Below are 59,360 nucleotides of genomic sequence, written 5' to 3'. Positions count from 1 at the left end.
ACACTGGACGTTATTCACAATGACTTTGCCTGTACCACTCACAGGTTGTATAACTACACACGTACTAATTATGTAATATCGGCGTCTGAACCTGTTCATAGGGTCATGCGAAGCGCGAAATAATGTACTCTCTCTGAAACATAGGTGTGACACTTGAAGTAAAAGAAAGCTAATATATGAAGCAAGATTCATCATACAGACAATTGAAAACTGTGTAAAAATACTTTCATTTATGTTTTTCAGATTTTTTAAGAATGTTGAAAGGCATTTAAATTTTTGAATACTATGGTGGGCTTTATGGGCCATATTGACGGTATCTAGGAACTCTGACGTCACATCACCATTTCTTTCCTGATGTTCACCAGAAAGAAGGAATGTTTGAGAACATTGTTTCAGTCATCTTTTACTCATGGGTGAAAAGATTCATTCCAACATTCAGTGTTGTGATGAGGGTTGGAAAACTTCCTGTGACGTCAGAGTTCCTAAACTGTAATCCCACCTTAAAATTCAAATCTTTTCACACAAATCTGAAAAAATAAATGAAAGAATATATATTCATAGTTTCACGTGTACTGTTTAGGAACGCCTACTTCGATTTTTAGAGGTCTTTTCCTTTAAGTATGTTATTCAACTGGTGCCAGGAGGGTAAAATAGATACACAAACATGTTTCCTTCGTACTTTGTTAACTACCAAAAAATCTAAAAAATACAGTTCAAAGGTAAAAAATATTGTGTTATAATAACAGAACACGTTCTAGCATCACTCAGACAACAGACTTTCTGCTAAAATTAACAGATTAATGTTTAGAATGTATCGATGAGAGCCTTGAGGAAAACTCTCAAAGTATAAAAGGTATGAGTGCTTTTCTAGATGGTGGGTACATTTCCTTGCCGTTGTCTCCATTAAACTCATCTGTATAGGCTTTATGTTTGTCCTTTGATAATGAAATCAGAGTTATAACGGAGGCCAGAAGGAACAAAGCCACTGCTAATGTAAACGTCATCATGAGGAATCCAAACCAGGTAACAATCTCACAGAAGTAGTGGGGACACGAGACCAGTTCAAACAGAAATCCACGAGGAATAACGTGGCTGGAGGTTGGCAAAGATGGCGTCTCATCGGCTGAATCTGGTGGTTTCCTTAAGTTTTTAAGCATCACGTGACAAACACAGTTACCTACTTCGCCAGCGATGAACAAAGCTAATCCGGCACAGTAAAATCCCAAATGAGGGCTGTGGTAAGAGAGCTTGTAGTTAACGGACCAGCCAATAAAAAAGCCGAATAGCCAGTAATATAGCGGTGCGCCAAAACTCTCCACCCATGTCATTTTGCGTTTGTAGTTATGCACAAACAACACCTCTGCAAAGCGACGTACGTAATGTTCTCCCCAAGCTGCCATGGTGATAAAGGTGGGGATGTGACTGGCACTGGAGAGAGTCTCTGGTAACCAAGCTCCAGGGCCCGGCTGTTTGAACTCTGGTAACCCACGCAGATTGCTACCCAGTAAAAAGACGACGATTGCTCCTAGATATGTGACAGAAGTGATAGGTACCGGGTTCAAACCTCTGGTACTGTCTGAGCGTAAAGATACCATGGCCGCAGTATTTCTGTAATTCTATGAACAACTTCACTTACGCCACATTTTCAACGTCAGTTCATTCCTAATTAAAGGTCTCTTTTAAATTATGGCTCTCGAACTTCTGTTCATTTATGTGGGAGCAGATAAGATGTCTCTTGTTAAGATTAAGAACATTGCGCTTCTCAACTATGTGACTATGTCTCTGAACTCAACCCACCTAATCGGTCGCAATCCTAAAGGTCCGTATCCCATGCACTAATAGTACATTTCAGTTGTACTTGTTAACACCACATGAACAGTTGAACACCACATGGAGAAGATCCACTCCTGAGGTCAGAAGAAATGTATCGCATTTAGGACATGGACGTAACAGCTGTGCATTGATGCCCCTCTAGTGTTCCATTGTGTACCTCAGGCTGTGTGGATGACCCTCAGGTGTTCCCTCAAAGTGTCTTCAGACACCTACATGTAACTGACACGGTGGTACCCTACTGCACAACCTCAGAATGTCATCATCTAACCTCTAAAAGATTATCTTGAACGCATTCACAACGTTTTAAGGTTATCGTTGACGGCGGCTTATACATGTAGGTTAAAACATTTTGCCATATAGTAGACTGACTGAGATGTATTTGTGTTTGTGATAAAGACTCACGTGGCTGTATAAAGTACGCAGTGGTCCTCCATACGTGTCAGTCTTAACAATCGGGGCCTTCTACCACTCTAGTTCTACCACGACCAGATTTCTATAACTGGCTGTGTTGTTGGATTTGTTTAGTTGCGATAAGCATACAGCTCTCTAATTCGCTCAATTTGCCGACACCTGAGTTTTTAGCGTGAGCCATTCTCTTAACGATGAACCTGTGTTCAAGACGACATAAAAAAGTAGGCGGTAGATATCTTGCGCTTGTGGGCCATCGGCCTTTACTGTCTGCACGAAGGCTATGACCATAGTTTTAAAGAAAAGGGACATCTTGATGATTTCGTTAGTAAACTTTGCAATACCAGTTTCCGATACTGTAGTACATGAACTGGGCTATAGACACATTTTTCATTGCAGCAATTATGTTTTACCAAATACATTTATAGTTGTTGCTATGTGTTAGAAGAACTGGGGATAAAATTACAATTCAGATAAAAAAAAAATCTCTGATATGTGAAATGTGACATGTGTTGTCGAGTGATGTGCTGGTAATAGGGAATCTTTCCGGCCTAAATAACGCGTATCTCAGCCCTGAAGTCCATTGTTCACTCCTATCTTTGTGATCACGATTGCTGAGCACAATGGGAACGTAAACGTAGTACTCAAATGTCACAAGAGAACAATGGTCCGTCCAGCTTGGACCTGGGTCGCCATTGCACGGGAAAAGGCACTTCATTTGAAAAGCCATTTATTGTACAAATACCCGATCCATTCATCTGTTGACCAAATATAATCTAATGAGCCAAACCAACATAGATGAACTTAGTGTATTAATTAATTAATTAATTAATTTATTTATTTATTAACAGTAAAATAGATGAAACGCCAACTATTTCAATTGAATTACGCTCATTTCGTAAAAACAGTTAATAAAAGAAAGACAAACCGAATTCTCGAATACTGCTGGTGATAGCAAAGGAAACATGTAAACCACAAGCCTGTTTTTATAATAAACAGGCACCGTCCCTGAAGTACACATATGGTGCAAAGACAACTAGCCTCCTTTCTTGCTCTCAAATACACATCAAAACACAATACCTTGTTTTATGTGGATGGATTATGGTTTAATCGTTAACCAAACACCAAACAATAGTGTCAAATTTTACACCTCATTTCCAAGAAAGCAGATATGACGCTTCATTCCCCAAGAGATTTGATTTGACACCTGATTCCCAAGATAGTAGAAATTAACCTCTTATTCTCAAAAGAGCAGGTTTGACCCATCATTCGCAAGAGAGCTGATTTGGCTTTCATTGACAAGAGTGCTAATTTAACACCTCATTTCCAAGACAGCTGACGCTGACTGAAACTCTATTCTCAAGCAATCAGATTTGACACCTTAGTCCAAGACAGCAAATTTGAGACCCGATTTACAAGAATGCAAATTAGACACTTCCTTCTCAAGAAACAATTTTGACACCTCATTCTCAACATAGATCATTTAACCCCTCAGTCCAAGAGAGCTGAATCGACACCTCATTTTCAGGAGCACTGATAAGAAATCTGATTCTCAATAAAAGCACATTTCACACCTCAGTCCAAGAGACCTGATTTGACACTTGAGTTGAAGAGAGCAGATTTGACAATTTATCCCAAAGAGAGAAGATTTGACATCTCATTCCCAAGAAAGCCAACTTGACATTTCATTCCCGAGAGAGCAGATTTGATACCTCATTTGGAAATACAGAGATTTGACATGTCACTCCCGAGAGAGCAAATTTAACACCTCATTCCCAAGAGCTCAGATTTAACAGCTCGTTTCGAAATAAAGAGATTTGACACCTCATTGCCGAGAGGGCAGATTTGACACCCTATCCCAAAGACAGCAGATGTGGCACCTCATTCCTAGGAAAGGAGACATGACACCTCATTATCAAGAGATCTGATTTGAAAGCCCATTCCCATGAAAGAAGATTTGACACCTCATTTCCAAGAGAGTAGATTCAACAACTTATTCCCAAGAAAGCAGATTTGACGTCTGTCAACAATATACTGTGACGTGTTCGATAAACTACGTACCTGCTTTTTTTGCAGACATTTTTGCTTGTCAGCCTCTCTTAAACAAGGCGATCTGAACGGTAAAAATATTTTGTCCTCGGCATTACATCACTTTATGTATAGTTGTGAAAGATGTAGTCCAAAAGCACTGCTGCGGAGAATAGTGTATTTTTACTTAGCTTGGAAACCGCCTCATTTAGGCACCGGGGGAAGAAGCGGGGGGTGGGGGGGGGGGGGGTGTTCTGTTGGCATTCAAACCGTGTGCTGCAATAATCTTACGCAATTTAGTCATGTGCTCGTCTGTGGCCCTAAGTTAGGGTCTTTGTGACGTCAGGATCGGTGCCGCTTTTCCAACCGTTCCACTCAATTCTATATTCAGACTAAGTTTACCGTGATAACATAAATAAGAGACATATTCTTCAGCACGACTCAGTTGCTGACTCAGTCCTCGAAAAGGTCGATATCACCCTTAACCACTATATATACCCGTTATATATGCCACCGAGATTAAACAACTAACACAACAAACGCTGCCAGATTTCCCCGACGTAGCTCCAAATGCAACCTTTATTGTGACAACCAGTCATGCACGCCAAGGCCAGTACACATTTATTTTGAATAGAAGTTCATTATATTCACCAATAAAAAACAAACAAACATTGTTTACCAGAAATTGAGACGCAGACATCACGCACAGCATAAAATGAATGGCGGATCAAAACAAACAACATCTACCAATAATGAAATGTCTTTTGTGGAAACTGAACCTGGTAGTATGCAAACATTTGCGTAAGAAGTTATCTTTAACCACTGCATTCCAGTTCTGGAATTTTTTCGACATCTCACTCAATGAAATGAATGCAATTGTACCTCTACATTCCTCCACTGATTGATGAAACCTTATTCATTTATGCGGAATGGTGTTTTCCGTTTTCTCAGAGAACATAAGTTATATCCAAATTAATTGTTTTTTAGTTGTGCATTTCTAAGGGAGTTTTCATTTCCTTTTCATGCAAGGAAAGGTTACAAGACAAACTACTGAATATTGTTGATTTGGCTGCTTACTGTACCTAAAATAGACCTAGATGCAGATTATCACATATGCTCAATGCAATTCTAGATTTCTTTTAACATCACACATGTTCTCGCTTTGAAAGAGATACCAGCGTTACTAACATAACAGCTTTTTGGAAACATCAACTCTGTTATTTCAACAAAATTCCACTTTTTCAAAACATTAATTTTGACAAAACTAAAAGCTGAATTCCGATTTATCAACCATAGTGTTTTTTTGTCTTCATATCGACAAAAGGTAGTCCATTTTTTTTATTTTTTCGGCAATATGTACACAAGACAAATATGTGCAGAATTAACAATGCGTTATCTTTAAAGCACATGCGGCTTAAATTACAACACCTAGCTCTTACTTAGTTTACAACACAATCTCTCCTGAAGTTAGTTCGTAAGGTATGTTCTATTACACATTTGAGTTAACAAGTCTTTGTTTGGGTATTGTCTATGTAGAAAGAGGGCAGAGCACAGTTGCCATTACCAATTTAGGCAATTCATTTAACCCCATGACTCTTATCCAAAGCGACAGTTCCAGGTCCACTTGCCTTTATTAAATTTCTAACAGGTCAGAATTTTTTCTTTTGTTCTGGCATAATATTTGAGTGCCTTTTTGACATTTACCATTTGCATGCAAGCAACGCAAGCTGCCGCCGGTTCGTACTCAAGAGAGATTTATGCCAGTATCGCATTAGGGTCGGTAGGCAAGGAATGTATATGAAGTCTTAAGTAGCAAATTCCTTATGGGAACTAAACTGGTCCCAATACAAGTAATTTTTGGAAAGAGAGGTGGGATCAGAAAGTACGTCAACGCGGCTTCCTGCCTTATGATCTCTGTGTCCGGAAACATCAACATTTGACGCTACGAAAGGGAGCCATTGACAATGCCAGTCTGATCAGTCTCTGCGGAACATCCCTGTGGAGCTGTCACTCACATGGGGCTTCAACAGCCTGCACCTTTGTGGAGGCAAAGTGTGTACATGCCTACATTCAGCCCACCCGTTCCTGGGGAAACACAATAGCTATCTGTATGGTCACTTACTCTGATTTCCGCTACAATATTACACTCAGTGAGGCACCCTTTATGTTACAGAGCAAACCTGATTTTTGAAATTGCCATAGCATTAAGAGCGCTTTGAGATGGATTCACTGTCCTACTCACCTACACGACAACGGGTTTGTCAGAAAACAGGTCAAAGCGAAAACCTAACCTCGGCTTATCCGGATTGTTATTGAAAGTGTCACTTTTCGGACATGCAACGGTAGGCTACTGACTATCATGGACACTTGTCAGTGAATGGGAATTATCGATTTGAAGAAGACGAAGAAGATTAATAGAATCTTTAAACAGAATGCTCAGGAGTTTCACAGGTAAATTTAAGAAAGCCTTGAACAAAGGGCGAGAAAGTTCTTCCAGGGGTTTAAGTTTAAGGTTTCCCAAATAATATAGAATCTTTTGAAAATCCATCCACTGTAGTTTTTTAAGCATAAGTGCACGTCCATAAAATTGTTTTCATCTATCGCCCAGTTATTTGAATCGTCAAGGAAAATATGGAAATCTTGAACTGTTTTGTCATTGCTCTTCTCGGAGGGTTAAAGCTGATCACCCTGTGTGTCGAGTCATCACAATGGGACTGACATCATTCTGTCCCTGTAAGCTTTCACCTGGAACAAAGAGTTAAGATATTGTAAAAGCTGTGAGCACCCTGTGTGTCGAGCCATCACAACGTAACTGACATCATTCTGTCCCTAGAAGCTTTCAAATGGAACAGAGAGTTAAGATATTGTAAAAGCTACACGTTTTACATTGTGAGAGTGACATATTTAACGACAGGGTGAACAGTATTGCCGCTGTTGCCATTAAAATAAACTATTAAGAGTATGTTGTTTGCCAACGGTATAGTCTAATATGTGGGACATTTCCCGTCTATAAACGGTTTACTTTTCTGTACTTCTGATAATGTATAGTTGTACGCACACAATAACACAAATGTAGCGACTATTAATTGGATGTGCTGAAAATTGTATCTTTTCTTTGAATGCTAAATTCATTTTCGTGAGACGAAAAACAATCAAAAAGTCTGGTTTCAATTGTTCCTGAACAGACTCCATCTTTTGTGTAAATGTCTACCTTTTTCAACCGGCCGAGTATTTGCAGCAACTGGTACATGACATCTGGTTTGGGTGATTGGTTTAAGTAATCTTCATCCAGCTGGCTGGTGGACCAGGATTCCCTTGGGATATCTTCTGCTTCGTCTTGCCGATAGCCTTGAGGCGGGTTCTCGGGTAAGAGGAGGCGTTTTAAGAACTCTGAGTTGCCGGCAATGTCATCTTTGGAAAATCCGTCCACACCGGACCGTTTGCCATTTCCTGTAAGCAAATAACGACATTCTAGTGGGTCAAGTACTCGTTCTTGTGGGCACAATAGCTTCAGCACAATGCGGAAACCATTCAACGAAAGACTTTACTCGGAGAGTGTGTCAAGATGAAAAGTGGAGAAATCTAAAGAACCTTTCCAGACAGCTGCTTCACGTGCACTTTCTATGGCCATTGAAAAGCCAATTCTTTCGTGTAGTTTCTTACGCACAACGCTTACCAGAGAACCTCGCTTGGTCGAAGAACTACTAATCGAAGGCTTTACAATTTTCTGTTGTCCATTGTATATGAACAATAACGTGTTATCCAGTGGTCACAGATTATTTCGAAGGTCCTGGTTGCAATGAGGCCTGTTTCGTCAGATTTCTGAACAACAGATCCTATGCATATATTTAATCTAATCCAAATGTACCACGCCATTTTCGCACAGCTTACCTCCCAAGCAAGCTTGCAGTGACCACTCGCCCGAACATTTGCCTGCAAGGAAACAAAAAAAAATAAGCCATTCAACGGGTTTAAGCATAGTATCTCACTTAAAGGAGAAAAAAATTTAAATATCAATCAACTACCATTGAAAAGATTATGCATTTGCTCTCAGGTGTATGCCTTTAAAAATTCTAATATGTACCTCAAGTTGATAAATTATAAATAAAGCCAGCGCCAAAATCCGCTGTGGGCGACTCCTTTTGGACTGCCCAAAAGGAGGAGAATTGCCGTCGGAAACCGCTGGAGTGCTGTTTGTACATCTCCGGTAGAACTCTTCTTCCCAGAAGGTCGCGAACAGTACAGTTGACGATCGGGAAACCGGAATGTTGGACGTCGGTTTCGAGTTTACACGAACAAGCCGGCAGTTTTAACGACTCTCACTGACTGAGATGCAACACACCACCAGCATAAAATAACGGATGTATATGGAGGACGCGATGGACTCAGCGATTTATGCCATCTTTTCCGTTTACAGGCTTTACGTGTATGGCGAGGAAAAATCGCAAAATGCTGCAGCAGGCACCGCCAGATAGAAAAAAATGTGCTCTTTTCAGCATAGTTTCATGTTTTTAAGTTCTTTCTCCTTTAATCATCCAACACCGATCCGCAAGAAAAGACATTATGATCCTGGTGTTGCCGTGATACGGTCACCATTTAACATGGGAACTCATAGTACAGCCATCGGTCTGACGCTTGGAGAAAATTTGTGTCAGTTTTGCTTTATGTTGTCATCTGTATTGAAATTATGCTAATGTTGACAATGATGTAGACCGTTCACCAACAACCATCCTTTGTACAAAGTCCTAGAGTCAACGTCCTCTCATAGATATAACCGTGTTGCTATGGTTTTATTCAAAGAAATGCGAATATTTACAGAAAAACGGAATAAATAGTGCTAGATTACTGTATTGAAATGAAAGTCGATAGGACTTTGAAATTTCCTCTGATGACTTTGAGGTTAGGGCCAAATTGGTTGCATCGACAATTCAACGTTCAAAATATCTCATTAATGCAAATGTTCAGGAACAAATTGGATAATTGTTTACCACTCGATGATGTCAAGGGGGTTTACATAGCAGCTGTCTTTTCGCACAAACATTTCCTCTGGTAGCGTCTTGTGATTAGAACCGGTTAGTCTAAAAGCGTGATCGGAATAAGTAACGAGGAACACAATAATCCCTATGGCACTTGCTCCAAACTGTACCAATAGCTGATTAAAGTAAAGCCAACAAATTAAACCAAAAAAAAAAAGCCAGAAGAGCTTTGGTAAAAACAATTAAAAGGAAAAACCAAAATTTCCCCACTAATGAAGATTACGCCATGCAGCTATATTTAGTAGTCCATTTTCTAAATTTCTATAAGAAGACTTTTTGTTTTATAATGAGACACAAGGAGCTGAAGAAATCATTTTAAAACTTTCACAATATCCCAGCAATTTCTCACTTATGGATATTTGTTACGAACTTAATCATGACATACTGGCGGAAACAGTTTTCAATGAAAGGGTAAGCTCGCCCGAGAACGTTTTTTGGCGCCTGAACAAAAATGCACAAAAAAGCTAGGGAATTCTGAAACTGTGCAGGCAATGTCAGAATTTAACCCGAAATATTTATTAGTTTTGACCTCAAAAATGTAACTAGTAAAACTTTGTTACCTGTCAGTAAATTAATTTCTTTACTAATAGGACTTTTATATGAATGCAGTCTGTGCGAAAGTAAAATTTCCAGCAAAATTGGAAGAATGAACAAAAAAATATAGATAATAATTCTTACGAAAATCTACCAATGTCATTGAAATATGTATTCCCGAAAAGTTAAGGGAAACAGGAGAATCTGAACAAGACTTAACTGGAAAAATGTTGCAACCTGTATTTAAAATATTTTCTACTGGCTATTTAGACATATCTCCATTCTGTCTGCCGCTCCATGCCCAGTACAAACTTGGTTTCTGCAGAAGAAATGCCACCTTCAGTCAACAGCGGCACTACTTTGTCGTTATGATAGGAGAAAACCGCCTATCAGTGTCAACCTCGAAACGGTTTAACCTCATGCAAAATCCGAAAAGCTACTACTGAAGTTGACTTTAAGAACAAAATGATGCCTGTCGCGGAGACCTGCTTGAAGCTTTGACTGGCGGCCTCGTTATTGTGGAGATATTCGTTTTTTCACGATATGCCTACTTTAGAATGCCATCTGGGAACTAAGTAGTGATTGCCTCTGTAACGCTCTGAATTAACGCTCACTAAACAAGGAGTTTAGGAACAAACTGATTTGAGCCTCTCAATCCAGCGAAGGAAACAACCTCGAGTATGTGTCTAGGCGACCCTGTGAGGCTGCTTTCAACAAATATATTGAAATTAAGTAGCCAACCTTTATTTGATATTTTGCTGACTTTTACAAGATTATCAAAGGTGTATTGGTCTACTTTATTTCCTCCTCTAAAGGTGGTGTTTTTATGTCTGTCTTCTGTCAGCAACTATACGGAAAAAGTTATGCAGGGATTTGGATGAAATTTTGTACACAGGTTGTCTTTGGACTGAGGACGTATCCATTAAAATTTGGCGTTGATCCAGATCGAGATTTTGGATATCTGATGGATTATTATCAGTCTTTGGTCACCATTTCACCAATACGTGGCTGTGCGTGGGCCAGAAAAGAGGGCAATAACGTTTGTACAACAATCTTGTGCCACTGATGGCAGTGGTAAGTGTGAACATACAGCATACAGTAGCAGTAGTCCTCACCATGAGGCCGGTCTTCTGAAAGCCCACTACGTCCAGGGATCACACGAATGTCATCAGAGATCAATTTGTCGACATTGGTGTTGCACCCCCTTGACTTATTATTGGACGGAAGAGAGGAAATAACTATTTCAATTATCTGGAATTGAGTTTTCTCCCCTGACGGTACTCTTCAGTCCAAACCTCCCGTGTTACCCGATTGGTGACCCGCTGTGGTCCATAAAATGGCCGTAAAACATTACCATTATACTGCAAAGTGATATTACACCCACCCGAGATGACTCCCTGCTGATTCCCTGAATACAGCTGTTGATATTTAAAAACTTGTATGACTCTATTACAGAGCAAAAAATTGGAAATTCCTGCCCATGTCAGTTTTATACAAGGGAAATTAATCATGTTCATGTCAAACAATGTTAATGTTCACCCGTTTGCCCATTCATTAATTCATCTTTGCTATTACACTGAGCTGTGACTGGCCGAACCATCTTGGGGCCAGCTCTTGTCCAAGATCGCGAGTTCAAATCTCACTTCACCTCGGGATTTTATCCCCTCATAAACCAGTAAATCGCCCGTCGAATAAGAGAATAATATAAATGATAAATGCGTGAACTCATCCATTCAATCATCCATTCTTTCATCTGCATATCCATCTATTCATTAAATTAATATATTCATCTGTATATACGGATCAGTCATTTATCTATTCGTTTCTCCATCTAATCATTCATTTCTTGCACTGTTTTCAAAAAAACTTTATGCAATGTTTGACGTAGAGATGGTATATATTCAAATTTATAACAAGTTATCATACTTAACACTGTCAATTTAAAACTACGGATGTTCGATGCTTTTGCTATTACTCACACTTGTGCTTTTGCTACTTTGCATTAAACGAAATTTCAGACATTGCCTCATATAGTTCACAGTTATATTTTAGGTGCATGATCATTTAGATTTTGAGCAGTTTTGCTTGTAACGGCTGTTCATCACATGTCGCGTTAATAATTGGCATTAGTGGATGTATAGACGATTGGAAATACTGGAATCGCAGGCTGGCTTTGTCAGACGCATCCTACTGCACAACAACAGGTCGTATATTCCTTAAGTGTTGTGTCCACAAAAGAAGTCCACTTCAAGTCATCTAAGAGGCAAAAGACGATGAACGAAACCAATTCCAACTGTGGCTGCGTTGAGGGATGAGTAAGAGAGTTGCGAGTGCCTTGCTCTGATTGAAGGCGAAGTGAGATGGACGCTCAAGGCGTCAGCGCTCTCTGAAACCTCCAGCTTTAAACAGGGCCTTTTCGGGGTAATTGACGATTAGCCGCCGTGTGTTTGATACCGTTAGAAGCGCTTTAACGACAAAAATGGCGCGATGCCCTCAGCCGGGAGACAAAAAAGGTCGTGTTAATGGAAACTGACGCCCTCGAAAGAAGTGGACAGTTGATGTTTTAATTCCCGAGCTGATAACCTGACAAGTTGAAGGTTATTTCCAAGGGTTCGTCAGAGATTTCTGATCCCTTCACTCCCAAAGAGGTAACCCGGCTTACTTCAGCTTGTGAGTAAAAGGGTCAATATGACGATCTCAGCAGACCATTCTTAACCTCAATCGCAGGATATCTGGGAACACTGGGCCGTAAGGCGACCAACTGTCTCAACAAACCGTTAAGATCAACACACGTGCGGTGTTAGCTTATAGGCTGAGGCGACATGAGATTTACAAGCATTCGAATTTCCACCCAAAGCATCAAGGATGTTCCTACAAAGCGCTATGCCCGAATGCTTAGACTGATTCCGTGGCTTCAGAGGTTGCCTTTAAGATCGGACTCTCTATAGCGCGCCTCGGTAGCTACTGCTCGGAGATCAAGACAAATCAATAAATCGATACATTTCCATGTGCCTTATACGACCATTGAGAGTCTTTTAAAACAACTTCCAGCGTGAATGAGTCTACAGGTCGCAAAGTCCCTTGCCTTTAACGTCAACCACACTTCCAATTGATGAAAAATATACTGTTATTTATGCCTCGCGTACTTTAGCAAGGCAATGCTAAAAAGCAAATTTATGGGATTTAACAGGCGTTGCTGAGCTTTTTCTATGAGCGGAACTGCGCACAATAAAATGCTGTTCACGCAAGATGTGCTATAAACTTACAGTCAGTTAAAATACGATAAAACTAAAAACGAACATGGATGGGGCGATCGAAACTCACAGCAAGGCCAATTGTTCTGATGACTGGCCTGGGGTACTCCGTTCTCTTACTTGTTATTGCACTATCGGAAATATTCACTCTTACTGACGACTTATGTTATGTTAATTACGCCAAAACTTTGGATGTAAATAAGTAACATGACACTGCATACCTGTATTTGCTTATTTATTCTGGTGCCGTACCAAAGATTTTTTTGAGATTTAACATCAAGAACAGGGGGCGACCTAAGCAATCTAGTTAGGTACGTAAGATCATTTGTCCCTCAATCCAAATAGTTATGATTAGGATGATCCCTTACATTGTTTTAGTGTGGTTGTATATTAAATGTGGTGACATCATAGCATTTTGTGTAATTCTAGTGCAGTGACGTCTAAAACTTTGCCAACCATCATCACCGCATTACCTAATTTTGATAGACCCATGTATGTTTGATAGTGTATGTGAACTGTTGCTTATTTGTAAGTATATACTCGAACAACCAGAATACAACCCCGACTGAGGTAAGCTGACAAGAGATGGGGTTTTACTTGCAATACGTGGGACATTTGCCAACTATCACACTATCGTCACTGCTCATTTACTCTCTATCCTGTAGTCCTTTTATGTTAAGCCTATTTCTACTGTTATTTACATCAATCAAACCGTTGTCACCAAATCAGAAACGAAACGCACTCTAATGTAATCAAAGAGAGAGCCTGAAACTATCCGAGTGTAATTTGGCTGTATCCTTTATTGTATCGAGCTTTTCGGTCCGAACTATTTTATTTACTTACACAATTACTTTTTCACACAATTACTTTACTGTTAAAAGGGGTGAAAACTTTGAATAATTTTTAAAGGAGGTTCTTTATACGTTTTGGAGTTCAAAATATTGCAAACATTTACAATATGATTGAAAACAGTGTCTGAAGATAAGAAGTGCCACAAGTATATCTTATATGTGTTATGCATTTTATCTTCTTATGTCACATCTTCAGTATTAGGCTGAAACTAAGATATTAAAACGATGTAATAATAAATCGATGAAAACATATTTGAAAGCACTGCTTCATTGTATGGACAGTAAGATCTGACACGTCACATCTCCTCCACGGTTATCAGAATGAAGCTAACGACGGTAGATTACTCCCTGAGAGACAAGGAGCTTCGGACAAGCCATTAGTTGGGGGGAAACCCTTTGAGAGATTCGATTAAATCAGAAGGAAAAACAAGTCGATCAAAGGTGTATAGATTTGCAAGAGATGTGTGCCGTGGATCATGAAGTACTGCTGAGAAATCAAAGCGGGCAATTTGGCATAAAACTGGAAAAAGTAACAACAGAAAAATCAGCCAGGAATAAGCGAGGACATCTCGCACGTTTTCTTTTTTCGATCTTCGTTGAGAAATATCGGTCTCTTTTTGTGTCCGTATAATTCCTAGCCTCGTGGAGACATTATATTCGGGATTAAATATCTAAAGTGGGATCTCGACAGATGACTTATTTCATTTCCTCCGCTGTTCTGCCTTTCAAGCTAGGGGTTTTTCATGACTTGTGTCCCAGCATGCCGTGCTCACTAATCCGTGCACGTGCACCTGTAACACATTTGATGTCACGCACTACCCTGCTGCCTCGCTTTGAATTCCAGTATTCCTTTTGAGATTCTTACAAAATGTCCTATATTTCTTAACAACATTCAAGTCTATTTCCTGTGCTGATGGATCGAAAAAGGACCCATTTCCAAAAACCAATCTCTTAGTTAAATGTGTATGAAGTAATGGGCAGTTGACTCGTAATATAAATCACACGATCGTTTTGGCCTTGAACCTGATCTACTTATATGCACTTTTTACAGACTACTTTCCTAACTCTTCAAAAATTGATCGCCTGATGGAAACCAGTATAGAAAAAAATACACCATTAACCCACTCAACATTAAAATGGGAGCACTCAGTGGGTGAATTGTTGAGCATTTTCAAGAATAAGTGACATTATTTATTAACACGACAATGCACGGAAAAAGCCACAATATTCTATTACCAATTAAGCGACAGGTCCCTCCCAACCAGCAGTGTAACTAATTTATTAATGGCGTCAGTAACTAGCAGTAAGTATCTTTTACATACCCGAAGGTTGCAGCCTACCTGATGGTTGATAGCTGTCCACCAGTGATGAATGGACATATAACACTGTGTTGTTCAGTAGTTCTGATCTTGGGTTATCCCAGTCATATTCATACATTCATAAATCAGAAAATCAAGTCACTCATACATAGATTACTTCTCCATTTATGCTTCAGTTTAAATTTTCTTCAGCAACTTTGTAAGTGCTACTTAACATATGGGCCAGGAGTATATTTCCAGTCAATACAAAAGTCTACAACACAGAGACTGAAACAAGGAGTCAGTTTGTAAATGGTCAGAAGTAACCGAAGAAATCCAATCTATTGTCAGTTTTCCTCAGTTAGGGTTTTAACGTAACTTTTCATGTAAATGTTTAAAAAGAAGCAACTTACACGCACCCTGAAGCTCCCATCACCACCACCCACCCCCATCACCACCCCACACACACCACCACCATCACAAACATTACAGTTTAAGCAGAATTAGGTAAAATACAAAAAATAAAACAAAAATTGCAGTGACGTCAATAGCAATTTATTAAACATCACTAGTCCACTGTTATTTAAAATCCTGTGTTGTCATCACGTGTACTAAACAATATCATGAAAACAACGTAAAGGGATGGATCCTCGTCGTTTTTCGGGAAGTAGCTGACCAAATTGGTTAAGCTTAATACCGACCAAGAGGATATTCCCATGGAAATTTTACCATTTCGAAACAAAACGAATAAACAATAGAAACGTTTTTAAATCATCGCCTGTTATCGAATATACGAGAAGCGAAAAAAAGTCATTAAGTGTTACAAAATGCTACGCGATACGAGTGGTCTATTACTGGTTTATAGCCGTACATATGGTTCAACCAAAGCCCAGGATGAGAGGTCTGGCCTCTGTAAGTGATATCACTTGTCACCATTACGATAATTGGAGGCCACTTACTGTAAACAAACCACAAGTTTGGATAATAACACGAGTCAGTGGAGTAGTTTTGCTCGGTTGGAAGGTGCCTCATGATGTCTAACTCAGACAAACGGGATTTATGACTGACAGAAATGATCCGGGACAAGAGATAGAGTCTTGCATGAGTTCCCCAAATCAGTAATTTAAATGTTTCCTTTTTTAATGGACAGGTCAAATAAGATAGTGTTAGGCATCAAAGAGCAGCTGGGTTTATGCCAGTTGCCACGTTTATGGACGACATTTCACAACTGACACCATTCACCTGCGACAATATTGGTTTTATTGGACTGTTTTTTGCAGTAATGGAACAGTACAGAAGGGTTTTTGAATAACCTCTGCTGGCTTTGATCAATCGTGACACTGAGAGCATTTTTTAGCGAAGACTTTCATTTTACTATTCTTAACTTCAGAACTTTGTCCTCCGGAAATGAAGCCCATTTGATGGATGAAATTTTACCGATGCAAACGTGAACGAGATACCTTAGCCCTCCCGTTGAGTCCTCCTTCGTCATTGCGACTCGACAGCGTTTCGTGGCTTAAGCCGAGACGAATCATTGTGAGATATCTGTAGATAACATCGGCCTATTTTGAATCCCCTCCGTCGCTCTTTCTCTCCCCAGAAATATACCAGACGACAACATATCAGGTAAATTAACCAAATATTTTGTCCGACAACGACCAGTCGACCGAGGAATAATAGTGCCGAATTTTCAAGATAAACACCCACTGTGAATTAATTCGCATCGAGACTCTCTTCTGCGACCTACTTTACCAGTATTGCAATTCAACACACAAAGGGTGTTATGTGAGCTCACTACATTGTCAAACGTGAAACGCCGCAGTCCCTTTCATGGGTGCCTCGCAAGCCAACGTGTTCATTATTCCGAACATTTATCAAGAATCAAAAGCGTTTTCACCAAGTTTCTGCCATGTTGTCCTATGGTTTTAGAAAGTGGTAAAACACGATTTAAACCTCGCTGGGGGACATTTGTGTAAACTTGCAATTCTGGAATATGCACATGTAGGCGTCAGAGGGTAGAGACACTAATATACCATCCCCATAAGCCTGTTTTCGTGTGACAAACATACATAGCCAGGCCTAAGGTCAAGATATATATACAAAAAAGCCGCGTAGTCTTACTTTTTCGACTTCCCTTTGGAAAGAGGGACTAGCTTTATAAAGTCCTAGTGGATTTAAGACCAAAGTAAAAAAAAAACAGAATAAATGACATTTGCAGTCATTGTTTCAAAAGATTTATTCCGCACGTAAAAGCTTGTGTGCAGTTTTGTTTCTGTTACAATGCTTTTTGAGGATGCGGGTTATGATCAAACTATTTAGTTAAACGGTTTCACCAAATGCCAATTGAAATACACTAAAAGTTAATAGGTGAACAAAATTCATATCAAGTGTTTCACTTAAAGATGCTGTATCCGAGATTTTTGGCGAAGCAAAATTTCATTTTCGTTAATGAAATCCTGTCTTTACGCAAATTATTTCCAAAAATTTCAAATCATTGCTTTTCAGTTAATATAAGATTGTTATCTGTACTATATATAGTGTTAAAATGATTCTTAAGGTGAAAAAGTTATACCGAGATCCGCGTTACATGTTTTGAGAACTATATTATCGATTTTAACGGTTAAACATAGACTGATGATGCTGATATTTTGTGAAAAGCAATTAATTGAACTATTTTATAAAAATAGCAAATTCGAATGGATTTGGGTTGATTGATTTGTAGCCAAAACTATTGAATATAGTCTGTTTAATCATCAGCGAGTATCTAGGGGCTAACCAAATTATTTATTTATTTATTTATTTATTTGTTCGATTGGTGATTAACGCCGTACTCAAGAATATTTCACTTCTACGACGGCGGCCAGCATTATGGTGGGAGGAAACCGGGCAGAGCCCGGGGGAAACCCACGACCATCCGCAGGTTGCTGCAAGACCTTCCCAATCACGGCCGGAGAGGAAGCCAGCATGAGCTGGACTTGAACTCACAGCGACCACATTGGTGAGAGACTCCTGGGTCATTACGCTGTGCTAGCACGCTAACCAAGCTGTGGGGGGTTTGTTCAGATGATCGTGGTACCTACGGTGGCACACGAGGTGTTACCTTTTTTGAAACACGCTTGTATTCCTCCAAAATACGCCGAGGAAGTTCGTGAGAAACTAGCAAAAGATCAGTGGGTTATCTAGGACACTCTGGTTTCTCCTCTCATACACCTGACTGCCATGTAGGCCTATATACATGACCTGTTACAGTCCTTGATCATGGTGTAAAGCAACGATCAAGACAATAAGGGAATCAATGATTAACAGTAACAGTATACTGTTTTTTTCGCTTGCACGGACGGAACTAACAAAACCAGACAAGTTCATGTTTCTAAGATCATGTTTCTACCGTGTTGCAGTTCTCTTGACCACTCTTATCAGTGGTCATTGCCACAGCACCACCTTTGTTTTAATTTAGAAGAAGATCGCCTGGCACATTTTACACAGTGGACAACATTGGCGCCAGGCAGCCTACCGTTGACATTAAGTACCTGCCTAACTCCCTCGATCCTTACTTCACCCTTGAGTCCTTTGAGGCAGCGGTACATTTTGCAGCATTAATTGCTTCCAACATTCGCCTCCTTTCTTTTTGACTTAATTCATATGTTTAGCAGTTCATTACTGTTATAGATGGCATTACAATCCCAATTCATGCAGTAGGACAACGGGGACTGGGACAGCGGGGATTTTTCTCATCAACTCAATTATTCGGGTAGTACGGGTAATTATTTTTCTTCCCATTTCTTCTGTTTTCTATGGATTGATTAATAATATGAAGCCCCACTACCTCCAGTAAACATAACATTAGCCTTTAGTCGAACACTGTATAGATCGTCAGTTCAGACCTGGATAAACCACCAACTTCTGGCAAGTTACAAACTTTCTTACTTTTGATATACATACATATATGAGCGCCAATTTTGTGGATGACGTTTGATGTTCCAGGATTGCTCAAAAGGCCACGTGAAATCGTCGACCATTTATTATCAAGAACTATTTATTGTCCAGCAAAAAGAGAGAGTGTACTAATCAACATTTATGAACATTTAGACTTTCTATCAGATCTCTTATTGCCGTGAAGGATATATTGATTATCAAAACATCTCCATTTTTTTCACCTTTGTATCGAACTAGACAACTTTGATGAAACTTCATGTCGAGCTTTACCTCTGTAAGTCTAAACAATGGATTTAAGGAAAATTTACATTTAAAATTTCTATGACTTTTCTTTGGTAGTATAGTCTTGTTTCATAAGTCAGCCATCAGTTATATCCGGATTACATTGAAACAGGTGAATTTCCCAGTGTTTGTAGTAATTTTTCATTGAGTTATTCAATCAGCATTCAGCAATAAAATTGATAATTTATGGAAAAGGCATTTTGATGGTATTTTCCATGTTAACTTCTGAGGAAATCTCATATGCTATACATTTAGCAATAATTCAAACGAATACTTCTCCCTTAGACCATGCACTGCTACATACGGTCAGCAAACGACTTACTTATCCAATCACCTAGTTTACTAGGCACGGCGTGCTCTACTTATCTGTATTAACGAGTGGTTCCTTTTAGTAGCGCTTGGACAATCAAAGGCTGAAAAATTACGGCTTTTAAAGATAAAGTGAGGTAAATTAAACATTAAAGCAGCATTGAGGGTTTGTTCTGGACATACGCACGTATGTCCGTCGTGGATAAGATGCTAGCCTTTTTTTCATTTCCCGCTTATCTCAGGGTAGATTTGATAATGCAGATTTAACCCCTTTGAAGCCAAGTCCTGATATATGTGACAGAAATCTCTGGGCTCCATGACAAAATAGCAAAAGATCTGGTTACGCTTGGGTCGAGGAATCCATTGTCCAGTTAACAGAAAAGGCGACTAGTCGACCGTAAGGCAGACAGAATTTCAAAGCAGAAATTCAAAGGAATAGATGACCGTTATTTCTGGCTCACGAAATACGTTGGCATCGGATCGGGGGGTAAGGGAATCCCTGGAAATCCCCTTAAAAAGTCCTGCACAGCTAAACCCATAATGTCTTTTGAGTATTAGGGCTCCGTAGAGAGGATTACAGCGAGTTAACGCTGTGAAGCTACAATCCATAGTCACTGTTTAATTCTGAACTCGATGAAAGTAACCCAGCTAGAGCTTGGACTTTCCGCGCAGTAATTAGAGTTATCAAAAAGGGCTCAGCAGGGAAGCATTCGGTGATGGTGAAATTGTTTTTGTCAGCTGAAGAAAACATTGTGCTATTTTGTTATGGCTTGCTGGTAGATTATTGGCCCGGCCAATGTAGCGCTTAGTTCTATTACATATCCGTTTAGTTGAGATGAACTGCCGGGAAGATCCTGCATCAGCGCTGTCCGCACATAATGGGTAGTTGCAGATAGGCACCGCGCCATAACGGCAAAGCGATAGACTAGCGGGATTGCAGATCAGAAGAATGGAGTCAACGATGAAACAATGTGTCAGCAGTTTCGAGTCTCAGAAATGCAATGTCATGTAATCATTAATCGTTTTACTGAATACTACTCTAAACCTTCATGCTGTGTAAATCTCAAATAGAGTGTGTCATAAGTACACAGTTTTATCTGACAAAAAAATTTTAAGAACGAATGTTCAGTCTAGCTGAATGAGAATGATGAATTAACCCTTCTTGTATACGCGGCGTGGATTTTCCTCCCCCCCCCCCCCCCCCCACCATGTATTCGGTACAGGTTTCTATTAGACCGGCCCCGATAGCTCAGTTGGTAGAGCATCCGGTTCGGGAGCGGTAGATCTAGGGTCAATCCTGGGTCGCGTCACACCTATGACTTTAAAAGAGGATGTTGCAGCTTCTTAGGGGATAGTGCAACGACTGGTTGACCCGTTTAATGGCTCGGGCAGGGCGGCTCAATGAAGCAGCACTAGATAAAAGAGCGGTGGAAATCCGTCCTGCAACAAGGAGGCACATTACATGCACTCTAATGAGTCGTCGTCATATGACTGAAAAATTGTTAAGTATGACGTTAAACCTTAAGCACTCACTCACTCACTCTTTTATATTATATGTTTATTTATTTTTTTATTCATTCGATTGGTGTTTTACGCCGTACTCAAGAATTTCACCTATACGACGGTGGCCAGAATTATGGTGGGAAGAAACCGGGCAGAGCACGGGGGGAAACCCATGACCATCCGCAGGTTCCTGCAGGACCTTCCCAAGCACGGCCGGAGAGGAAACCAGTATGAGCTTGCCTTGAGCTCACAGCGAAAGCATGGGTGAGAGGCACCTGGGTCATTACGCTGCGCTAGCGCGCTAACTATAACTGAGCCACGGAGGCCCCATATATTATATGTAGGAATCGTCATAATATGAGTATTTATATCGGCCAAAGTCGTGTGTTTTTTTATCTACAACACTCTAGTTCTCCTCATAACTTCTTACCCCGATTAAGGTTTCTCCTTTGCTTCGGTACATCGTCTCTGTATTACTCTTTTTTTACCACATGTTACAGTGATTTTTGGTCTGTATATTCACGATTATACTTATTATGGGTGAACGATACAGAGCAGGGGGCAGTAGAAACGAACTTACCTCGCCACAACCACTGTATATATGTGTGACTGAAGATATATTTCGGGCTGTTCTCATAATCTTCATTAACATCGATAATTTCCTGTTCTCTGTGACATTCCTCTATCGATCATCATGCTTGCTTCCTCTCTGGCCGTACGTGGGAAGGTCTGTCTTCAACCTGCGGATGGTCGTGGGTTTCTCCCGGGCTCTGCCCGGTTTCCTCCCACCATAATGCTGGCCGCCGTCGTATAAGTGAAATATTCTTGAGTACGGCGTAAAACACCAATCAAATAAATAAATAAATATATCGATCATTAACGACGTCTAAGTTCACTGAGAGAACATTTGCTTCACTGAAGACCGTACTGCAACAACAAAATCTCACCAAAACAATGGCCTTATGATGGCAGCAATTAAGAGGATGTGGGGGAAAATAAGTAGAAACCAAGTTCAGCATGCACAGCGTGTTTTTTTTTTCTTTTTTTTTTTTTGCAATACTTAGCTTCATTATTTAGATATAAATTTTTACAACTGATAACGACGACCTGAACCACCCTTTTATAATTTTATAATACACGCTCAGGACTTGCGTGTGCAAACAGATTATAGCTTCAATCGATTGTAGACCGTACGCATGCACAAAGGAATTGTAAGGCGATTGTACACTTTTGAAGTTACACTAGGGATCTTAGGTTAAATTTGACTCATACATAAATGTGGCATGTGTAAATGGACAATGTATTGGTCAATAACTTTTCTTGCCTTCATTTTCAAAAGAGATCTACATCATAATGATTCAACAACAAGCAACAACAACACATGTCAGAATGCTCCTAACATCTTCATGAGACAAATACATTGCCCATCTTTGCAAATCGAGTTCAAAAGTATTATCTAAAAGTATACCCAAGGCATATATTTGTATTTACCTTAATTTTGGCGCGATTATCAATATTTTCATCAGGGTCGACCCGATTGTAACTTGTTATTGTAAGTTGAAACTATCGGGCCTCCGCGGCTCAGTTTGTTAGCGCGCTAGCGCAGCGTAATGACCCAGGAGCCTCTCACCAATGCGGTCGCTGTGAGTTCAAGTCCAGCTCATGCTGGCTTCCTCTCCGGCCGTACGTGGGGAGGTCTGACAGCAACCTGCGGATGGTCTTGGATATCCCCCGGGCTCTGCCCGGTTTCCATTCACCATAATGCTGCCCGCCGTCGTATAAGTGAGTTATTCTTGAGTACGGCGTAAAAACACCAATCAAATAAATAAATAAATAAATAAATAAATAAATCGTAGCTCACAACTCCATAAACTAAGACTATGAATAAAATGGCATTACTCGATACTGTCATTTTAAGGCTTATACCATCGGATCCATCATTTGTCATGGATCCTTCGACCTCTATCGGAGAGTCCGTAAGCACTTTGTGTGTATTGTTCAAACGAGGCTCACTGAAGCGGCGTTAATGTCCAGCACTTTGTCTTCTGCCAGAAAACAATGACCATAACAGTTATCATACCAACATCGCTTTGTATGTTGTTGGTGAATATGTTGTCAGCGAGGACAAACACATGTCGAATTAGGGCAATACTCTCGGTGGCAAATAATCCATCAATAGATCGATATGCCAAACTCTCCACGTCTAATTGTCCGGAAGGCTAAGGGAATTGCGGTACAAGACCGTATTGACACGGTGTCACGCTAGGCTGGCTAACAGATTTGAAGGACAAATACCATTTGGTCATCGTGCCTGTCATACCCTGCCTTAACAGACGGTATTCGGGCTATTTCACACCACCTCCATCAAAATAGACCCTGAAGTCCAGGGAAAAGCTCACATGTCATTAAGCAGTCGTTTTGAATACAATATTGAAAATGATGTTTGAATGGCAATGTCAATATACACGCACATACATGCTGCTGACGTCAATACAACACGTACTTTCATAAAACTGATGTCAATATAACGCACACGTACATGTAACTGATGTTGAAATAACACGCGCATGCGTGCAGTTGACATTAACATAACATCTACATGAATACACGTAATATTCACATAAACGCATACATACATCTCATGTAAACATAACGTGCACATAAGTGGTAAATTGGCACGCACATATACACCGATAACATAACATATACCTACGTATTGTTGATGTCAACAGGGTAGGCTATGTACATACATTCAGTTGATGCATATATTCAGGTGATGCCAACATATCTCGCACATGCATACAACTGACACTAACATAACACGCACATGCATACAACTGACACTAACATAACACGCACATTCATACAACTGACACTAACATAACACGCACATATTTATTGTTGCTGTTAACATATTAACATACAAAACTTCACCTCTTCATTTGCGAATAAATCTGACATCGTCACCGAGCTAAATACCCAGCTGTTATTACCAATGCTGTGCTTGGTATTGCACTACTAACTATGTGAGGTGCATGGCGAAACCGCGTGACAGTGCAGGGGATGCATTAAGTCGTTGTCCATTGTTATCTACGAGTGTAAGAATGAAAGACATACTTCCATGTTGTGATGGACTATGTATTTTGAAGCCGGTTAGCTCATAATCACTAACATTTCATTTCTGTGTGGTCTAAGTTTCCAAATGAGCTTCTGCACCAGGAAATACACCAGGCCTTTTTCACAAACTTCAAGAGCACTTCCAAATTTCCGGAAATTACACATCGCTGTTTATCACAGAGATTAATTTTGTTTACTCGTAGTTGGATGCAATTCTCGCATTATCTGCTTGAAGTCTGATTAGCCCATAAACCAGCTGATGACCGGAGGTAGCTAGAAACCTGACGAGAAGCTCAGATATTAGTACCGGTGAACTCCTCTATCTCAACCACAAGAGGCGACAGATTCAGACGGAAGACCGTCATCATCTGCTTCCAGGATGCTCTTAAGAACCACTATGTCATTTGACCTTAGAGTAGAGATAAAACACCTGAGCTTCCAGATACACGCCTATCTCTTAGCTTAGCAGCTATAATCGTCTACGTTTAACCACTGTGGTTTTCTATTTCTATAAAGGGATAGAAGGAAATCAGGAATAATAATAATGCTATTTTTCTGGCCAATTTCATGATCATGGCTTCTGAATATCAAAGGACATTGACATAAAATTCGAGGTTCGTAGTTGTAGAAGAAGTAGTAATAGTAGCAGCGATATCAGTTATTACTAAAAGTGATGGTATTAGCAGTAATAGTACAAATGGCAGTATAAGTAATAGTACTTATGGTAGTAATAGTACTTATGGTAGTAATAGTAGCGATAAAAATAGTACATTCAGCAGTCACAGTAGCAGTAGTAATAATAATAGTAGAAGTTACAATCGTACTGTGCGTCCATTTTGCACATTTAACTCATTTTTACTCGTTATTTTAGCATCTATACCTCAAGCGGTAATGGTGAATCGACGTGTCCATATAAAACTTTTGTCAAAACTGTTGAAACAAGCGTCAACGTTGCAGTACTATTCTCAGAAAGCAAATGTGTAGCGTTTATGTGTAGCGTTTATGTGTAGCATTAATGTGTGGCTTGCAGATATACCAAGCTACACATTAATGTACCTGCACAAATTTGTTACATTTCCTGAAATGATTGATAGATTAATAGACGTTTATTATGTACGTGTCAAATAACTGGAAAAGAATTTGAAGAAAACTGGACAGGGCCCTCAGGCCAAGGATTCTTTATGTATTTCCTTCCATGTCTGCGCTCATTGCTGAGTTGTAAGTCGAGCACTTGAAAGCAGCGCCTTCCTGGTGTGATGCAACTCGTCAAATGGAAGGTAGCACCGTTCGGTGGATGTCACACGAAGAGAACATCAAATTAAAATCGATTTTACTGAGGGTTTGAAGAGTCGTGGAGCGACTTTTAGCTGGAGGCATATCCCGGAAGACGTAGAACGGGGTTTGGGGATTATTGAAAACCCTAAAGTTAAAGGAAAATCGTTATCGTTTTGGTGTACCCAGGAATAAAACCGGGCACAATACACATGACTGATGTCTTTCTGAGCACATATCGGTTATACTAGAAGGTCTTCATCAAGAACCAGCTTCAAAAGAGCAAAGATTTTGAGGGGACGATGCGGGAAGAAGTAGTTTCGATTGTTGTCTATCGGATTATCAGTGAATGCAGCCATATTTATACCTCCTTGGCAGGGAAATACACCAGGCCTTTTTCCTTACTCAAGGTTTCTTTATCAAATGTAATTAGAAGTCTACCCAGCCATCATGGGCTATGTTATTAAATTACAAGCTATGTTCAACATGTACTTAGAATATCTTAAGCTTGTAAAATTTCGTCGTTTCATTCATACTAAAGGGATATGGCATAAAATGACGAATTGTTAGTTTGACGTACGGAATGTAAAGAATGACGGGCGTCAAGAACTGGACAAAAATGATTTCAAGACAAAGTAAGATATTTTAGGGCGGAAAATAGCATTTTGATATTTTCCCAATGAAGCGCGCGGCAGTAAATCACAAAATCTTCATAAAAATGCAATCTAACTTTGGGAATGCATCTTTGATTGATGATGTATCTGCGGGTAAAGACACACCTGGGAAGAACAAAAAGTTCAAAGAAATCTTGATCAATCATCCTGAATTAAATGCACAAAAGAAGAGATGAAATGCCACGAAGTGATGTTCATACTTAACACACTTTCTTCCATGCCATTACTGTATTTTAACGGCGTAGCCTGACTATAAAACAATGACAGGTCAATATTGTGCTGACCTGTTTGTGGTCAGCTCGATATGAAGGCTGACATGAGCTCTAGGGTGTGATGATCCGTGGAAAACTGATCCTGTCGCCTCATCGTCTCATAGCCCCACGTGATTTCTAAGCAGAGACACAGCATCGCTCTTTTGATAAGCCCGCGTTTTTGCTTTTAGCGAAACTAAATTATATGAAACCCATAAAGCCCTGCGGGTAGCCACCGAACTTCATCCAATAACGGACGTTTTCTTACTCTCCAGTGCAAAGCTTTTCACTCCTTGGTCACAAGAGCCGAGTCATATGCACATATTACTCCGAAAATTAAAACATCCTGGAGAAAAAAAATTCACTAGGAAATCGGAGAGGCGTTTGTTCGTGGTGAAAAGACTGAGAAGCAGCCGATGGTGCCATGATGCCATGGCGTATTGCTCAACGGAAGATCGTGTCGCGCAAAATCCGATTCCATTCCGTATCCAGGTGTTACATTTGAAAATTTTTAATACAAAAAAAATATTTTCTGCGAATTGTAAAAAATTTTGTTACTGTCTTCCAGCACACACAACTTATCAGGAAGAAGAAGCCGCATGCTTCCAGACTAAAGTGCGCCCTGATTCCAGGGACGACGAAGAAAGCTCCACGGCAATAGTTTCTGCCTTGTCACAAATTGCGCTTGTGGCCAAGTTTCCAAGTGACGAGGACGAAGCAAAGGCTTTGCCTTCAGTATCTAATCTGGCGTGTTATAGCCATGTTCTCAGCATGTCGGATACGAACCCAGGATAAAAAGTGTTCGCAAGGTCTGAACAATTTATCCTTCCTCATAGGAAGTAGTGTGGGGCCACCAGATGCGATTTAATTAATACCAACTAGCTGCTTATTGTGGCCTGGGGAGAGAAGATGTCTCAATCCGGAATATCAGCGGGGTGAATATCGATAAGTAATCTGTTAAGGGGGGAGGGGGGGGGGGGTGGTAGCGGCTGAAAACGAGAAAAAGTCGGGCCTGCTTGTTGTCCACTTAAGCTACTTAGCCAGAGAACAACGTACCAGTCAGACAAGGTGTGACCACATGCCACTCGGCACGTAAATACTCCACTGGTCAAAATAGTTTTCACCAAAATGAGACTGAACCAACATTTTCCATGTGTATGCTGGCTTCTTTTGATGAGGGATTGATTAATAGATTAGTTTCCAGTTGAACGATTCATCAGTCCGTAAATTTACAAATAAATGTTTTTTCGTATTTTTTTTTTTTTTTTTTTTAGAATGGCTGGATGTCATGAGGACTTGGCTACGTCATTCCGGTCAGCAAGGTCGATACATAGGATATAGGATTCATAATCAACCTCTACCTATGTTATTGTGGCCCGCGCACTTCCGCCAATTCCTTGTAAGTTTTCAAACAAATACATGTAGGTTTGGATCAAGTTCATTCCTTGACACAACACTACAGCAGCAATAACCAGTGCTTTCAACGGTGCTGACGTGCTTTTATCGACATGAATAGGCGGCGGAAAGTCACTGTGCTCTCAGGCAATACAGATGATAGCCAAAGCGGTCGAACATATAGTCTTTACAGTACAAGTGTCAGTCTCTACTCTCGCTTTACACCACTGCCACCACTAAACAAGCTTGACCTTTGGACCTCTGTCACGTAGGCTTCTGTAAGCTTTGCCTCACAGCTGGTTTCACTGGTGGAACTATTTGATCAACGATCAACAATTTCAGGGGCTGGTTAGAATCACGATATGCATGGTTTTATATAAAAATATTTCAAGTGTATAAAGTATAATTAGAAAGAATGAGACCGAGTTTTGGGGTTTCCTGACATCGCATCCTGCATCGTCATCGTGACCCCAGTGATCTCCGCGTTGTTCTAGATTTCTGCACAAAGTTTGCTAGCGGTGGCCGGGATATACAGTGAACATAGCGAAAGGCGCATGTGATGTAAAGAGTATGGATCGAACAATCAATGTAGGCTGTGTTGTTGTTTCGCCACTGATTTTTGTAATGCCTGTCTCAAAATACCTCAAAATGAACGTCACCCCGATAACCTTTGACACGTCGATGTGCATGGAATTATTTACGGTTCTAACACTTTTTCTTTGTCTAATGTGGAATAAATTTATTCTATATACCCCATATTTGCCACAACAAGCATTTTCTAATACATTGTTGTTTGAATTCCGATCATTGTCAGTAACTATGGTGTCTGTCAGTCTTTGCAAAGTGGCTCATGACTGTGCCGAAGTCATGAACAGTTAAGAAGGAAAATTCAGGGTTTTGAAACGTTATGTTGGACAACGCTAGCTTAACTAATTAAAGACGGGATATTTAGGGCTATTTAGTGACTGTAACACTAACGAAGACAACATTATTAACAGCCATATAAAGACAACATGACAAATCTGTCTCGCCTGACCCTGACCTATCTGTCTCGCCTGACCCTGACCTATCTGTCTCGCCTGACCCTGTCCTAGATTCAATCGCAAATCGTGTCTTACCAAGAATAAAATAATACTCGACTTGGCCAAACGCGCAAAGACATGTCAACTCGGGTTACTATTAATATGTTACGAATTGACGATGTTATTAAGTGAGGTGCTGGCGAGAAGAGCGAGTTTAGGGCAAGTTGAACATTGTAGAACCTTGTAAATTGCTGCGCATAACTGTCCTGAGCTCTATTCACCGAATTACTTATATTCTCCTGAGCACAGTGTTCCCCTCTCTCCAAACCTCCGCCCCCTGCTATAATACGGTGTCATTAGTTATTCTAAAGAGCTGAATGACTTTAAATGAATGAATTAAGGAAGTACTTAACAATTTTCCAGTCATATGACGATGAGGAGTCATTAGATGCGTGTACATATACTGTGTATTCCCGCGGCATTCCGAGTCTATGGCGCCAAGGTGCTGTCGTCGCGGAAAGATTATTCCGAAGACACCAGACATGATACCCCACCCAGTTACATTATACTGTCATTGTACTATATCATATATAAGAGTGGGTGGTGGTGTTACATTCTCTCTATGTTATTTATCTTGTTACTAAGATAAAGTTGCGTTAACATCTTTACATGGAAATTCCTATTAGCAATTTTTTTTTTCGACATGAGAATGCAGTGCTGTGTATCTTAGGGTGTGCAGTCTTTTCTCGCTACCAGTCAGCCATTTTTGATGTACAGTTGAATGATTGGTGTCAAAAAATTGGAACTTGTCTAAACTTTGAGCAGGTATGAGTTCGCGAGAGGATACAATGTGTCAGGTGGTGTTGAGGCTGCGAGTAGCGTTCCCTTGGCTGCTACCAGCTTCTGGCATAGAAAGGTTCAAATTTTGACGGTAAACCTATGTCAAGATTTTTATGGTTACCTTTTCACAGACTGGGTAACAAATTGGGACTGTGTTACCGCACTAAACTTTAATATTGTCGCTTATGGAGAATTAATAAGGGTCTGACGTTATATACACATGTACGAGCCCATGGTTTTCCGTATAACTTGTGCTTGTCCTGACTGCAAGGGGAATGCAAGTTAAGCTTGCCATACATGCACGATAGTAGTAGTGACAGTCTACAGCGGCTTTTGACAAGATGGTAGTGAAAGACACAACTAGCACGCGATCTAGTTTGGCGAAGATATCGTGCTGGGCGTGACGGTGGGGAGGCAAATTCTTTTATTGAGGCCTAAATTACATTCTTCACAACCTGTCAGGAGCTTCCGAGTACCTTATGAATATGGTCGTCAGGATCGTAGCAACAACTGGTACTTTGGGTTTTTTTACGTATATTGTCAACGCCATGCATTCCTTCGCTTAAATCCACAATTCTCCACCAAAGCTAACAGACGAAGACGAAAGCAGGGCAAATTAAAATCAAATCTCAAAGCAGTTAATAGCTATTATACAGAAATCTTTTATATTCCATTAGTGCAATCACCATTATCTATAACTATAGTCTACTGAAGTTATATGGTTACAAACACTGAATATTCTTGATACCAGTGAAAACTATAACTTGGATAAAATACCGAATGGTTGCTTTCGAGAAGCAATGGTGTATCTATAAATATCGATCTCTTGGCAGGGCACATAAAACATGAGGAAGAAAGGGTAACGCAGAGAAAGCAGATCGTAGGTTAGGTACTGATAGATGTCAACGGTATCACATGGAGATCTTGGAGGTTATAGTATAGCACTGATAGGGCACGTGTGACACTGGCCTTAGGTCTTCACCTAGATCACTATCACAGTTATAAATTAGCCGTGGTCGCCTAACGTAGTTCTGGACTAGTTTCAGCAGGAGATAATCAATTACTGCTGCTTAAGTTAAGTCACGTTGCCGAAACTCTTTAAAAGCAACGTGTCAACACCGCGATCATTCAGAAAATCGGAAAGTCATTATATATTCCAATAGTTAGTTGGCTTCTTTAGACTAGAGTTTTTTGGAAAACACAGAACAGTAAAGTACGAAAATCTTGAATAATATATACCCCCGGGTCTGAGAGCCGACAGGGAGATGTTTGATGAAAGCCGTAACGAACACTTTCGCACGTTCCCAGGCTGTATAGAGGCAACGGTGAGCCACTGTGCAAACAATCGCTGACGGATCAAAGTTCGGGATCAAAGCAATCGCCATCAAAGCAGCCATAGTGGCAATCTCATCTAGGTCTGGCTGTTCATGCGAATTCAGCACTAGCAGCGGATGGCATGCATTTTTTATAATCGTAATAAAGGCCGTAAGAGATGTCGATCGTGAGCGTAGAGTTGTCTGTGGTTAGAGACCGTAATCCTCTCCTCCACAATTCCCACCAAAGATCATGATACAACTTTGGAACGAGTTTTCACAACTCAGGAACCATTACTCAAACAACAGCTGTAAGGAAATGCCTTCCAAATCGTTAAAACACTTGTCCGTTTGTCATGAAAAGGCTTTGCGCCGATGTGCGAAACTGCACCTAAATTAAAAGGCTTACGCCTGCGTGAGAGTTCGAAACAGGTTCGTGTCGATCGGATAATATACAAAAGCCACAATCTAAATTGAGCTGCACATGTCCCTAAAGTGCTGTTGTCGGAATGTCGTCTACGAGCTTTGCACCTGAAGACAGAAACAATACATTCCAACGCTCATGACAAGACTTGGTTAACTTGTAAGTTATGTAAAGATTGTCAAAAGAGTGTGTGGTCCACTTTGATCATCAACTCGAATTGTGTGAGATGGGCCTGTCGTCTCAGGTTTGATATACCAGCTGGGCAAGCCAAAATTGTACACTGAAAAGCGTATATGTTATAATAAAAACATTTAATGCATTTTCTTCACCATTTAATGACGCTAAATTCCTATGTTAAGTCAGGAGTATCCCGGGAAGAGAGAGATCTTTGAATGTAAACTTTGAAATTGACTCCTGTTTTCAGCGGATACATGTGAGAACCAGGATAAAATAATATTTGTGAAAATTAGGGTTATCCGCAAACCTCACAAGCAGGAATTATATAACATGTTTTAAGGCCTACATCGAATAAGATCAGGGTCTGAAATTCTTCCTTATCCAAACGTGAAGTTCACAAATTTCTTTCAAACATTCAAAAGAGATTTGCGCTTGCTGTTTAGAGAAAAATGCCTTAAGCTGATAAAAGTTGTACAGAATTAACTCGAAGAGTGGCGTTTTAAGTACGGATGTCCTTAAAAAGAACTCAGTTTGGTCAAAAATTCCATTAAATTTCGCCAAAAAGACGACTGATTTCAAATGTTGCGTAACAGTCTAAAATAGAGAAAATGAAACAGAAAAAGCAGGCGAGCAAAATTTACACGTCCCTTACATCACCTTAGTTTAAAGTAAAAGTCAAAAAAGCCTTGACACTTTAGTCAGATGAGCTACGTAACATTTTTGTTATTGACAAATAACTTTATAGAACCAGATCCAAGGCATTCTTGCAACAACACTTACAACTACTAATATACGGCTCAATTTTAATTTTACAAAAATTTTGATTGACTTTTTAGCTCTTTTCTCAGATACTCCCTTCGTTACTTGTTTAGCCAATTTTATACAAGAAATAAAATACTAGTATTGACTTGTCTCTATTCATCTGTTTTTTTCATAGAGCGATGTGTTGAAACGCACGTATTTCAGGCACCAGCGTTTTTAGAGTGATCCATTGTTTTGATGCACTTTGACAACACCATGTAATTTGATAAGAAGTTTATTGTTTTCCCTTAACCTTGGCAATGTCCAGTTCCTCACGAACGATAGGTCATCTAAAGGGTCGAGCTGACATTAGAACAGACCACATATATTATTTTAATGTAGCCAATATATTAAGTTTTAACAAAACTCTCTCCCCATGTGGCAGCTTATGGGATGTAGGGCTGAGACCTCATGATTCCTCCGAATATGGTGTTAGTGCCTGATAATGAAGCCCTGATGGCTGCTTCCCTGGAGAGATGCATGTCAGCAAAACGAGTTTTGAGATGTACGAGAAATAAGAAAGCTCACACGGGCTTAAGTAATGGATTGCTTCGCCACTGGTCACTAATTCTCAGTAATCATCCCATTTGGATCTCATAAATGATGAATGTGTTGAGTGCTATGCGAGGCAGTCACTTGGCTAGCCCCTGATGGCTGCTCACCGCTGCTGGGTGACAAAGACTTCAACCAGACAGCCAAGGGTTTAACTGCAGTCCGCACGACACCGTCCAGGAGAAAAAGGTGACGGCTCGTATAGGAAGGAACTCCTATGAATATCTTGACGCCGAAAGCTCCAAGACGAAATAAACACTTGTAATCAGCAGACAGTTTGACCTCGTCTGACCTTGGCAGAAAACGGTCTCTGTCAATTGGCAACTGATAATTGACGTCATATTGGCGGACCAGTACCCAGCCATTTTGATCAATGTTCTGAATGATCGTTATGGAAAACAATCATGTTGCCTTGCTGAAGCGTAGAAAATGGTATCTTCTTTCCCGCTCTATTGTTGTTATCGAATCCAACAAAAAATTGACGATATGTATATGTCAGTCAACGGCATATTCAGATTCATGCAAGTGGAACTAGCCTTTTCCAAAAGAAAGGAAAGGTTTTTAACTAAATTGTCTTATCTCTACAAAGGATGCTAACGAAAACATTAGACGAACAATTTATATGCAAATAAATTAAAGACGGTATTTTGTAAAGAAGTCTGCAACAAATTGAACACCACTGCAAATTATATGTACGTTGCTTGTCGAAATTACAAGCAGTCATATCACTGACGATGATTAAAGAAATCGTAATGGCCAAACTAATGATCTGTTCATAAAAGCTGGAAAAGGAGTAAAGCGCACGTGAGTCGTTTACCTAATCAGTTTGTGTCTACATATTAGAAAAGGACACGTCCATTTTCCCAAACCGTTTATACAGCCGACGAAATGATATCAATAAGTAGCTTATATATAGTATGTTTTAACTAGCTCCATAGTGTCTCTGGTATCCAAAAATATTCATGTTGCATTGCTATCATAGTTTGCTTAGTCGAGTATGAAAAAGCTGTCAACCTGTCAGGAACATAAACCGCTTAAAACAAGTCGGTCCAATTAACATCTTCGTGTTCTTTTGTGCAATAGAGTTTCTGTATAGGTGTGCCCTTACAGCAAAGAAGTATTTCACATGTACTACAGTACACCAAGGAGAGTTTTTACACATCTTGGGACCGACTTGCTTAGACGGGAATTGCTCACTACTATGTTCGCAGCTGTCGTGTCAGTTAATCGTCCTTTGGCATATATCAGAATTTTTTGTATACTGTTATAAGCAGTGACCGATGAAATACGTTCGTAGCAAAGACCGTAACTGAAAGTTTCCACTACTTGACAAACAGGGCAACTTCATTCGAGTAACTTCATCAGGTTCTCCCCTCAAGGTAGGGCATCATCTCCTCACAGTGCCCAGCGGACAAGACTAATTCCTCTATGTGGACTTTACGTTTCCCAAACGGTTGCTTTCTTTGTCGTCCCATAAACGCTTCTGATCGATGCCTCGGACTGAATACAGCGGCATAATATCAGATTACGTTCTTTTCTGATACTCCTCGTCTCGTCTAAACGCTTGTGCGTTTTTCATCCTCTCCTTTTATTCAAGTTTTAGTGATCAGCGTTATGGTGCAATTTAATGGGACAATTTCATAACGAATTACGTCTTCACTATTGTTATAAGATTGACCGAGCCTGCGCGGCGATATTTTGCGTTTATTATCCCGAAAATGCAACTCTGTAATTTAACATGTCAAGCCGTCTTTGAACCTTTTGATAGCCATATCCTTTGTCGTCGTGTTCAATAAATGTCCCAAAGTTCGATTCCAAAGCTAACGTAAGTGGAATTCTCCTGCGTTAACGAAGCGTGTTGATCGCTACACCAAGAGCCCCCTAACCAGAGTGGTCTTCTCTCTGAAAACTGAGTCGCCATGTAAATTTCATCAGGACAACCATTATGATCAAGTATTGTGCATTCCCTCCAGACTTTCCATGGTGTCATTTTTCGTCGTATTAAACGTAAGCGTCCATTTTCTCTGGGGTTTTCGCCCCAAAATACATTTGTTAAAAAACAGTCTCATAAAATTAATGTTATAATGCTGTGTGGACAATAGAAACCTAACCAATAAATGATTTCGTGTTCCATATGCATGACAATCCATTCTCGCCATTGGAATTAAGCTGCGCCAAAGTATCGATGTTGATATCGATTTCTGTACGTCTACGGTGATGTTTTTAAAGAGGATATAGTTCACACCTAATTAATGCTATATGCAATGTAATCCTGTTTAGTACATTCAATCATTTATTTATAGTTTTATCGAAGAAATTATTTTAATAATTAAATTGAAACAATTTATTTATCGCCAAAGAAAATATTGGACGAAGTTTCCCCTACTGTTCTGAAGTTACTCGCAGAAAAACGTGTCTCGGTAAAGATAGATATGAAATGTCAGTTATGCAAATCGTTACTGAACGACTGGTTTATGGAATGACGAAAACTGAAAGTGACGAGGATCTTTTCTATCTAAAAGTTTTCAAAATACACTTTCTGGAATAACACTGACAGTTTGATGAAATGTAAATCGTCGTTGACTGATTGCATGGTTTACGGATTGATTATGACTGGAAGTGACTAGGTGCTGTCCTATCGATAAGTGTTTATTACACACTTTATCGAATAACGCTGAAGGTTCGGTGATAAACATGTTTGTAAGTGATTGTCCCTCACCCTTAGGAAAGCTTAGCGTTGAAAATGCAATAACGACCGGGTTGTATGCGTCCTCTTCTTGCCGCTGCGTGTAAGTTTACACTTTACATGACTACTTGTGTTTATGTACCTTTATGTGTATAGCAAATCGCCTCTAAGGCTTGTTAACACATACCCAAGGGTGTCAGCTCTAAAGCATCATCCAAACTGTGACGTCCAGCGTCGATCTTTAATTTGAAAGTCATGCGACAGAGCTTTAGGGCCGATCGGTTGGTTTCGTGTTTACCAGACGGCCGCCAATATTGGACCAACCATGAAAGTACCCAGGAGCATTGTTGCAGCCAATAAAGCCGACCAGGTTGTTTGAATCAGATCATTTTTCACGCAATAAGAACTTCCTGAGAGGCAAATTGCGGACAATGTCAGAGTGGAAACTAACAATTTTGCCACTGTGTATCGTTTGGCGTTTCAGCTATTGCCAATTTTTGCAGTCTAATTGGCGCTATTGAGGAAATCATTTTGCAGTGGTAGAACCGTGACTTCCGCCCTTACATTGCTTTCGTTTTGTTCAATTTCCTCGCAATTACAAAAGTGATTCAAAGCAAAGGCCTCGATTGGCTCTCGATGCTTTGGATATACAATTCGTTTTTCACAGCTAGATGTTGCTGGTAAAGTCCTTAGGAAAGTCCTAAGATCTAAAGATCTCTACTGACTGCTATTTGTGATCATGTTTCTGCAGTCTATGAGGGGGCTGTCATTCGGTGTGATTCCGTTTTATATTGAGTTAATTAATCCGCCAATTAATCCAGATTAAATAATTTGTAATAATGCTTGGCTGTCGACGTCGCAGAATAGAATTTTACTGGCAATGAATACAATGAACGAGAGAGACGTCGTTAATACACCCACGATTGTTGTCAAAGGACAATAAATATGGAATGACATAGTAATTTGAGGTAGGGGTCATCAAACATCAGCTAAAATAATAATAACCCAGAGTTTTAAAATGCAGTTGATTTGGATATTATTACTTTCCAAGAGGTATTCTTGCCGAGGCGAATATTTTCAGGGAGAACAATTTACGAGACCACCCAAGCAGACGAAAAGCACTTTGTCTAAGGATATAGCAATGTCCCTGGATTTTTCCTCTGTTAAATCCATTCTTTAAAATGTCACTCTAATATCGATTGCATTCCAGAAGAGCTGAAAGAACAGTACATAATATTAAAATACTGCGTTTCCAAGTTAAACCGAAGCTTGTATCAGTCACAGTGTGATATTTAGCAGTCAGTTTCCCGTGTAACTGTCTCAACGCGATGACTCCTGGCATTTCAACCTGTCAGAACTTTGATACCACTTCAATGGCATGTCTCATTCCTTTAGAAATGTCTTGGTCTTTTACGCTAAGAATCTTATACACTAAGATACAGAAGGAATTGAGTGCTGACGCTAAGAGCTATAACATGAAGTGACCCGATGTGGTTAAATAAACGCTGGGAACGCTGGGATGGGAACATAGTCTTAAAGCGAGCAGAAAATGTTTCTTTAACTGAAGCTTGACTGATGGATAGTTGATGTATAGTTGATAAAATTTGTATCATTTTGCCGACGTGTTTGGGTTCGTTGAAAGTTTTATAAACTCACGGAAGAAAAAATAACAACAGAAAATATGAGTTAATTCGAATTACTGTAAGTAACCTCAATTTTCAACCGAGACCAAATTCCGCATTTTTCCTGATTCTGAGAGTTCCATTGATCTTCTAGATATGCTTTGACGTTTATTTCGAGATAATTTCTTACCCTGCTGAAAAAAGTTTCAGCGCCAGAAATAATATATTATGACATTTATTTGCCCCTATAAATTCACCTTTTCAGGCGAAATTTTAGGTCCTTTACAATACAAAACGTGTAGGTTCAAGGTAGCAAAACCTCGAACAGGCTTTGTGCCACAGGACGTAAGCCCAGTGTCACTAAATTAGGTCACAAATTCACAATGAAAGTGCTAGGAAAGTGGTAGTGGTGATTCAGATTATTGACTTCGTAATGGCGTGTATCATAAATGTCTTCGCGTTGCGATGGCCCCCAACGTTCACGTGTTTATAAAAGCGTGCCACATTTATAGTGATATTCTGAGGATAGCGTATTTAGCTAACTTTCTACTAGCTTGTCTTAGGCACAGCGGCGTAACGATGGTAAATGGGGACGATATCTTCTTTGGTTTGTCACGCGATGTCAAAGGCCGTCAAACGGAACCGAACTGACAGAGAACTCTAAAAGAAATTGGTTTGCGTATTGATGAGGAAATGAAGAGAGATAAAAGTCTGTCTGTGTTTAAGTCCTTTCTGCAATAAGCCCAATAATCGAAATATCTTCATCGGTCATGGCGCGGTGCTTCAGAGTTCTTTCTCGTCCCAAGGGCAGTGTAATGTATGATTGTTATTACTTATTTACAGACTAGACTTTCCATTGCTTTCACATTATGTCCCGGTGTCAATCAAAACAGATTACAGGAAAGGTTTTTGTGACAATTATACACAATCTTTTTGATGTGAAACGTGCTCGCATCTGCCCTAACGACACCTTCTTTATTAATTTACTGAAATCTGTCAAAGATCCATTTGTTAATGTGGAAGGTTCCTTTTGTGCCGAGGCGCCATTACATGTGTCTCAGTTACACACGATAAAGAGACGCGTGGTTAAAAATGAAATAACTGATCGTAAAACAATTGCACCTCCATGTGCACGCGCTGAATATTTCATTTATCGCGTGGGCATCAATAAATAACTTATCTCGATACATTTTTGCAGATTTGACAATCTATTAATAGATACAGGTGAGAGCAGTGCACATTTTACAACAAAGAGACTAAAAGCATTAGTCCCGTTAGAATATACAACAATGCCCATCACTCGTACGCCCTTCAGGAATATTAAATTCAATGCCAGTCTTCAAATAACCTTTCTGGATACTTCAGCTTCTCGTTCACACACAAACTTAACCCTCGGCAGTTCAATATTCCCTATCACACTCATCCTATGAGATAGTGAGAAGAATCATATCAAAGGAAGAGGTTTCCTAAAATCAACACGCACATGTTTTCGGTATAGCAGAGGAAAATCTTATCGCAAATAGCTCTCATTTTTCAGTAGCAAAGAATACTTTGTTTCATTTCTGAACGCGTAAGATGTGAATACCGAGAACTACTCAGTTCTAAAGATGGAAAATTATGTAATCTGTGGGGATATTCTTTTCAAATTTTAAGAGATACTGACGAAAAACTCACCTTCTGAGGGTCGTGGAATTAAATAGAGGCACAGAAAAATGGACGCGAGGCTCAACACCCTTTGAAAGTTCCTAGATGTCATTTTGAAATTGTTAATTTTGTAGGTTTATCCTTCTCAACGGATTCGTAACACCAAATCTCCTTCGTGCTGTTGATGTGAGTTCAAGTTTTCTCCTTGCTCTTGTTTCCTTCAAGTTCTGTTCGTAGAAAAGGTAAGAGTCACCTACGTTACGAAACGGTCATACGGTACATAGTCACTGCGAGGCTTGAGGAGCTAGGTGCCTGCATTCTGTCACTGTCCTTTACATATAACCGAGATGCGGGGGTAAAATGAATGAATTATCGGCGCCTTCCTTCCATAAACCAAACTGTCCACGATTCCAGATTATCCACGGTCCCGGGCCGGAACGCCCACCGTTACTGCAGGGCGAACTTTACCAGGTATTAGTGAATCGCTTTTAACCTGACCAACTTCAACCCACGGCCACTGTATTCCTTCCTAATTCAATAGATCTGTATGCATGCCTAGTTGAAAAGGCCTTTTAATAAAGCGACAGTTTTTGCCGAGCGAGATCTTTGCAGTCAAGCGGAAGGACTGGGCCGTATCAATGCCACGGGAGGGCTGCTGGCGATCGCTTACGCACGTACCTGTGAGAAGAGAGGCCCTACTGGTGAAACTGGCTTACCGTTTAAGCTCCAGCTATCGATTGAATTAGATGATAAAGGAAACTCTTTAGGCTCCCAATTATTTCTGGCCACCTGGGAGCGTTGCTTATCTTTGGCATCCCAGAAGAATCGTGTACGGGTTCTGGGAGACATCTTTTTCTATGAAGGTATATACGCAAACTTAAAACCTCACAAGGTGCTATTCAGCTCTCTGGTCAACAAGTATCTCTCTAGCTGCTGTGTCAAAGGTCAACGGTGCTATATTATTATTTGACATTTTGATGGATTGTTTTACAGGGTGTGTAGAACAGGACACTAAATGCGATTAAAATAAGCATCGGCGCCACTACATAAGATGTTACTGGGAGGGTGGGCAAACAAGTCAACCCACACTGATTTGGAAAGTTGTACAACTTGAGTTTGGCCATGGCATCTGTGAATGGGCACTTTGGAAACAACTGAGATATTAGACCATGGGTATAAATATGATGCTGGACATTAGATTCTTTGTTCAGTGTATTTATTTATATGAATTAAATAATACTGCATTCGCAGGTAATTACACTGGACATCCAGGCCAAAAAAAACACACAAAAAAAAACAAATCCCTGATCACCCTCTTCCTTCAAAGAAAAGGGGAAAAGTGTTATGAAGCTAATGTAATCTTCCGCCTTACAGATCACAGAAGACAGAAAATATTCTATTACATATGTATTGTAATGTATGTTGCGCCGTTTGAGCAGTAAAACTTGATTTCAAGGAACACTTCTCGAATTCATCAGGCGGCGTTTCCTTCAACGTCATTAAGTGACATAGACTAACTTTCATCACTCTGACATCATAGCTACCTTCTTAAATACGACTAAGGTGTAAAACAAACAATGAAACAAGTACACAAAACAAACACTCCATGAGAATTGTTGTTAATGGCTGTTTTGGGTCCAATGACTATCAATTCGTAATGCCCTTCTACATATCTGATTAGTGGGACTCATACCACGCTTTCTTCTGCCTACGGCTCCTGTTAGGGATTGGCAGCAAAACCTGCGGTGTTGTGCGTCACATGTTTGTGGACGAGTAAAGCCGATAACTTGTTTGTGAAATTGACCATTGACGAATGGACGCGCGAAAGTATGGTAGCTGAACGTGGGTGACAAATATGGCCCTCAAGTGGTGGTCAAAATAGATCACTTGTTTACCGTTATTGTACGTCATCGGCGATTGTCCATTTGTGTTTTGTGAAACACAGCTATGACGGCGGTGAAATAATTTCCAGTATATTACATATTGTTTTACATTATCGCGGTAGCTATTTTCAGTCCAGTTGTATTTTGATGCATAGTATGCGTGTACGTCAGTTATAGATCATTACAAGACACATTTACCTTGTCTTTAATGCAAAGGCATAGATCGTACTATATCCGTTTCATTAGCATCGTCTTAACAAAACTGTTGAACGAATATCAACATATTAAAACTTCTGTGGTTTTTCGGCGTAAGATCATTACAAGACACATTTGCCTTTTCTTTAATGCAAAGGCATAGATCGTACTATGTCCGTTTCATTAGCATCGTCATAACAAAACTGTTGAACGAATATCAACATATTAAAATTTCTGTGGTTATTCGGCGTAATGACACCGGTTAAAATTTAAAACTGAAAAGAAAACTTGAAAGAAGCAAACACCTTGTTAGGTGTTGTGTATGGTAAAAGCTATTCACTGTATGTAAATTGGCTTTAACAAGTCAGTGGTTCTCATCTACATGTAGTTTGGCAGCTCAGTTCTTAGAGCTCAGTGTCTGATATTAACATTTTATTAGTATATTCCCTTACGATGATTGCATTTAAAATTTTTATTTTGCATTGCAAAATGCATTTTTGCATTTAAAAGAGTTTTCTTTCTGGGCTTAATAATAAGATGTTGTTCCAGCTGATGTCCTAAATCTTGGAAGTGTTTAAGTACAAATTCAGTAAATGGTAGGCAGTTTGTCGGTCATTGTTATAGTCCGATGCCCTCCCTGACCGAGTGGTCTTGAAAGCTTCTCGCTGAAGACCAAAGGGAATCGTCCGGATAAGTCGGCTGTTAAAACCCATTCCACGATTTGCTGGACTCTTGCTTGACTTCATGTCCATGACTTGATCCGATACGAACGCTTTTTGTATTCTTTGTCAATATTGCTGGCCGTCGTACTGATGAAAAAAATTGAATAACAACATAAAACTCCGGTGAAATAAACAAGCAAACAGATAAATAGGCATCAGGGTAGCCTTTTCCGCGCAAAGACGACTCAGATCCATATCACATTGATCATTTGTTCTCTTGTATTACACCCACTTGCTCTCAAATCGTCATCGCATCGGCGGGAATAAACAATGCAGTACAAAGCATGGACTTGAATTTGAACATAGCATTAAACACACTCTGGTTGGCTGTGTCGACTTTGCTTATTTTCGGCAAGCGTTTTACACAGTTGACTCTGTATTCGAAGTATTTAACAACACAGCAACATTATCTGAAGTCATTTGACCAATATCATAAAATATAATTCTCATACATTTATATAATTCTCCAGTTTACATATTTTACAAATATTTATTTTTCGTCTATTTTCATTCGATCTTGAGTGTTATCGTTATTTCATCCACTCCGGGATTAAATGTTCTCACCACGATATGGCTGCAGTACTGTCGTAGTGGCGTTAAGACATGATCATTCACTCATCCATTCACAGTGGCGTAAAGACATGATCATTCACTCATTCATTCACAGTGGGGTAAAGACATGATCATTCACTCATTCATTCACAGTAGCGTAAAGACATGATCACTCATTCACAGTGGCGTAAAGACATGATCATTCACTCATCCATTCACAGTGGCGTAAAGGCATGATCATTCACTCATTCATTCACAGTGGGGTAAAGACATGATCATTCACTCATTCATTCACAGTGGCGTAAAGACATGATCATTCACTCATCCATTCACAGTGGCGTAAAGGCATGATCATTCACTCATTCATTCACAGTGGGGTAAAGACATGATCATTCACTCATTAATTCACAGTGGCGTAAAGACATGATCATTCACTCATCCATTCACAGTGGCGTTAAGACATGATCATTCACTCATCCATTCACAGTGGGGTAAAGACATGATCATTCACTCATCCATTCACAGTGACATAAAGACATGATCATTCACTCATCCATTCACAGTGGCGTAAAGACGTAATCATTCACTCATCCATTCACAGTGGCGTAAAGACATGATCATTCACTCATCTATTCACAGTAGCGTAAAGACATGATCATTAATTCACAGTGGCGTAAAGACATGTTCATTCACTCATCCATTCACAGTGGCGTAAAGACATGATCATTCACTCATTCATTCACAGTGGGGTAAAGACATGATCATTCACTCATTCATTCACAGTGGCGTAAAGACATGATCATTCATTCACAGTGGCGTAAAGACATGATCATTCACTCATCCATTCACAGTGGCGTAAAGACATGATCATTCACTCATCCATTCACAGTGGCGTAAAGACATGATCATTCACTCATCCATTCACAGTGGTGTAAAGACATGATCATTCACTCATCTATTCACAGTAGCGTAAAGACATGATCATTAATTCACAGTGGCGTAAAGACATGTTCATTCACTCATCCATTCACAGTGGCGTAAAGACATGATCATTCAGTCATTCATTCACAGTGGGGTAAAGACATGATCATTCACTCATTCATTCACAGTGGCGTAAAGACATGATCATTCATTCACAGTGGCGTAAAGACATGATCATTCACTCATCCATTCACAGTGGCGTAAAGACATGATCATTCACTCATTATTCACAGTGGCGTAAAGACATGATCATTCGCTCATTCATTCACAGTAGCGTAAAGACATGATCATTCATTCACAGTGACATAAAGACATGATCATTCACTCATTCATTCACCGTGAACGCTAAAACACTGGCGGCGGTCCCGGGGGATGAGGGACTGCCCCCCCCCCCCCCCGAAATTAAAATGTGGGAACAATCCCCCCCCCCCCACCCACCCACCCTTTAAAATAATGTTTTTTTTCTATAGACCAGATGGCATGGGCTGAGCGGTTTGAATAAAAATGTTTAACAAATAAAGTAAAACGTGGAGTCTATCCCGGAATTATCACATTTTTTCACCAGATATCGCCTAAAATGCGTCACCAGCGATATAAATGGCGAGAGCTTCCGGGGCCTAGGAGGCTCCTGGACCATCGCCTGATGGGATGTTATACTACTTCGCCCCTTATAGGGGCCTCCGTGGCTCAGTTGGTTAGCGCAGCGTAATGACCCAGGAGTCTCTCACGGTCGTTGTGAGTTCAAGTCCAGCTCATGCTGGCTTCCTCTCCGGCCGTACGTGGAAAGGTCTGTCAGCAACCTGCGGATGGTCGTGGGTTTCTCCCGGGCTGTGCCCGGTTTCCACCCACCATAATGCTGGTCGCCGTCGCATAACTGAAATATTCTTGAGTACGCCGTAAAACACCAATCAAACAAATAAATAAATAAATCATCTGGCGCCTCGAAATTTTATAACGTTTCGCCGCCCCGTAAAATGCGATTCACCACTGTACGTAACACCCAGACGTTATGTTTCAGTTTAACCCTGTATCTATCCATGTAAGTGAGCATGAAAACTAAGCCGTCAAACTACAGACAACAGTGAAACGCCAACCACAGACACTGTCATCGGCAAAGAGCTCACACAAACCGTTGGCGGACACATAGAGCCTCAAACTATCGGACAGAACGAAATGGCTCTGTTGACATATGTAAATACGGTGCTGATATGTCCGCGGCTCATAATATGACGGTCAATCATCTGGCCATTCGCACTAAAACTCAAATCGCATTCATCCTAGTAATGGCTTTTGTCCAAGTTTGATTCCTCCACAAACAGCTTTCGAACACCTGATGCCTGTCACATTCCTATATTTGTCCGTTAGCCTATGGTGTTTAGGCTATAACATTTATACGTGACGCACCACAGGGAAGTATAAAATAATACGCACAGCTTTGAACCACTGGATTAAAGGCGTGCAGGACTTCACATTGTCCCCACTATAACTCGTGCTACAGCATTTTATCTCGTTACACCGGCTGTTATACAATGACCATACCCGCGGGATGGTCGGGGCTTTCCTCCTGGGCTCTGCCTGACTCCTCCCACCACAATGCTGGCCGGCGTCGTATAAATCAAAGATTCTTGTGTACGGCGTAAAACACCAATAAAAAAAAAAACAGATACAGCGACTATGAATAACGACGTGTTATCTCGCTTAAAGCGGTTATTCAGATATGGCTGAAATACCCGTGCCTTGGAGCTCAGCCATAGGTATTCCTTCATACAGATTAGTTTTCGGTGTCTTTGGATAATAAATTATTCTGGCCGTGAGTCGAGTTGCATGTTACATTTATGTCAGTGTAAGGGTCAGTATTGCTAACATCATTTATTTCACATCATAGAGAATATGGGCATCAAATCCGACATTCGTATAGCAGCCGTGTACCAAAATGGAGGTTCCGCGTCAATAGTCACAAGGCCCATTTCCAAAACGAACGTTGTCCAAAACAAACCACTAAATAACTAAGAAACTACAGAAAGTAAGAAGTGAGGACGCATTGACGTGAAGAGAAGCTGACAGCAGTTTTCAATGATGATGTATAATGTTCCATAGGCGACTGACTTAAATATCAAAATCGTGTATAATCTGTCTAGTTTGCAAGTTTGTCTACCATCAAACTATTTATCTGATGGCAACTGTTCATATATCCAACACGCTACTACAATTCAACACGATGTATTTACTCCGTTCATATTTACTTACAAGAGAATTGTGAAGTTTAAAAGGCTAGGGTAAAAGGCGTTAGATGGAATATGCTTAACACATTAATTTTTAACAGTAATGACTTGTGACGCTGATTGGAACAAACACAACACACACCGCCTAACAAGTGCGACAAGACGAAACATGTTCTCCTCACATACAGGGACATTTTCATATATTACTATCTAAGTAGAGATAATTTACAACGTCAACATGGAAATGATCTCTTTTGTCGTAAAGTCGGTGTGAAAGGAAGATGATGTCATAGTGGTCTTCCTGCATGTACAACTCCACGTGAGATGCAACATGTATATCTTTCACAGTCTTTTAACCATTGCAGGTAGTGGAACTGGAGACAGCTTTGTTACCTTTGAACTTTATGCGGCGGTGAATGATTTTAAACGCCGCAAAAAGTAATGGTGACGTTCTATCAGTTAAATCTCTCTGAAGAATAGTAGTAAAGGGGAGACGTCCTTAAACGAAATGTGTATTAGAGCATCAAGTTCTTCAGTGAGGCCTTTTGAGTTGTGCAGATTCAAGTACGCAGTTGACGCATAGTTGCTTTTCTCAAGAGTTACTATCTCGTTGTATCGTTATAGTGAATTCTTAGTGGTATGTGGTATAAAAACATTACACTCATTATAGACAAGTTGTTGTAACGTGATATAAGGTCATTGTACCATTGTCATATTGTTCATTCATTATACGCGGAGCGAACATTGTATGTGTATGGGTTGATTAATACCAAACTAATGTTAAAAACTATACCAATAGCGGTCAGACATTTAAGCTGGATATGGAACTCTTACGGAGAGCTTACAAGTCCTGGAGAGCCTGCTCAGTGCCGTGGCTTTTTAAGTACTTGTACAGAGAAAAAATCTGACTCGGCTTAACTATTTCGAGACGGCTTTTCATCGGATGTATTGATGGAAACATCTGAATACTCCTTGTGACAGAAGTCCTGATTTACTCGCAAAAAAAACAAAACAAAACAACAAAACATATAACTCACCTTAGAAACAGCCACAGATATAAATTCCACAGCTTCACACCATACAACTGGCGTAAATCAGATATCTGTGGTGAATGAGTGTCGGCAAAATAACTGGAGCATTGGGTGAGATTAGCCGACATTAAGCAGTGTTTATACCAAAAACATAAAAAAAGATGAAAATAAGAGCTGTTGACATGTACATCATACTAGTAGTAACAAATATCATTCGCCATTAATCAGGTACGATGGGTGGGTGTCTGCAAAATAACAGTCGTTCTGTGGCACGGGGGGTGGGGGGTGGTCATAACCAACAGTAAGCTATATGGAAGGCTATCAAAAACATGCAGTTAATGAACCCTGGGGCCGATTCCGCAAAGCCATTTCTGACTTAAGTCAAGATTTGAAATGCGATCTTAAAGTACATTTTTCGGCTTCAGATATTAAAATTTTGTCCACCTCATCAACTGTATCTTAAGACAAATGTGTCCAAATTTCAAATTTCACTACTAAAAACCAACCATTGTGAAGAGGTTTTAAAATCTGACTTAAGTATGAAATGGCTTTTTTGAAATTGGCCCCTGCACTGTGAGGAGTATGGAAGTGTCGATGAAAATCGCAGATGTTAACATCTGAACAGTAGTTGAAACCAGCACTATTAGGTTTATGGAAACATTACCAGAAATTACACTAGTTGAAAACTGAACAAGGATTTAAAAAGTCAATACAAACAGTGCGGCAAAACAGACTAGCACACATCAGACTAGCACACATAGTTGGTTGTATTAAAGCAACAGTCTGTAATAAATATTGCTTGCTGTACAACTGGCGGTTGCACTTTTTGGCATCTCAGGCATTTGAGTTAAACGCTCCCACTTTTATTTATTTATTTATTTATTTACTTGATTGGCGTTTTACGCCGTACTCAAGAATACCCACTTTCATGTTCAGGAAGCACATTAAACAGTCACGATAGCTTGGCGTAAATAGATCTGCTGGCAATGGGCTCCCGCTTCTGGTTTTACTGGGATTCAAATACAAGCAAAACATAACTCATTTCATAGTAAACTCAGTTGCGGTAGTAGTTTCTACGGAACGAGCCACCAAGCCTCTCTCATGGCTGTTCGCTGTTTTCTCTTTCGTAATGTAATATTTAATATTTAACTGTTAAAGCCCAGTGTAAATTCACAGAGACAGGAAATTGATGAATCCCCCACCATTTTATTTGACATTTTTGATGAACTTTCCGAAACAAATAACACCGCGAACAGAGCAAGGTATTAGCCAACTGTTTACGCGCAGTCTGTATAGAAAAAAATCTTGTGTAACTCTGTAATGGTTGACGTTGAGCAAAGGATCACATATCTGCGTGATGTTTAATAAACTATGATTCTGCTAAATCCTTAATGGCATAAAAAATCATTAATTTGCCATGTTGACTTGGCATTTTGTATTACGAAATACGCTCCCAGACTAAGTGAACATGTACAGATTAAATAGTAATGAGGATGAGGAAAGAAAATGAGGAAAATAAAACATTCAATCATTGCTAATAAATATCAACTAAATCTACAACGGTGGGTGTAACGGTTGTGTCCGTCAGATATTGGAAGCAGAAGTCAACAGACAGCAGCTAAGAGATTTATCCTGAGTGAGCCCCTGTCCTACAACTGCTATCCCAATCCTCGGTCAAACAGACACGTATTATGACTGCCAATGAAATACATATTTTGATCAAGTATAACTTATGAACTAATATCACATATGATTATGATACTAGATTTATACATTCACCTAGATCATTCCTTGCGTCCTTCCGTCATAACTTAAAACTGCTCACTTTTACATGGAACCTTCCTATTATATAATTTCATGGGTTTCTTTCAGTGGTTTGTGTTAAGCGTTCTTTTAGAAACTGGTCAGGCGATTATTAACACGAAATGTCCATTATGGTTGACCATTGATAAGCAGGACGGTTAGGGCAGTGATGTCCAACCTGGTGACTCAGGTACATCTAAGGTACTTCTGGCAAGTCTTTATTAAGGTCATTATGTGTAAAGCAAAGTGAAAGAATTCTGAACGAAGAAAAGGTAACTCTCAACAGGCTTACCTAAACCAGGCCATGCAACCCCACAAGTGTGGTAAAAAACAGTATACTGTGAAATAAAAACATCTAATTAGCACTTTCAAGTCACACTGAAAAGTTGTCAGAAATGCACAATGTTCTATGCATTATAAGCATTATTTACCATCAAGCCTCTAAATCATGGGACTGTCTTATAATATAATTAAAGACTAATTAAGTAGAGAGTAAAGCCATAGCAGCGACGACAATGTGATAGCTGATAAATGGCCACAAGTAACCGGTGAATTACGGCCTCTTGTAAATTTGGCTTAGTTATGGTTTCATTCTAACTGTTCGTGCAAATGCTTGAAAGTCACGCGCCCTCTTGCACCATTGCTTAAGCAGAATTAGGTAAGGAAGAAAAACTGCAGTGATGTTAAATGCAATTTATCAGACATCACCGGTCTAGAATTATGAAAAATGCTGAGTCATCGTCATATGTAACATACAATAACATAAAATAATGCAATATAACATTAAATTCCACTTTATATCCATGTTACACCTTATAATATTGAGGTACAGCTTAACTAACGAACTAATCAAAGATGTAGTCTCAGAGGCTAAGAGTAAGTACTTGCTTTGGGCTCACGTTCGTTCCCTGTGATGCACCGAGACTATGGGGAGCTTTATCCAGGCTTAATACATTGTCTACGGATTACATCCACCTGTTTAGCTTGTTACAACGTTTCGGTCACTGAGTGCGCCATCTCCTTTATAAGGGTCATAGTAACTAGACTGTAACGTAGTCATACGTAGCGGGCAGACACTGGAATTGCGCTTATACAGCCTAGCACGGATGTGCACCCAAGCGTTATGAGGCGGGTCGTATTGTAATATACAAATAATAATGAGTCAAAATCAAAGATTGGGTTAAACACATCCCGTGGGAAATCATTTTGTAGGATCTCAGCTTGACCTGACGTAAAACACCTCTGTGAAGGTCATCCTGACGTGCTTGTCCAATGCATGGTTCTCTAATTCAACAACAATTTGGTGTCATGTCAACAAATTCAGTGTTGGCCGCCGTCGTTTAAATGAAACATTTTTGAGTGGGACGTAAAACTACAATGAAATAAATAATGCAAATAAAACAGGCCTGAATACAAAAACGTCTAAATACTTAGTCCAAAGTCCAAATAGACAGATTAACTAATTTTGTCGAAATTTAATGCCAGTTTCTAGTTCATTCTCGCAGAGCGTACCACATTATTTAAAATGTAATCAGCGTCAAATGTTGCATGTGGAATCCAGACGAGGTCAATCGCTGGCACACTTACCCACGAAAATCACCATTTAATAGCGTACGAAACAGTTGCATGACTGGGAAGGCCCCAGCACCCAGCGCTGTACCGATAAGAGGAATCTTACCACACAGACTGCAGACAATTGTTCGCCCACTCAAAATGTAATGCTGGCTATTCTAAAGCTTCTGTGAATGCTTCGAATGAGAGTGTGAGAAGGTCGAACTATAACCGAAAACAGAAAAAAAAGAGAGAAAAGAAAGAATGTGGGTCGCCAGGGTTCTCCTTCAGACAATATCCTTCAAGGCTTTTTTATGTTCTCTATTTTTTCTATTCTTTATTCGTGAAGCAAGCATAAATGCCCGTTGCGTTTTGACGCCAATTCACCCGTCATGCAGAGAAGGATTAACCGCCGCTGTTTTTTTTTTAGGCTTCTGGATTTTTGAAAAATTTACAGAGAGACAAACAAGCGTCGATAATAGCTAAACCAGCTTGTGCTGGCTATATCCGAGTGCACGCGTTATCAAAATAGGTGCCATAAAAGACGATTAGATGAAATCCCTTCGAGGATTTACTTTAAGTAGACAAATAAGCATCTCACAGGAATGAACTATGGGCACGTGCAATTTCCGTGTAAGATTACATGTCTGTGTAGATTAAACAGGTTGCCAACATCAACTGTTGTGTTTTATGATTTGACCAGTTGAACCCTGTGGTCTCCTTTACGTGATACAAGACATTCCCCCTCCGCTCGGCCTCGCATATTACCTCTCCACGCAGCGCACAGGAACTGATTATACAGCGTTCCCAGCAGTCCTTTGGCACCTTACTGCGCAGGTGTGGAGTGAGGACAGAGGGAAATGAGAAATAGTCGGCCTGCATTTCCGGTCGTCTCTGCTTCAATTAAGCGGATGAGAAGGTTGCGCTGCCTGCTAGCGGCCGCGGAGCGACGGGCTTAGACCAACCTTGGACATCGTGTTGGACTCTGTTAGGCCGGGAAATGAGAGCAATACACTCGAGACTCGCTAAGAATTTACAAGAAAAACGTTTTACATAGCAAGTGAAGAGGCGGTATCGGCAGGGGCAGCATACTAATATGTCTACTGAAGTAGAATTATAGCGCCAGCAATTCTATGGTCGTATTCCCAGAAAAGCTTCAATGGCTGACATTGTATGAAAGGGTGGGGCTATAGGACGCCTTCGATACACCAGAAAATAACAACCCCGGTTATCCATATAGGTTAATAAGCTTTTTGAATCGAAAAGCTTTCGAGGAGTGTTTAAACACCACAGCCTTTTAGGCTGTACCTTGCCGCCATTTTAACAAAGCCGCAGCATTTATATTTTCGATGTATAGGCGAGCATTTTGTTAAGAATTACCGTCAAGACTTGTTTTGTTTTTAATCCATGCTTGGATATCAAACAGATGCCATGTTAGCTTGATTCCTCCAGTCTTTTATTTAGGTTTATTTGACATCTACGTATTTACCCTGGCGAGAGTTAACGTGTCTGTATAATCCCTACTGCACTGTGAGCCCCGGAAATAACGTATGTAACATGACCACGCAATGTAAACCTGACAATGCGCTTTGGTCAACAACACAGTGAGAACAATCAAGGGCGCAGCAACCTGCCTGGAGCCATTAATAAGCAAAGCGCACCCTGATGGCACGGTAAACTCCAGGTTATTAAGGTAATATATAACATCCTGTCCACTGTATTTCCAACAATATTTACTGCAGTTTGGATCAACGCTTTAGAAAACCGGTGCATCACAGTGTACGGGGACTCAATATTTTTTTCATGACAAGAGAGAAATATAACAGTGAGATAAGATGTGAAAAGATAACCATTAGTTAATACAAACATATTGTTATTGTCCACCAGATTCCATGTTCTCCTTCATAATTCATTCCAAGCGGTACAGAAGATTTAAGTATTTAATGTTTTTCGAGAATACCAACGTGTTTTATACATAATGTATGGCACTTTAATGCTAAGCAGTGAAGAATACAAAAAACTACCGCAAGGAGAGCAAAGAAGGAAACCAGAGCAGCTAGGAGAATGTGATGGTTGACAAATCGTCACACGTAACCGATGAAATCCGTCAGAGTATGAGATGTGGGCAGTATCATGAAAGTGGAAGGAAGAGCCCCTGCAATGTCTGTCTGACAGCCTGCAGAATCTGTTAATTCAAAATGGCAGGGGAATCATGCAAGAGTAGTTAACGATCATCTGTTAAGGTTACGACCGAGATAGTCGGCGCGTCTGTGGAAGTTAGCCAGAAACGAAGTAATAAATAGATTGGCACGAATGTTAGGTAAATTTGTTTCAGTGTGTGGAAAGGGAACACGGAGTCGTAACCGCGTTGGAGTTCACAAATGGAGAATGTTTGAACAATTGAAAGATTGCGAAATAACGACGTTATATGTCAAAATACCATGCATGAAATTATAATGTGTTTCTTTCTGTGTTATTTCTGTGAATTAAGTCATAAATATTTCAGTTTTTTCACTGAAAAAAAAATTTCAACAATTGTCTTCATTTGTTAGCCGCTTCGGTAGGCGGTAGATCCAGGGTGAATCCTGAGTCGGGTCACACCTAAGACTTTAAAGGAGGAAGTTGTAACTTACTTGTGTGACGTTCAGTATGAAGGGGATAGTGTAACGACTGGTTGACCCGTTTCAGTATTATGGTTCGAGTGGGGCGGCTTCTGTAAGTCGTCTCAGTGAAGGAGCACTAGATAAAAGAGCGGTGGAAATCCGTCCTGCAACAAGCGGGTACATTACATGCACTTTAAGGATGGAGGAGATGGGGTCCTCATAGTTCGCATTTTATGACAGATAATGCTAGTTCAGGTTTTGATATTACCCTGGCCCTCTTCTTGGTAGGACCGAGACTAGAGTGAGTAGTGGATGTTTGGAAATGGACAGAGTATGTTGCTTACTTCTTTGAGGCTAAAGTTCAACGAGATGGGTTTTGGACCTTCATAACAGGCTCAGAATTGTTGTGACTTTAGTGTCTATTGGTTGTATATCTTTCGAATCGTTATTTTGGGTCAAAGTGAATAATTCGGTACACGTTCCGCTACGAGTGATGATGACGTTGTTGTTGTTCCATATGTAAACAAACTTTACATATAACCGTCATCTAGATAACTGGTACATGAACGGTAAAAACAGGATATAGGAATTATTGTACGTTGGTATGTAAATGTAATGTCATTTATCTGTCAATGGTCAAAAGGTAGACATGATAATTGGAGTTGGTAGGGTAGTTTGGTACGGTACAACTTTGGGTTTTGGTTGTATTTCCCTGTACAGCTTGAACCACGAATGAAACATTACACACGAATAACTTTCAAGATCTCTAGTACATTTATAGAGAAGTCAAAAGCAATCAAAGGATAATATTTTTGACACAGAGCTGAACAACATACTTTCTGAGTTGGCCCACTACAAAGAACTCCTTCGTCGTCATATGACTGTAAAAATGTTAAGTATGACGTTAAACCCTAAGCATTCACACGCTCAATTCTGATAATCAAGTTCAAACCTGAATTGAGTCATCCCTACAGCTGTAAAAATTTCATCTTAATTGATATCTCATCTGGTGGCGTTCGAGTAAGCGAGTCCTTGAGAGCCATGCGTCAGTATACCATACCTGCATGGGTGGAATGTGAAACTTTGGCATGGCGTTTCATTGAAACACCACTGAAAATAGGATGACATTTAGACTGACGCAATTGCTACAAGATTATATCTTCATTTTATGTTCATAACTGACTGAGTTATGAGCTATATGTGTCTATAATGTACAAATGTACACGGGCAAATATATGTCCGAATTCGTAGGCCGATTAGCGCCAAACATCCTCATTTATAATATCGAAAGATAAATCCCCCGTTTTCCGTCCATGTGTGCCTGTACCTGAGGCATTATTTTTTCGTATAAGCGTCAAAATAAATTGTAATCAAAAGCTGCAAATTTCCTCCAATGTTAATCCAGTGTAAAGTGGTCGAATTTTCCGGTTTCTGTCATCTCTGTATGCTCGCGAACTTCTGTGGCTCTCGCGAGATTCCATTTAGTCAAATACCGCTTAGTCTTCCACTGGGGCCGTCGCTGACTCACTTGTATGCTGTGTTTCCACGAATATTACGATTTTATTTGGGAAAGTTCTTCCGAGAAATGAAAATTATACAAATACATCTACTAAAGTGTTTCTACGGCTTACGGGCGAGGGTTTACCGCACGCGCCGTGCTAATGGAAGATATCCCATTTTTAAGACATAGGACGAGAAATTACTTTTAGAGTGGAAACACTGTAACGAGTGCATCAAACAATCGCATCGACCATCGCAAAGTCAATCGCCTGTCCCTTGGAAACCATCGCTATTGCCCCAGCCGATCACTCCTTTAGCAGTCTTCTTGTTACCGGTCAGGTGATCTACTCAGGTTCCTGCGTCCATAACCACCGTCATCTGACAGGGATGTTCTTCACTACGGGGTAAATTATCAGTCGAATAAATAAATCATATTTTCCTATTTTTGTTAGGGAGCGTTTATGATGATTAAGCTTATGGCAAGGTTGCGTATGTGTCCCTCAGTCTCGTTGTATGCTCAGTTCTTCAATATCGCAGCCAGTATCAAGAAGCACAAGTGCTGCTACATGTATGCTCTGAGTATCCTGTTTTTTATTTTTATTTTTCTTTGGGGGTGGGGGTGGGGGGTCAACTCAAACGGGTATTTAAAGAAATAAAATTTGATACAAATGAAACTTAATTCTCCATAGTGGGTTAATGGTGACATCTCTATAAACCACGGTACCGAACCTTGTCGGTTTACACTAATTTTACTGTAGTACAATGCATATGCTTTATTTAGTTCTGATTCTTCGGAATATATTTCCATATATATCGTATGTAGAAGTGTGCATACTGGTACATAACGTCATGTACGTGTTGGGTATCCCCATGTATATTGAGCGCTTGGACGGATATTTAGCTTGTTAGAATGCAGGTGTATACTTTATTTTCCATGATGTTTCGTTGACAAATTTAGGCGCTAGACTAAATATGTCCTCTCCTTGCTGGTTCGACGCCAAATATTTATGATATACCTGATTAACAACGTTGGTTGCCCTCGGCACATCCCAGTCTCCTTCATCCTGCTTTTTGCCCTTCATTCTACAGGGAGCATTTTCCTCTTCCATTATCGCAATACCCGCTCACGGCTTTGTCTTCATGCGTGTTGACATACATGAGCTGCTGTAGCACAATTAGTTCACGGTTCACTCGCCATCAAGTAGTTACAAGCTAGAGGTCTGCTTGCTTTTGCAAGGTAAAACGTTGTACACGAATAAAAAGCAGATTCTACAATGGCAAAAATATGTGCTACATCCAAAATTGTGATTAACTCAGTTAACCCACAAGGCAAGTACCGCGTGTAACACACATGCACACCTTCACACAAGAAAGTTACAAAAGAAATTGCCCAAAGAATTTACCAAATAATTTTATTCGATAACGGCATCCGGAATGTTAATAAAGCAGGTTTTTAACGCACCGCCTTAGGTTGTACGTGTGTGTCGAGTAATACGCTATTTTCTATTGTACAGCCCTCTAATTGCAATCGACTCTTCCTAAAGCTTAAGTTGCTTTTATCACCCCACCCCACATTTCCATGAACCAGATGTCCGTTATTTGATTTTTTACGCCGTCTTTAAGAATATATGCCGTTGACTGACCTCCTCACTTACGGCCAGAGAGGAAGCCAGCGCGAGCTAGGCTTGAACTCACAGCGATCGCATTGGTGAGAGGCTTCTGGGTCATTACGCCTCGCTTGCGCGCTAACCAACTGAGCCACGGAGGCCCCCCAGATGTTCATTGTGCTGTGCCCCCCCCAAATGTCCGTTGTGTTGTGCCCCCCCCCCCCCAGATGTCCGTTGTGTTGTGCCCAATTATCTTAACATCCATGTAGACTCATGCATATTATATGAATGTAGCAAGCCGATCGCTTAAAAAGTTTTCAGTTATTCCTGTGATATGAAGGAAATGGCCTACTTATGCTTCCGGTGGCTGCAGCTGTGATTGTGGATCATCTGTTTTATTTATGACAAATGTAAATATGTCTTGGCTTGAATTTTAATATAACTAAGATTTGTGACCTAAAAACTTTGAAAAATGACTTTGTTAAAAATTGTCCAAAACGGGGGAAAGTGGGTCCTTCAGTATTCGAGGACTGACTCGAGTTTGTCAGAAAGGAGGTTGTTCTAGCAATGCAGCATGTAGATATTAATGCTCTGCTTATCTACAGGCATGGTCTCCAAACCTAATCTGAATGTTTGAACTGTGTAAAAGTACCTGAGGGCCTTTAGAGAAAATGTGTCATCGTGCCTACAGACAAAGCTCCCAGTTATGTAATCTAATAATGGACTATTACTGATTAATTCTTGTAGAGGGGTTAAATACATCTACAATAACACTCACCTACTTCGCTGGGAACCATTAAACACACATTTTGGCCAAGAAAAACACACGAATATACCTTTTCATTAAATTGATATAGTCCTCGGAGAAAGCGTATTTTAATGCGGGTTCAATAAGTTGTATGAAACAATTCTTTGTTGGTTTGTGTTAAACATTTTTTGAGGAATTGGCCTTGCGAGTATTGAACTCGAACGTCCATTTTGATGATACCACATTGGTGGTATACAGATGTCTGATGCGTCTTATAGAAGCTGTACAATAGGTAAAACATTTTGCGTAAGTCTTGTACCGTTACAAAAAAATCTTCATTTCTTTAACATTTCAACTCGTCTCAGGAAGAACTTAACGCTCGTGCATAGAGACTGAGAGTGGAGCATTGTCTACCTCGCTGCTCTTATACAAGGCGAGACAGCGGCTAGGTAACAAATCAAGGCACTTGCTAACTCGCTGCCTCGACATCTCGCCTTGTATTACAACGTAGAAATGGGAGGTTAAACGAGACAGGAAAGGCCTCTATCGGCCTCCATACTCAAGCCCACGTAACTTGTATCCAGATTATTACACTAGCATTCCTCACAAAGATTTAACTGCCAGAATTTCGGCATTAATTGTCGCTGTGATGTCCAACTGAACTGCCACACTAACATCAAAAGTACCTTATGTAGTATTTACTCTATTAAAGGTTGTTTCATTGCCCGTTTGAGTGTTCGCCGAAATTCTGGAATTTCTCATTAATAATATATATGTGAAAATCGTTGATACCATTTAGCAGTATGTACTAGTTGCCCTCCTGTTTTGGTAGATCGGTTCCTGTTCTAATACGGTATGTTGATGCCCTAATAGCCTTAAACAATCTTCACATTGCTGAGGTGATGGAACAAATTAATCCGCCCTCTTTGGATTTAAGGGACAACAAATACTTTTGATGGTGCATCTTATTTGGGCATATCTCTGTGCGAGGAGGACCAAGGTTTCTTCTTACGTCGCCTTTATGGCAAATGGAACACTTCCAGTTTTCATACTGTATCCCAATTTAGATATTAATATATCAAAGTGTGCTGCAAATGGCGTATACATATATCTTGCCAGGTGTTAGTATAAAGTGTGATGATTTCAGTCAACACGATAAGTTATCGAAAACGAGTCTGTCAAGTCAGTGCATAATCAAACCCCCATTCAAAGTTTCTTAAATTCTAGTTAATGATTCGAACGCGAATCTGCCCAGCGAGTGTTTGATCAATCACCTTCATTCGAAGTTTCGTAAATTCTACATTGACAATGTACGTATATTTGTATATCTGGAAATTATTCACGAAGGCCTGCTTCTGGTTTGAAGTCTGATCTTGATGTTATGTCTGGAATATTGGACTGTTTTCCTTGCAACATTAAATAATGGCTATGTCTCTCTTGCATGTTACCAGTTTTTTTTATATAATTATTTTGTTAAATATTCTTTTAGGAACTGTTGTTTTCCAAGGGTCTTGGAGTACCCTTCATGGTTTGAGATTGGTCATGTTGGTTGCACCAATGTCTAACTTGAGGATAACATGTTGGAGTTTGTCAGTTTAGCTGGTTTGCCCCATAGAGTTCTGGTTTGAACCTGCAGAAGCATATGCCGCTGTATTAACGAGAGCGGCGTCCAGATCTTACAGTATATTCAGTGACACCGATCCTGTAGCAAAGCTAGATCACTAGGGCAAAATGACGGGAAAATCCGAGGTTGATTGTCAGGTCAGGGAAATAATCAGTGAACTGGAATATTTGGGATATTTGGGGAAGAGACAACCCTTGTAATTAGCGACCGTATAGCGAGACTTGCCATTTGAACCTTCGGACCAGACAAGGATACCTAAAGGCTAATTGGGTTTAATGCTTAATTAAGCATGCTGCCATTTATAACCATAGACATTTACTTGAGATTTTATCCATAATGAATTGCCTTGCGTAAGAATCATCCACGCACAATCGTTATATCATTTAAACATTAGATGATGGTATTTAAGAGAGACTAGTTTCAGTGTATAATGAGCAATTGTAGTAGGAATAAGGTTGATGCTTCCTATGCCTCAAAGCAGTATTTCCCAAAGCCTAATGCACACTACTTTCATTTATGTGTTGTATAATCTATAGCAGGTTTACCTTCGTTTCGACCAGCTGCACCAGAGCACATCTCTCCTTTATTGTACTGTGTGGCGTGTTTGCTTAAGGTTTACCGTCGTTGCTAACAGTATCTTATCCACATGACGACGATTCTTCAACCCTGAATACTGCCTCGTGTACTCAAACACCATAAACCTTAACGTGGGTTTCCCACGGGATATGTCCGGTTTCCTCCCACCATAGTTCTGTGAGTTACAATGTATTTGATTTAAGTGATTTGCATTGTATTCACTGCTTCAAACACCAACCCCAAAATACAAATAAATAAATAAATTGCCAAATAAATGAACCAATCAAACGCAATAATTATCGAAGGTGAAATTCAAAGTGTGCTAGAACATACGGCTATTCCAAGCGACTCAGAGAGAACTTTCCTTTGTTTATCAAGGATCGAAAATATCCTCTGTAACGAATGATTTTAAAAAAAGTTGAGATAATTGCTGAGTCAGTCGGTACCTTGGCGGTCTACGCATCTTTGGTATTTCCGGCTGGCTAAAGATCTCATCTTGCCTTTTATAGATGAGGTGATAGTTTTGATCAATAAACAACTGTAGCCTTTCAGTTTGCATTCACAAAAAATTAAATACATTCCATGCGTTTTAAGGTAACAATATCATTGTGCAAGGTTAAAAAAAATGTGCGAATTGCTTACGCCCTATGGAAAAGACTTGAAAGTGCAGGAGAGGGAAGTTAATGTGACTTCAAGGACA

The 59,360-nt window shown here is 40.0% G+C and overlaps 2 protein-coding genes across 2 annotated transcripts; both read right to left on the bottom strand.

Annotated features, from left to right (window-relative positions):
- Positions 1 to 839: 839 nt before the first annotated feature.
- On the bottom strand, positions 840 to 1,595 carry LOC135462125 (very-long-chain enoyl-CoA reductase-like). Its single transcript, XM_064739494.1, has one exon. The coding sequence runs from the start codon at positions 1,593 to 1,595 to the stop codon at positions 840 to 842; it is 756 nt and encodes a 251-aa protein (XP_064595564.1).
- Positions 1,596 to 4,828: 3,233 nt separating this feature from the next.
- On the bottom strand, positions 4,829 to 39,459 carry LOC135482155 (uncharacterized). The gene is made up of 4 exons (XM_064762011.1): positions 39,093 to 39,459; positions 8,161 to 8,202; positions 7,481 to 7,719; positions 4,829 to 7,014 (listed from the first exon to the last, which is right to left on the bottom strand). Exons 1-4 carry the CDS (start codon positions 39,172 to 39,174, stop codon positions 6,973 to 6,975), a joined length of 405 nt encoding a protein of 134 aa, XP_064618081.1. The 5' UTR covers positions 39,175 to 39,459; the 3' UTR covers positions 4,829 to 6,972.
- Between the last annotated feature and the right edge of the window lie 19,901 nt (positions 39,460 to 59,360).

Source organism: Liolophura sinensis, chromosome 1, assembly GCF_032854445.1.
Source record: "Liolophura sinensis isolate JHLJ2023 chromosome 1, CUHK_Ljap_v2, whole genome shotgun sequence".
NCBI classification, from domain to species: domain Eukaryota; kingdom Metazoa; phylum Mollusca; class Polyplacophora; order Chitonida; family Chitonidae; genus Liolophura; species Liolophura sinensis.
The sequence above is the reverse complement of the archived record's forward strand: the minus strand, read 5'-3'. Positions and strand labels throughout refer to the sequence as shown.

What these genes read in the sequence shown, in the direction of transcription:
- LOC135482155 (XM_064762011.1), bottom strand. Translation starts at nt 39,174, where the DNA reads ATGACATCTAGGAACTTTCAAAGGGTGTTGAGCCTCGCGTCCATTTTT. An exon ending in ACTGCAAGCTTGCTTGGGAG is followed by an intron (nt 7,720 to 8,160) that starts GTAAGCTGTGCG and finishes ATTTGCTTACAG; the next exon opens with GAAATGGCAAACGGTCCGGT. An exon ending in TACTCGGCCGGTTGAAAAAG is followed by an intron (nt 7,015 to 7,480) that starts GTAGACATTTAC and finishes TCTTTGTTCCAG; the next exon opens with GTGAAAGCTTACAGGGACAG.
- LOC135462125 (XM_064739494.1), bottom strand. Translation starts at nt 1,595, where the DNA reads ATGGTATCTTTACGCTCAGACAGTACCAGAGGTTTGAACCCGGTACCT.